The 72,089-nt window shown below is 38.2% G+C and overlaps 4 protein-coding genes, 1 long non-coding RNA gene and 2 pseudogenes across 7 annotated transcripts; 5 read left to right on the top strand and 2 right to left on the bottom strand.

Annotated features, from left to right (window-relative positions):
• Positions 1 to 18,355: 18,355 nt before the first annotated feature.
• On the top strand, positions 18,356 to 23,146 carry PEL1 (Eukaryotic release factor 1 (eRF1) family protein). The gene is made up of 16 exons (XM_012987014.2): positions 18,356 to 18,674; positions 18,827 to 18,909; positions 19,431 to 19,506; positions 20,035 to 20,109; positions 20,186 to 20,242; positions 20,331 to 20,376; positions 20,731 to 20,806; positions 20,977 to 21,052; positions 21,175 to 21,207; positions 21,316 to 21,384; positions 21,557 to 21,663; positions 21,809 to 21,881; positions 21,992 to 22,030; positions 22,268 to 22,362; positions 22,542 to 22,648; positions 22,922 to 23,146. The coding sequence occupies exons 1-16, from the start codon at positions 18,624 to 18,626 to the stop codon at positions 22,993 to 22,995; spliced, it is 1,137 nt and encodes a 378-aa protein (XP_012842468.2). The 5' UTR covers positions 18,356 to 18,623; the 3' UTR covers positions 22,996 to 23,146.
• A 1,368-nt stretch (positions 23,147 to 24,514) lies between these two features.
• LOC105962678 (uncharacterized) lies at positions 24,515 to 26,346 on the top strand. The gene is made up of 2 exons (XM_012986991.2): positions 24,515 to 24,934; positions 25,769 to 26,346. The coding sequence occupies exons 1-2, from the start codon at positions 24,587 to 24,589 to the stop codon at positions 26,237 to 26,239; spliced, it is 819 nt and encodes a 272-aa protein (XP_012842445.2). The 5' UTR covers positions 24,515 to 24,586; the 3' UTR covers positions 26,240 to 26,346.
• A 7,452-nt stretch (positions 26,347 to 33,798) lies between these two features.
• Positions 33,799 to 37,906, bottom strand: LOC148770243 (uncharacterized; annotated as a pseudogene).
• Positions 37,907 to 37,964: 58 nt separating this feature from the next.
• LOC105962700 (Pentatricopeptide repeat (PPR) superfamily protein) lies at positions 37,965 to 41,162 on the top strand. Its single transcript, XM_012987016.2, has 2 exons — positions 37,965 to 40,422; positions 40,801 to 41,162. Exon 1 carries the CDS (start codon positions 38,227 to 38,229, stop codon positions 40,261 to 40,263), a length of 2,037 nt encoding a protein of 678 aa, XP_012842470.2. The 5' UTR covers positions 37,965 to 38,226; the 3' UTR covers positions 40,264 to 40,422; positions 40,801 to 41,162.
• A 3,700-nt stretch (positions 41,163 to 44,862) lies between these two features.
• On the bottom strand, positions 44,863 to 51,387 carry LOC148770242 (uncharacterized). Its single transcript, XM_088819070.1, has 2 exons — positions 50,304 to 51,387; positions 44,863 to 44,945 (listed from the first exon to the last, which is right to left on the bottom strand). Exons 1-2 carry the CDS (start codon positions 51,385 to 51,387, stop codon positions 44,863 to 44,865), a joined length of 1,167 nt encoding a protein of 388 aa, XP_088675196.1.
• Positions 51,388 to 62,970: 11,583 nt separating this feature from the next.
• Positions 62,971 to 63,597, top strand: LOC148770241 (secreted RxLR effector protein 161 pseudogene; annotated as a pseudogene).
• A 3,893-nt stretch (positions 63,598 to 67,490) lies between these two features.
• On the top strand, positions 67,491 to 69,681 carry LOC148770240 (uncharacterized). 3 transcript variants are annotated; one of them, XR_016031862.1, is made up of 3 exons: positions 67,536 to 67,997; positions 69,012 to 69,115; positions 69,543 to 69,681. It is a non-coding gene; the product is annotated as an uncharacterized LOC148770240 (long non-coding RNA). The 3 variants fall into 3 exon arrangements; XR_016031861.1 differs by having other exon boundaries at positions 67,537 to 67,997; positions 69,045 to 69,115; XR_016031863.1 differs by lacking the exon at positions 69,012 to 69,115 and having other exon boundaries at positions 67,491 to 67,997.
• Positions 69,682 to 72,089: the final 2,408 nt, after the last annotated feature.

Raw genomic sequence — 72,089 nt, 5'->3', positions numbered from 1 at the left:
TCAGATTTGCTGCATGCAACTTATGGCTTCACTTACTGATTTGTCTAATGTGAACTAAAATTTGACCATAAATCTTGAATGAGAATTCATTTGTATATGTTTTTGCAAAGCTTCATATTTGTACTGCATTTTTGTTTAATTTTGTCCCTCATCAGGTCTGGTCATCTAGAAAATCATTGCATGCCTTGTATCATAAGCATTTATGTTTTGTTGTGCAACAATGGCTACTAACGGGGCTGCAGTTAGAACAGAGGTTAAGTCGTTGATTGTGTTCGACCGCCTTATCCAAGACTGCAGACTTTTGCAGGTTTATGTGTAGTTGTGTAGGGGTCATGAACTGATGTTGGAACCAGAGATTGAGGATCTCGAGCTGATATGTCACAAAACACTTGTCACTTTAGACGACTATATCGATCAGCTTAACCACGGTCAAGCACACTCCGAATCATTACTTATGCACTACGAAGACATGGTGTGATTGCCCAGTACCAACTCGAAAGGAACAACCAGAAGCTGGTGGCAATGAGAGTACATATACAAACGTAGGAAGCTGAGATCGCCGAGCTGAACCTTGGTAATCTCAAAAGAGAAAGCGAACTAGTGAATAATGAAATCTACGATATGATTAATGAGTTCAGCTTTATACAAGCAATTGAATTTTGGTCAAGGACACAGTTAACATTCTTGCTATACACCATATGTTTAGTATTCTTCAAAGGGGCCTATTGTCTGTTCGAGAGATGGATGTGAGGGATCTTCATGACATCGTTAACAGGTTGTGGAGACTAGGCATCCTCAACTCATACACATTGTGCGTTGCTGCCCAATGGATAGTGAGAATGTGCTATCAGGAGGAGGCAGTTGCACAAGGATTTTGATCCGAGAGAGAGTAGAATTGTGTATTTCTAGAATTTTAAGTTTTTGAAATATGAATGTGTATTGTATTACTTTGCTCTAGAATTGTTGTTCTTGTCTGCATGTAGGAGGACAGAAAATGAACCTTTTGGATAACTCTTAATAAGAACTATAACAATTTTACTGTAAGAATATCTTCACATCAATTACTTTCAACAGCGGTGGAATGAGCTCTTGGTCTTACTGGAGGCAACATTTTATACTACGTTTACTTTTAAGGCAATTTAAATATGCTTACCATTGTTGTATATTATTTAATGAAGACTATTTTAATGTTTTTAATGTTATCTTAATGAATGTATTAGAAATGTATTTCTATCAAGGGAGTAAAAAGTTGAATCTTCCAAAAGTGGTGTGTTCGTATTTGAAGTTTTTTACATTGGCAAGTATTCTGGATTTAAGAGGTAGTATAATTTTGGTATAAATTTGAATATTACGATTTATGCATGTCATCCTTGTGCAGTGTTTGATGTGGGAGGAAAATGAACGTGCACAATAGTGTGTGCAAGTGTTTATAAAAGAATACAAATATTGGAAAATGCCAAAGAATACTTTATTGCTCTCAATTTTTAAATTATTAGATTGTTGGATGATTGAATGATTACAAATGAATGAGCCTACCCATGTGTATTATACAACTTCATCTCCACAATAGATGGTGATGATCATCTTGATATAAATACTAAGATTAACTCGTATAATCTTCAACAAAATATATACAAATATCTCTAGAGGCCTACAATTTGGCCCCCCCTTGTCTTGGATTCGCTTGATGGATCAACGTGCGTTGTCTCACCCTCTGAATCTCACATGCCCCAACCTTTCAAACCTTTTCAATGTGAAATAATGAAAAACCATCCCATCTCTCTCTCTCTCTCTCTCTCTCTCTCTCTCTCTCTCTCTCTCTCTCTCTCTCTCTCTCGCCAAATTAAAAACTCAGCAGTTGTGTTGAATGATCATCTCAACCAAAAATTTAAGCTATTAGTGAAATGTATCGTTTAATATTAATATTTTCAATAAGTTGATTCTGTAATTTGATTATTTGAAACACCAAAATGTGGCAAGTTGTATTGTTATTGTCTTAGGGCGCGTGCTCAAGAGAGAGAAGGATAGTGGGTTGGGCACAAGAGAGAGAAGAGAGTAGATGGTGGGCTTTTGGACCTCGGCAAATCAACCCAGATCAATATAGATTATAGTTAACCCTTAATTAATATAAAAAAAAATCACATATTTACACCCATCATTGTTATAGGGGTATAAATTAAAAAAATAAATAAAAGAATATTCTTGGAATATATAGAGTTTTGTTATTATTACTACCATAAAAGAGAGAGTATTAGATTGTGCATATCTCAAATTTCTAAAGTGTTCTTTTAATAAAATGGATTTTTCAAGTTAGTTATAATATTAGGGGAAATGTGGGATAACCCCCTAATTTTGAAAATATATATGATGAGGCCCAATATTTTTTTTTTGTCATAGTCAAAAACTCAAATTCTGAACTATTAATTAGGTAGAACACCCCCCCCCCCCCCCCCCCCCCCCCGAGGTCAAGTGATATGACTATTTTACCCATATTATTCTGTTTTATTGAACAAAGCCTAGGAAAGTCACGATCATTCCTTAACGGTTTACAAGGAAGCATCATTATTTCTCTCGCCTCTCTCTCTCTCTCTCTCTCTCTCTCTCTCTCTCTCTCTCTCTCTCTCTCTCTCTCTCTCTCTCTCTCTCTCTCTCTCTCTCTCTCTCTCTCTCTCTCTCTCTCTCTCTCTCTCTCTCTCTCCCCCCCCCATCTCAATTATCGGTTTGTATGAGTTATATACGATTGTATAGGGTTTCGGATTTGAGTGATTTAGCTTGATATGCGACGGTCGAGGTTCATTTTTACAGAGCGTTTTAAGGTTCGTTTTTTATTTTTTATGGAGATTTCATGGCTCATTTTTTGTTTATGATCAGGATGCGCGACTGGGTGTGTGTTGAAATTACAATTGTGATTTGCGTTTTCGTGTGTTTTTGTACAATTTTGGGTATTATTGGTCATTTGTATTTGTGTTGATGCATTTCGATCTTATATCGTTTTTTTATTTTTTTCAGAGTTTTTATGTGTTTGAAATTGTCGTTTTGATTTTTCTGTGTATGTTTTTTTGTCGTTTTGATTTGTATTGATATATACCAGAGTAGTCATGTTTAGCATCATAGACCTGTTGGATATCAGAGTAGTTAAATATATGTTACAATAGTTATATACAGTAACATATTTGTAACTGTATTTATTCTGTTCACCTTTTTGTTACAGTTGCAGAATATCTACAAATATTGTACTAATAATGAGGTTTGGAGAATTATTTGGTGTGATAAATTGTGTTACTTCTTTTGGATTTGAAGAGTTGGTTGTATTCGTAAGGGCCAAATGGGGCATGTTGCACCGGAACACCATGTCTCTCACGTACACAATTGTTGGTCATCGGGAGGGTGTGTTGTGCGATGGTGATGATGTGTTTTACATGCTGTCGTTAGCGCGTCAAATTTCTCTTGATCGTGTTGAAGTGAATGTTAAACAAAGATAGGGAGGTGTTTCTGATGTGGTATCAAGTGTAGCATGTTTGTCTAATCGGGCACAACTTTATAATCAGGTCCCGTTGGAAATTAGTCAATGTAGTGGAAGAAATTACTTGCAATATGCTGGAATGTGTGCTCAAACTCTGATGAGTGCTAACTGGGCTGAACTGGTCAAGGATGTTGGTCAAGTTTTTTCGTGGAGGTGTTGTGGAGTTTAGGAAAGATTTATGCATCTATTCGGTAGAAACTGGATTTGAGTTTACATATGTTAAGAATGAGCGTGTACGTGTCACAGTTTAATACAAACACATGACAATAAAAAACTGTATGTGGAGGATACATGCATCAATTGAGAAGGCCAATGTGTATTTTTATATAAAGAAATTTGAGAAGCATCACACTTGTGGATGTTCTTTTGGGTCGTTAAGACAGAATAGAATGACGTCTGACATTATTGTTGGTATGGTAGTTAATGTGGTATGAGCAAAGCCATACATGGCCGGTAATAATGTCGTCGTGGAAATGAAGCTGAATTATGGTGTCGACAATACCTATTATGTGGCTTGGAGGTCTGTCACGACAGGGAAGCAACATGTACTTGGTGATGAAACTGGTTGATACTCACATTTACTGTCGTACTTCGAAGAACTTGGTTGTAGCAATCCGGATAGTGTTTATAACCTTGACATCGATGCAGATACGATGAAGTTTCGACATTGTTTTTTTTCATTTGGTGCATGCTTGTCGGGCTTGAAGTCATGTTGACCAACACTATCTCGGGATGGAACATTTCAGCACAACAAACACAAGGGCATTTTGTTAACTGCAATTGGCCAAGATGGCCATAATATTAAGTTTCTGTACTTTTATTTTGCTTTATGACTATGTATGACTATATGTTTTTAAGACCGTTGTTATTACTTTTTACACAGAATTGTTCCCGGTTGCTTTTGCCGTAGTTAGTGAAAAATCTGACAGCAACTGGGCTTACTTTCTTACTCATTTGAGGATTGCAATTGGCACAGATCGTGTGGTTACGTTTTCTTCGAATCGCAACCATGGTATTTTGGATGGGGTGAAAAATATATTCTTTGATTGTCTTCCTATATATTACTTGTATCACTTGAAATTAAATTTGTCAAGTAAATGTAGAGGTTTTCCATTTGGTTTTTGAAAGAAGATGGCTCATTTGTTAAATGCTTGTGCGTATGCTCCTACGAAAACTGAGTTTGATGTGCATATAAAGGAGTTTATAGCAACTGGGGGGAAAAGGATTACAAATTTTCTAGCAGACCTTCCATATAACAACTGGACTTGTGCACACTTTGAGGGGAAAAGATACGGGCAGATGGCATCTAGTGTTGCAGAATCGTGGAATATGACGATTGGCGACATTCCTGGCCTGCCTGTCACAAATGTGGTTGATGGTCTTAAGAGTATTATGATGGTGCAAATGTGTATAAGGTCAGAGGAGGCTGCGAATATGTCAAGTGTACCTTGCACTCCCATTCATGGCGGTGTTGATAAATTAGTACATGACAGTAGAGTATTGATAGCGAAGATGGCATCACAATACATTTACGGGGTGCTTAATACTCCAGCAGCTGCTGTTGACATTCGCAACAGGTCGTGCACGTATAGAGTGTAGCAAGTCAGTGGTCTGCCGTGTATACATGCTGCGTGTGTTATGTTCCAAAATAATAATGATGGTTACACATATTTTGATTATCATTAATCTATTGAGTGTTATAAAAACACGTATTCGCACAATATTATTCCATTTGTCAAGCCAGATATTGATGGTGATTTGCCTTTGGTTGGACCTCCAGATTATCATATTCGGCGTGGTAGGCCGAAGGTGAAAAATTCCTTCGAGAGGTGAGAAGATTAAGAGGAAGATAAAATGCAGCTCATGCAACCGTATATGCAATCACAACAAGAAAACGTCCACAAGGCCTGTATGAGACTTATGTGGAACAAAATTGTATTTAATTTTTTTTTTATTCCTTTGAATTTGTGTGGAACATAATTTGTGAATTTTTTTCTTGAGTTACAAGTACATGATCTATTTTTTAGGTATTGATTTTTGTTATTACTGATACATGCAAGTACAGATTATTTGGATTCTAATAAATGCAGTCACATAGTCATATAACTATTTATGAGTACAAGTCCGAAATAGTTGTATGACTACGCCACTATATGTGACTATGTAGTCATATTGCCATATGACCAAAAAATGCAAGTCATAAATAAGTAGTCATCGGTAGTCATATGATCACGTGACCATATATGACTGTATATAGTATATCATAATAATATTCATGGCTGTATATATGACTGTATGTAGTAGTATCATAGTCACATTTAGTTATTTGTGACTATATGTGACTATAGACAATGAAGTAGTTATATGACCAAAATAGGAAGTCATAAATAAATAGTCATTCTTAGACATATATTCACATGACTATATAATTGTATAATAGCAAAAATAATTGTCTAATATCAATTAATCTTGTAGTGCAACATTGATTCAACAACGGACATTCTCATGCCATCGACACCGGTCTCTGCGTCGTGGGGAACCAGTGAATTTTTGGGGAATGTGTTCCTTATAACAAACAGGACAAAAATACCACAAGCTCTTGAATCATCTGTTTGTTGGGGTGAGTCATTTACCTCGTACAGCGGTGCGTTTATGGGAATGGTGGAGATGTTAAACTTCTTTGTTGTGTTTACGACGTACATTTTCTGTGTACATGAATGAATTAGATATTTTTTAAATAGGTAGTTGCTGGAAAGAAATAGTCAGTAGTTTTGTACCATGTCGGTGGCGTCAATCAGGTATAGGTCCTTAAGACCTTTGCGAGGATGTAATGAGTTGTAGAAATGCCACTCACTTGAATTTATGTCCAATATTAACATTGTCCACCGGGTAGCCTCGGTTTCAGGATTACCGTCGGAGTATAATGGGAAGATGAGGTATCTATGTTTGCTAACTTCTGCCGATATGTGGAATGTTTTATTTTTGGTTGACCTCAACGTTGTCTGTTACAACCAGTGATTAGTTATCACGGGAAAACATATACTCATTTGCAAAAATTTACCATCAATTGCAAACATATTATCGACTTTGTACCAGTAGCATGCTGCTGAACGTCATGCTGGTTCCTTTAAGAGACTCATCAGGGTTACTTTGAAACAACCCTGCAGCTTGATGATGTCCCAATATCTGGCAGTAAGCATCTATAACCTGCGATTGTACGGTGTTATTAAATTTATATACAAAATGCGGGCATGATAGTTTTTATCATAATCTTACCTCGCTCGAAATATCTTCATTTCTGAGGATGACAAATGTGTCAGACATACGAACATGAATATTGCCATCTTGATTCTTCCACATTGTTCTACTGCATTTATAAACATTTTTACAGTATGAATATGACATGTGATTATGCAGTCATGGGTAGTTATATGGCTACCCATGATTGCATATATGACTATGATACTACTTTACACAATCATATATAGTCATAAATAAATAGTCATTGGTATTCATATAGTCATATGACTATATATGACTGTATAGAGTAGTATAATATTCATATACATGACTGTATATATGACTATAGCTAGAGTTTACTTACTTCCCATACATTACTTCATCTGCCATTGTGTTTATTATTGCCTTGTCTCTCGTACTCATGCCGAGGAATGGGTTGAATTTCTTGTATCTGAAATCTCTACGTCCTTTCTTGGTGCTACGTGGTGTTACTTCATGTTTTTGTGACCTAGTATGTTTCCCCACTGCAGATTTCGGGTCATTTATCTTGGTTTCAATAACTCCCTCACATATTTCAAAGTCGTTGTCCGAATGATGAAGTGGTGGGCGCTCATCAAGTGCCTTTTCATATTTTGCACAATTAGCTTCTAGCTCGGCTATCTTTTTGTCCCTTTCTCTAATTTTCTCAAGATGAGTTTTCTCAGCTGATTTTAGGAGGGTTATTTCAGCTTTCAAGAAGATCTGATTTGTTGTGTGCTCAGGCATGTTTGTCAGCGAGATATTGTCTGCTTCAAAATGTTGTCAACAAAAGAGGTTTTGGGTGTCCAAATTTGTTGTAGCATTTGTTAGCTCTTCAAGACGTTTGATGAGGGATTCATTCATTGCTTTCAGTTCTGCACTCTCTTTGAATTTTTTCTGCAGCTCACTCTGGTTGCTCTGTGTTTGGCTCAAGATATCAAAAGACGGCCCATCAGCTTTGCTAAGCGTGACCTCATCTATAGTTTTGAAAGCTGAAAAGCGCCATACGCTTTCTCGTCAACAAGTACCTGCTTGTCGTTTTTTAGTATTACTATCTTCATCTCAAGGTTTTCTACGACAGATTGCAGTTGCGACACTTGGGCCTCTTGTTTTGTCATTTGTTTTGTTCTTACCTCCAATAGCCTCTTTGTTTCATTCAGCTCGGTGGTGATCTTGAGTTCAAGTGACGACTGCCACTTTTCGTACCAGGTTTTGATTGGGACATATTCGTTAGAATCTGAAGCAGTGTCAGAATGAACACTAGCATTGTTGTTGTTGTTATGTTCATCAATTTCAGGATGAATCTCACCATCATCATCGCTGATATCTTCCAGGACCAAATTTCCATCTAAGATTTGTTGTTCTTCGTCTGTTGGAATCAACGGATTTTTGCTGACGAGTTGTGGAGCGATATCGTCCATGTCCTTGCCGCTCAACATATATGCAAGCTCGGTTATATCCCACCGCCGAAATCTTGGGAAAGCAAAACAACCACTGGAGGCACGATTGCTACACGCTCACATATCCAATACTGTGTAAATATACATGAACAATCAGTCATACTTATGAATGCATATGACACCAAGTGACTATACATGAATATTCATACTTACTAGCATAAGTGGTATGCAACCACGGATTTTGTTGCGTTGTTTTGCCGTGTGGATTTGTTTAATGAAGATATCAGTTATCCCCATGGCCCAGTTGAAGTCATTTGTTTGATCTATATCTTTGTAGTACTTGAACATCCACCAAGCTACGAGTTTGGATGAAGTATTGAAAATGACAGTTGACATGAGGTGTAGAATTATCAATCTTACCACATCTTCAATGTCTTCATTGTTATCGCTATCTACGCACTCAAGTAGCTGACGTTTCAAAGTTTTTCGGTGAGCGATGGGTATGCGCCAAATCTTCGTGCTGTGAGTCCTTGTTGCAGTTTTTTGACCTCTCAAAAGTCATTCGTGTGTTGCCAGATTGGATGCCAAAGATTAACTTGCAATCTTAGGGTGTGATTGTAATTTTTTGCCTCCTATATGGAATGCCTCGTCTGTTTTGTGGTATGTAATAATTATTTTGCAAGCTCATTTTTTTGTGCCAGCGACGTCATCTCTGCCGAGTTTGTGTTTTGCGAATGGCACAACCAGATGTAGAAATGAGTACGGCGAAGACATGCATAGTGGGGGTGGTCGTAGGTGAATATCTTCAAAGAAGGACACGATTGACGACATGTTGGCTCGGTATTGTGAAGTCCTATTCCCCCTCTTACGTGTGTCTGTTGGTTCATTTGTTTCAGTATCTGGATAATGATATATATATATATATATATATATATATATATATATATATATATATATATATATATATATATATATATATATGTATGTTAGGGTGTGAACATGACTACTAATAAGTACTCTTGAAAATAACACTCACACACAAAACACACATGATGTAGTAAGTAGGATGTAGTAAGAATGAATGTGACTACATATGCAAATATGACTATGAAATACTACCCATGACAATAACACCCACAAAAAAAAAAATACAAAAGTTGGAGCAAGTATGAATGTAACTACATATATCAATATGATTATACAGTACTACCCATGACATCAACACCCACAAAAAAAACAAACAGCACATATGTTGCAGCAAGTACGAATGTGACTATACATGACAATATGACTATGCAACACTACACATGACAACAACACCTATTAGAGTAGGTGACCAACAAGCCAACTTGTGGCTGTGATCTTTCCATTTATTATTGTAATAAATAAACATTTTTCATATTAATGATAAAACACCTTGGCATTCTATGTCTTTGTCCGTTTGTCACAAGCATAGATATAGTCCTTACAGTTATTACAAGTGATAGTAATTGATCGTTAGGATCGTGAGATATTTACTTTAGTATTATAACTGTTAAACATGTTCCTAGTCGAAGGGTTACGCCACCAATGATGATATCGGCCTTTTGTTGGGAATCGGACACGTGTACGCAGCGGAAAACAAAAATTTTATGCGATTTAAACTAATTTAAAATACATAAACACATGCCAGATAATTGAAAACAATTAATTGCGTACCTTTGCGCTTCCAGCGAAATTAAAAAACAACATACATGCTTAATTACTTAACCGAAATTAAATCAATTAGAATGCTCGCGTTTAAATCAAATAATCATGCTCGCAGTAAATAAACAATTTCATGTTGTCACATAAAATAATACAATCATATTACTAAAATGAACATGCTTATATTAATTTAAACGTAACCGAATCGAATGACAATAGATTCGAAACATTACCTCTTGAAGCGTGAGGTAGGCGCACTAAGCAAAGCTAGATTGCCACAGAAACCAATCCGTGCAATCCGGGGCAGCAGCGGCAAAACGGCAGCAGCGGCTAGGCGAGCTACGGCGGCGTGTATGGCTCACGCACTGTCTTCGGGCGGCGCGTGGGATTGCGTGGGGCGTCGGCTCATGTACTGCTCCTCGATTCTTCGATCTTCGATCTTTCTCCTCTCGGATTTCACCTCGTATACTTCGATCTACTAAATACGTGGCACTAGATACGTAATAGTTAGAAAAACAGAAGAATAGAAAGAATGAAAGAATTACCAAAGGGATCGGCCAAGGGGTGGCTGATTCCGGCGAGTTTGCGGCGGCGACGGCGGTGGTGGCCGCGAGAGAAGATGGCCGAGAGAGAGAGATGAAGCGGCTAGGGTTTTTTCGTGTGTTATCTGTGTACAAGACCTTTCAATCAAGTATTTATAGTGTCTTGCATAAAACCCTAACGGGCTTAAGTTGGACCGGGCCCAACAACTTAAGTCGTTACTTCTTTTACTCGCTCGTCTCTCTCAATTCATTTTAGTAATACAATCATATTACTAAAATGAACATTCTTATATTAATTTAAACGTAACCGAATCGAATGACAATAGATTTGAAACATTACCTTTTGAAGCGTGAGGTAGGCGCACTAAGCAAAGCTAGATTGCCACGGAAACCAATCCGTGCAATCCGGGGCAGCAGCGGCAAAACGGCAGCAGCGGCTAGGCGAGCTACGGCGGCGCGTATGGCTCACGCGCTGTCTTCGGGCGGCGCGTGGGATTGCGTGGGGCGTCGGCTCATGTGCTGCTCCTCGATTCTTCGATCTACGATCTTTCTCCTCTCGGATTTCACCTCGTATACTTCGATCTACTAAATACGTGGCACTAGATACGTAATAGTTAGAAAAACGGAAGAATAGAAAGAAGGAAAGAATTACCAAAGGGATCGGCCAAGGGGTGGCTGATTCCGGCGAGTTTGCGGCGGCGACGGCGGTGGTGGCCGCGGGAGAAGATGGCCGAGAGAGAGAGAGGAAGCGGCTAGGGTTTTTTCGTGTGTTATCTGTGTACAAGACCTATAAATCAAGTATTTATAGTTTCTTGCATAAAACCCTAACGGGCTTAAGTTGGACCGGGCCCAACAACTTAAGTCGTTACTTCTTTTACTCGCTCGTCTCTCTCAATTCAATGATCGGAAAATTGTAACAATTACATTTTCAGAATCATTATAATGTCCTCGTCATTAAGAGTGCCAATTCTCAATTTCCAACATTCCAAAAGTGGAAACCCTAATTCGGTGCACTTTCTAAATTTGGAAACTTCTTAATTTAGAAAGTCCACTAAGATGTTCGCCTATTATTTTCCTTTTCTTATTCTCATTCATAATTCCAAATTACGAATGTTGGACCCAATCATATTGACTTCCAATCATGCAAAGATAAACCATTTTTACCTTTGACCGTTTATTCAAAGATCTCATGTGCACGAGCGGTGTGACCCTCGATGGTTCAGGTGTAAGCTAGCCGTGAGCCCACAACCCTTTGTGGTCAAAACTCGTCCCTTAGAGTTACGATTATGATGAAACTCGTTTCACCTTAATCACCCAATTAATCAAGATTGGCGTCTAGCAATTACGCTTCATGATTCCCTAGATACAAATGAAGTTCCTGCAAGAACCTTCAAATATAGTTAGCGTACAGTACGATCCATTCGATTCATATGTCCCGATTGAACCAGAGGCATTGGTTCATCGAGACCTCTTTATCTATTCAATGATGGTGCGATCGTTCCAAGTGTTGTAATCGTTACGTGCATGACTTAGAGAATTGAATTCTCTAATCATCACTTAGTCAGCTCTGGCCAGAGACTTAGAGAGATTACAAACTATAAGAACACACTGTTAACATCCAAGACTATTCTAGCGATCGAATCCCCGACTACAATGCACATACCTCCCACTAGATTTCAGACTGCACGAACACTGGCCCTTGGGGTGGTCCTCGGTGGAACTCAGGGACAGGTCACGATACAGCTGGTCCTCTAGTGATGTCTAGGTCATAAGGACTAATGGTGTACAACTATACCATAGATATCTCTACTCGGTTATTGGGAACCACTTAGAGATTTCTAGGGTGAGGGAGTTCAGTGAACTCGTCAACTTACGAGCACCCACTTATGCATGCCGATATCACAATACCGTTTACCGATGAGATGCAGTACACATACACTAAGGGCTATTCTCTTAATGGGAAAGGCCGATATCCTCATTGGTGGCGTAACCCTTCGAATAGGAACACGTTTAACATTATAATACTTAAGTAAATATCTCACGATTCAAACGATCAATTACTAGTACTTGTAATAACTGTAAGGACATCTATGCTTGTGACAAAGGGACAAAGATATAGAATGCCAAGGTGTTTTATCATTAATACGAAAAAAAGGTTCGTTTATTACCATATTAAATACGAAAGACCACAACCACATGTTGGCTTGTTGGTCACCTACTCTAACACCTTTCCCATTAAGAGACTAGCACTTAGTGTATGTGAACTGCATCTCATCAGTAAACGGTATTGTGATATCGGCATGCATAAGTGGGTGCTCGTAAGTTGACGAGCTCACTGAACTCCCTCACCCTAGAAATCTCTAAGTGGTTCTCAATAATCGAGTAGAGATATCTATGGTATAGTTGTACACCATTAGTTCTTATGACCTAGACATCACCATGACTTCACTAGAGGACCAGCTATATCGTGACTGTCCCTGAGTTCCACCGAGGACCACCCCAAGGGCCAGTGTCCGTGCAGTCCGAAATCTAGTGGGAGGTCTGTGCATTGTAGTCGGGGATTCGATCGCTAGAATAGTCTTGGATGTCCTGTGTGTTCTCATAGTTTGTAATCTCTAAGTCTCTGGCCAGAGTTGACTAAGTGATGATTAGAGAATTCGATCCTCTAAGTCATGCACGTACCGATTACAACACTTAGAACGATCGCACAGTTGTTGAACTACTAAGGAGGTTTCGATGAACCAATGCCTCTAGTTCAATCGGGACATATGAATCGAAGGGATCGTACTGTACGCTAACTATATCAAAAGGTTCTTGCAGGCACTTCATTTGTATCTAGGGAATCATGACGCGTAGTTGCTAGACGCCAATCTTGATTCGTTGGGTGATTAAGGTGAAACGAGCTTCATCTTAATCGTAACTCTAAGGGACGAGTTTTGACCATAAAAAGGTTGTGGGCCCACGGCTAGCTTACACTGCTCGTGCATATGAGATCTTTGAATGAACGGTCAGAGATGAAAATGTTTTATCTTTGCATGATTAGAAGTCAATATGATTGGGTCCAACATTCGTAATTTGAAATTATGAATGCGAATAAGAAAAGGAAAAGAATAGGCGAACATCTTAGTTGACTTTCTAAATCGGGAAGTTTCTAAATTTAGAAAGCACACTAAATTAGAGTTTCCACTTTTAGAAAGTTGGAAATTGAGAATTGGCACTCGTCATGACGAGGACATTATAATGTTTCAGAAAATGTAATTGTTACAATTTTTCGATCATTAAATTGAGAGAGACGAGCGAGTAAAAGAACTAACGAACTTAAGTTGTTAGGCCCGATCCAACTTAAGCCTGTTAGGGCTTTTATGCAAGACACTATAAATACTTGATTTATAGTTCTTGCACAAAAAATACAAGACTTGAACACAACCCTAATCACGAAACCCTAGCCGTTCCCTCTCTCTCTCGGCCGAACTCTCCCCGCGGCCCCCGTCCACTCACCGGAAATCGGCCTCCTTTGGCCGATTAATCGTGGTAGTTCTTTTCTTTGTTTATTCTTTCCGTTTATTCTAACTACTGCGTGTTTAGTGCCACGTTTTAGTAGATCGAAGTATACGAGGTGAAATCCGAGAGGAGAAAGATCGAAGAATCGAGGAGCTGCCCTACGCCGTCGCCACCGCCGTTCGCGCCGTCGCCGTCACTGCTCACGCCACCGTCGCTGCTCCCGGATTGCACAGATTGGTTTCCGTTGCAATCTTGCTTCGAATCGTGCGCCTACCTCACGCTTCAAGAGGTAAAGATTCGAATCCGTATTTATGCGATTCGTTTTTATTTAAATTAAATATGCATGTTCGTCTAGTAAGTATGTTGTATGATTTTATGTATATTATGTGATTACATGAAATTCATTATTTACTGCCAGCATGATTATTTGATTTAATGCGAGCATGTTAGTTGATTTAATTTCGATTAAATGATTCGCAAGTATGTTTGGTTTTAAACTTCGCTGGAAGCGCAAAGGTATGCAATTAATTGTTTAATATATGTCGGGCATGTGATTATGTGACTTAAACTCGTTTAATTCGCATAAAATTTTTATTTTCCGCTGCGTACGCGTGCCCGATTCCCATCAACACCCACACACAAAAAATCACAAATGCTGCAGCAAAGGATGGATGTGACTACATATGACAATATGACTATGCAGCACTACCAATGACAACAACACCCACACACAAAAACAACACAAATGTTGTAACATGCATGATGTGACTACATATGACAATATGACTATGCAGTACTAACAATGACAACAATACCCATACACAAAAACATCACAAATGTTGCATCATGCATGAATGTGACCACATATGACAATATGACTACGAAGTGCTACTCATGGCAACAAGACCGATACACAAAAAAACACAAAATCTGTGGCATGCATGAATGTAACCACATATGAAAATATGACTACGAAGTACTACTAATGGCAACAACAGCCAGACACCAAAATTGGATATATGACTACGGATTTTTTACAAATTGGTGGTGTACTTGAAGTAGTGAAATGGTTGGCTTAGGGTAGTAAATGTTGCTAGGTTTTCGTTCTGTACGATTTGTTCCTTTTGATTATGATGGCCTGTAAAAAAATATTTGAAGGGCGTATTAGGTCCCAACGGAGGTGGGGAACAAAGTATATTGTAATGTAGCCATAAACTTACGTTTTGTCGGTGTCTTCTTCACCATTGATGGAAGATAACTACTGTTGATGGTATATGAAATTTATGAGCAGAAGTTGACTACACTTATGGTTGTTTGGGTTCTCGTCGACGAAGATGACTAGTCCTTCCTCATTTTAGTTGAGCAGTTGAGGTTTTTCTGGTGAATCTCCGTAGCGAGAAGATGGGTTTGCGTTTTTTACAGAGAGAAGTTGATTTTCAATTGGTATTTGGTAGGCTCTGATAGTGAGGGCGCGTTTATTTGATTTTCAATTGATTTAGAAATCCGTATATGGTTGTAGCAATAATTTCGAATTTTTTGGTGTTAGGGGATTATCTCAAAGTAAGAATTTTAGGAGTGGACCTATTCCTATATATTTTTCATTCTAGGGGTGTATATCAAATGAACCCATAATATTAAATATCTACAACCACCAATTCAATAAAATTATACCAATTCAATAAAATTATGACAAGAATACTAAATTAGTACTAAAATATTTGTATTTACATGTAATCCCCAATAAATAAATAAAAAGCTTATAATCATTACTCCAATAGAGAAGGTGATACAATTTGGAAAATTTGGAGGAATGTTGTCAAAATCTAAAAGAGTATATTATTATTAAAAAAATATAGTAGATGATGCATACCTCAAATGAATAAATAATACAATAAGGTCTCATTATTGGAGAACTTAATAATTATTAACTAAATAATTGGACTTTGTTTGATGTTTAGTATCACTAATAATTTGTTGTATCGACCCGCAAGTATTATGTTATCATAGCTTATCTTGCCTTCTAGGCATGAGTTTTGTTAGACAATTTCGGGGTCCAATAAAATAATTGGATTTTCAGTAGATTATTTAATCTTATCTACAATCAAACAAGGTCTAAGGGCTCGTTTGGTTACTTCTATAAATTTTTAAATGGCTCGTTTAGTTGCTCAATATAAGATTAGTCAAGATGATTTTAAATAATCTAATAAAACTCAACTGTATTATTGAATATGGAAGGTCTAATAAAAAAATAGCTTAAAATGCAAGATATAATGGTTTATAATGGAGTTATAGTGGATATTTAGTTAATAATGGTTTATCTCCCCAACCAAATGAAGCCTAACTAAACAGTAGGGATTAGTAACACATTATGTTGACAAGATTCATACAATTTTAAATCCGCTACTAAAATCAAAGTTCACTATTAAATTCTATCATTTCATGAAATTATTAGTACATCTCCCCCAGAATAATTTTATAGTGGTTCACAAAACAAGTAAAATACAATTTTATCCATTAAACTAATAATTTTATTAAATAATAAAGGGTTTTATAGGCGAATCACATATAATCCCAAAATTTAATAGATTTAATACAAGATCGAATCCAATGAACCGAATGTTTTACTAACTAACTAATAATTAGTCTGTAGATAATTAATCCAGTCTCATCTAATTCAATCTAATCCGATAGAGATAATCGAACGAGCCCTAAGAGTTTTTATTTCCCACAAAAGCTGTTTAAAATAATATGCATTCAAGACAACGAGAAAACATAGTCCACAACGCCAGCCACAATTTATTTTTTATTTTCTTAATTTTTTAGGGGTGCCTTTTTTGTAATTTTCAGACTTAGATCTAACGGTGTTAAGATCAAAAGTCTGTAAACTAACGACGAGGGCCACATTAAGACAATTTTTCAAGTACAAGGAGCAAATCGATAGAGGTAGGGGGTAAAGTGATATTGCAGCAAAGTAAAGGGGAAAAAGTAGAATTTACCCAATAATAATATGGGGTAATGGCAAATAGGCCCATGACAAGGGCACTTAATTAAAAGAGGGACATCCAACTTTTTTATCTTTCAAATAAATCCACCCCATTCAAACTTATTTGCAAATAAGGAAAATCATTTTATATATACCAAATTACCCATAATTCATTGAAACCCAATTCAACTCCAATTTCATGATTTACACCCCAATTTAGCCCAATTTCATCAATTAACCAATTTTAACCCTAATTTCAATTTTGACCCCAATTTTAACCCTAATTCTTATCAATTCCACCAATTATGCTCTAACTTCCTTAATATTACACATTGACCCCGGATTTAAACAAATATATCACATTAACCCCCAATTTTTTTTTTCTGAATTTTTTTTTTTCTGAAATGTTTTTTTTTTCCGGCCAGATTCCGGCGTTGACTTTTTTTTTATAATTTTGTTTTTTCTTAATTTTTTTTAATTAATATTACTGTCTTGGCTGCTAAATTACTGTCTCCGGCAGTTAAATAACTGCCGGAGACAGTAATTTAGCTGTTAATTGATTTTTTTTTTCTTCAAAAATATTTTAATTAATATTTTTGTATTCGTTGCTAAATTACTGTCTCCAGCAGTTATTTAACTGTTGGAGACAGTGATTTAACTGTTAATTGACTTTTTTATTCTTAAAAAAAATATTTTTAATTAATATTACTGTATTCGTTTGCTAAATTACTGTCTCCAGCAGTTATTTAACTGTCGGAGACAATAATTTAACTGTTAATTGGCTTTTTTCCTTTGTTTTCTTAAAAAAAAAAATTAATTAATAGTACTGCCTTAGATGCTAAATTACTGTCTTCAACATTAATTTAACTGTCTTAGACAATAATATTAATAATATTACTGTTCGGAAAAATAATATTCATAATATTATTGTTCGGAAAAAATAATATTCATAATATTATTGTCCCAAACAGTAATATTACTGTCTGAGACAGTAATTTAGTAGCTAAAACAGTAATATTAATTAAAATATTTTTTTCTTCTAAGAAAAAAAAAAGAAAAAAAAAAAGTCAACGCCGGAGACCGGCGGTCAACGGTGGTTGACCGACCGGAAAAAATTTCAGGAAAAAAAAAAGTTTTCAAAAAAAAAAAAAAAAAAAAAAAAATCAACGCCGGAATCTGGACATTTCAGAAAAAAAATTATTTTCTGAAAAAAAAAAAGTTTTGGGGGTTAATGTGAGATATTTGTTTAAATCCGGGGTCAATGTGTAATATTAAGGAAGTTAGATCATAATGGGTGGAATTGATAAGAATTATATTATTGAGGGTATTTTAGACTAAAGACATGGGGATGTGCTTAATTGAGAGACTGTTTTTTTTGTGGACCAAAATGCATTTAAGTCTCATGTGATGGGCCTTTTTGCCATTTGCCCAAATAATATATGAAACACAAAAAACTTTCCATGTATTTCACGTTTTAAGTCTTCGGTTAATAACAGAAAATGAGTAAAGAAATTGTCGAATTAATTTACCCAGGTCCCAATCCAATCCCAATTGCTAATCGGAGTGAAACCCTTGTTTAATTTCCCATTTTATGGAGGTTGCTTCACAGCTACAAAAACCAGGGAATCTTATTCAGAATCTTAAACTCACGGCTCCGCGTTTCTTCCAGAAGCACAACTCAGAATAAGGAAACAAAAATCGAACCAGAAACAAAGGGAAAAAAATAAAACATGAAGATTGTTCGTAGAGCCATCGATCACGACGGCCGTGGAAGCGTGAAGGTTTAATTCGAAACCTTTTTTTTATTTTCAGTTGTTTCTAAAATTCAATACAATTTTACTTCTTTTTTTTTCGTTTTGATTTAATTTTAATTGTTTCTTTTTGTGGGTGTTAAGTTGTTTTAATTTATGGGTTTTTTATTTTTTTTCTGCAGATGATTCCAGAAGAAGCAGATGATTTGTGGGTTACTTATAATTTGATTGTTCAGGGTGACACTGTCATGGCTGTTACAGTCAGGTAATATTTTTATTTTTTTAATTTCTTGTTTATTGTGTTTTATTGGCTTGTATCAGAGTTCGAGATTGAATTTTGATGTCGATTTTGTTGTCGACTTCAAATATTTTGGTAATTATACTGTTATTTGGCCTTTTTTTTTTAATGCAAATTGTATACACAAGTAAATAGGTTGTTCGGTTCCGGGTTCGGGTTTGGGTTCGGTTTCGGTTTGGTTCGGTTACCATATCTATAGCATGTTTATTGTGTTGTATTGGCTTGTATCAGAGTTCAGAATTGAATTTTGATGTTGATTTTGTTGTCGACTTCAAATATTTTGGTAACTATACAGTTATTTGGCGTTTTTTTAATGAAAATTGTATACACAAGTGAATAGGTTGTTCGGTTTGGGTTCGGTTTCAGTTTCGGTTTGGATCGGTTACCATAGCTATAGCATTGCTTATTATGTGCTTTTGTGTTGATAATGGTTTTTTTTTTTTTTTTTTTTTTTTTTTTTTTTTTTTTTTTTTTTGTTCTATCTGTAGGAAGGTTTTGAGAGAAGCTGCTTCGGGAGGAAGAGATGCAGAAAGAGTGAAACTGAAACTAGAAATCAAAGTTGAGGTAATATGGTAATTAATCTCAGTGTTCTTTAGGCAAGGAATTTATATAAGTAGCCACTAATTTAAATTACAGCTTGCAGTTTATCTAATAATGCTGGACCGGTCGATATGTATGTATTTATTTTGTCGTTGTGAGATTCACAATCTCACTTGCTTAGGGTAGTGTTTGCAAATGCTAAACCGAATTTGAATAATTCAAGCATGGTTATGTGTTTCTTGCTAAATTTGTAGCTTGAACAGTTTTTTTTGTGGAAATTAAGACACGAGTATACGGATTAACCAATCCGATAACTCATTTTTTAATTCAACCAGTCAATCAAAAAGTTAAGTTACGTGCATGTCATATTCAAGATTTACATTTGAAACGTTACCTGAATATTTAGCCGACGGCAAAAGAAAGTTATTTAGAATAGAAGCATTCAATAATTTTATAATTCCAAACCCTATTCGAATTTATCGCATACTTTCAGAGAGAACCTCAAAGTTTTGTATTCTGCTAAATTAAATATTGTTTTGTTTGAAATCATAGGCTGTTGAGTATGACCAAGAAGGATCTGTGTTACGCATACGTGGGAAGAACATTTTGGAGAACGAACATGTTAAGGTGGGGCCCACCGGATCTTCTCTTCTTAATTATCATGCTTTGGTGATTCAATTAATTTTATATTTTCATGGTGCAGATAGGGGCTTTTCACACTCTAGAAATCGAGCTCCACCGGCCTTTTGTGTTAAGGAAGGTAAATATTTTTTCTTCTTTATTTTTGTCACATTTTAGCAAATAAGGTATACATGGGCTTATTTAAATTTTCTTGTCATGTTTGCTAGGATTTATGGGACTCGTTGGCATTGGATGGGCTCCATCAATCCTCTGGTATACATTTTTCAATAAATTTATATATATGTAGTTTACTTTCGTCTTTTATTTCTCGTAATGCAATGAAGTAAAACTCGAAATATTTAACAGAAATTTTATTTTACTCAAAATAATCAGTTAACTAACTCGGTGCAATATACTATGGTGAACGTAAGAAACTAAAGGTTTATCACCTTCGAGAACATGCTTATCGTACTATGTGATTTTTTGGTTATTTGAAACAATGTATACGTAAGACGTATAACAAATCGATTTAAATTTTATGTACGATGTTTACTGGATTTTATAGGGTAATTGAATTTTGTTATTCAAATAACTGAATTTTGTTTATTCGAATTATTTTTGTAATAGATCCGAAAGCAAGTGCTGACCTGGCTGTCGTTCTGATGCAAGAGGGCCTGGCCACCATTTTGCTCGTTGGTAAAAGGTACTTCTATCCATTTTAATGTACTAGTTTTGAAATGGAATGCTAATTTAATAAGGACCCCTTATAAAGAATTAAAAAAAAAAGCATTGTAAATTGTTGTCGTCTAATTTGTCACATTTTTTTTTCTTTTAAATTTTTTTTAACGTGAAATGGTGCGAATGTGTCGACAGTGTGACGACTACTCGTGCACGTATAGAGACTTCGATACCTCGCAAGCATGGAGCTTCTATTGCTGGCTATGATAAAGTATGCTTATTACTCTCTTAATTCCTATATTTGTTATTTCTAAAGAATGTTCATTCAAATTACCGACTTTTTTTTCGTTTTTTTGTTGGTAATGTAATTGCTTTTCTTGTTAAATATGACAGGCCTTGAATAAGTTTTTCGACAATGTCGTACAGGTGACAATCTCAAAAACTTTTTTGCTTCACTTTGTCGTTGTCTTGTTTACATCTAAAATTGCGGAACTCATCATTGTGACGAATTTTTTTTGTCCTTTTTTGTTTTAGGCGTTTCTGAAACATATTGATTTCAACATTGTACGTTGTGCCGTGATTGCAAGTCCGGGATTTACTAAGGTCTGTTATTTTCATATTCATCTAGAATATCTTAAAGAGTTTTAGTTTCTGTTTCAAAGTGTTCTCTACTGATTCATTTTTTAAGTCAACTAAATTATTAATAATATTAATAATAATAATAATATAATATAATATGAGTACGTTGTTTAAGATTATTCTCATACATGTTCAGGAACAATTTCACAAGCACTTATTGTTGGAGGCAGAAAGGAAACAGTTGAGACCTATTATTGAGAATAAATCACGTATAGTTCTTGTCCACTGTACCTCGGGTTACAAGTACTCTCTCTCTCTCTCTCTCTCTCTCTCTCTCTCTCTCTCTCTCTCTCTCTCTCTGTGTGTGTGTGTGTGTGTGTGTGTGTGTGTGTGTGTGTGTGTGTGTGTGTGTGTGTGCGCGCGCTAAGATCTTCGAAAAATGACACAGGCACAGTTTGAGAGAGGTTTTGGATGCTCCAAATGTAATGAATATGGTTAAAGATACAAAGGCTGCTCAAGAGGTACATAATACTTTACCAACATCACTTTATTTTTTTCCGAGTTTGGTCGTTTTCTCGATTCGAATATTTTTTGTTTGGTTTACCTTATAATTCCTTATTCTTTAACGCAGGTTCGAGCACTCAAGGATTTCTTTGCCATGCTTTCTGATGTCAGTTTCCGCCCTTCGTATATGTGTTAAATTGAAATTACGTGGTTTATTTATGTTATGTCTCGTTTGACTGGATATATATATGACATGATTAGTTAAATAAATAATTGGGTTTTATTTAGTTTTGAGGCCGGCCTGGAAATCTTGATCCAACTTTACCTGCAAAATATCTTATCTTGACTAATCCTATCGTGGCAACCAAACAAGGCCTTAATGTATCTTGGTGGTTTCGTTTAGGATCCAACTCGAGCATGCTACGGATCAAAACACGTTGAATTTGCCCATGATCGAATGGCTATCCAAACACTTCTCATTACCGATGAGCTATTCAGGTTAGTTATCTTACAATCGGAGGGTCCCACAAGCACAACAAAATTTGAGATATTTGTCTTTAATTAATTTACATTATGTACTTGATGGGAGAAAAAGCACCTTGTTCTAATCACATCCTTTCCGGTGAAACGAGCCCAAAAGGAGAACGTGATTTTAATTGGAGATTTTATTTTGTCAGGAGCGCTGACGTGGCAGCTAGGAAAAAGTACGTAAACTTGGTCGATTCAGTAAAGTCTTCAGGTGGCACATCCCACATCTTCTCGTCTATGCATGTCTCAGGCGAACGTGAGTCTATTCCTTCCTCTTATTTTTCACCCTTTTATTTAAGGACAAAAGCTTCATTTAGAATAAAATTAAATAAGAAGAATACGGGGACTCGGCATTTTTGAGTCTTGAAACTGGCGTTAAGAGTATTTTTCTTCCTGAGAATAGGGTCTTAAGAAATCCCTGTTGCCATCAATCTTTTTTCCAATTTATTTTTGTTTTCAATTTTTTTTATTTCGAAAAGTAAAATATTATTTGTGCTGACTTGTGTAATTTTGATGTTACGAGGAGCAGAATTAGCACAGTTGACTGGTATAGCAGCGATTCTTCGTTTTCCGCTGCCAGATCTCGATGACATTGAAATGTAACTGCTTGCGGTGTTGAAGCTGCTCATTGAAAAATCAAGTTTTCTGCTTTTATATATTAATTCATTGTTGTACGATGAGAAAAGGCATAGAATAAACTTGTAGAAATAATAGTGTTTGTTTCATATAATAAACCACAGGGCTTTTTCTTCTTCTTCCTTTTTTTTTTTTTTTTAAATGTTTATTACAATGAACTGCCTATATTTATCAAGCTCAAGACTTCTTCACTTGTCTGTCTGGTTTCCGCATACCTAATTAGAATTAAATGACAACCACAAACTATATTTGTAAGGGCATATTACGGCCACCTTTGAGGTATGGTTAAATTACGAAAATACATCTCTTGTTTGGGTATTTACAGCCACCCTCTTCTTTTAAATATTTTTAAATAAAATTTATGTAATTCGGTTATTTACCGAACTTAATCGTGTATTCAGTTTGGTAAACGGTATGATATGTTGACGTACCGAACATTTCAATTTAGTTTTACGGATTTAACATCCCTAAATTTATCCCTTGAGGGGTATTTTAATACATAATTCAGGGATGGTTGTAATTACTTAACATGAGGGCGGTTTTCATAATTTGACAATACCTCAGGGATGGTCGTAATTTACCATTTTTTAAATGTACTTCTATTTCAAAATATAATATAACCACATTTCTAATTGTCCTTTTACCCTAAACTTAATATATATATGCATGTTTCTCTCCACATTTGTTTCTCTTCTTTGTTCTGCATTTATGTATCTCTCTCTCTCTTCCGCTCCATTCACTCCATTGTTTTACATCGTATTAACGTATTCGTCTATCATTGTAGACAACCATAAAAACAACTAAAACAAATAACAGAAAGCGCGATAGATACATAGGCATGTGAGGATAAATTAAGTATATTGCGTAGTAGCTTAATAAATTTTTATTTAATGAAACAACTAATGGAGGTTTGATTAATAAAGGGAAAGGATGTTGGATCCACCCTAGTATACTCTAATGTGTTAGGCTCATCACACATAATTAAATTTAGTTAGTTTATACTCCCTCCCTCCGTTCTTAAATATATGTCATTTTTCACCTTGGCACAAATCTTAAGAATCTCAATAAATATGTCTTGATTTTAGGAAAATAGATATTGATGGACCAAAATACCTTTGTTTATTAATTAATGTATGAAGAGTGTTATAGAGTTAATAAGGGTAAAATTGAAAAATAAGCAATTAATGCAGCATTGGAATTGTAAAGTGACAGATAATATGGAACAAAAACAATTCTTAAAAGAAACTGATATTATGGAACATAGTAAGTGTCTTTCATATGATTTACAAGTTATTGCACGAGACGAGGTAGAGGGACTTCGAGTAGATGCGGATTCCTTTATTAATAAATAGAAATTAAATACGTTGAAAACAAAGTCGAGTGATTTTATTGTTAATTGTTAATTATTAATTATTTTTAAAATGGTACATGCAATAGATGTGCACAATATAAAATTCTTTTAAAGTTTTTTAATTGAAGCATTTAAAGACACGCTAAACTCCATTGCCCCAAACCACGACTAGAGAGAGAAAGGGAGTAGAGAGAGAAAGAGAGAGAGATGGTGATGATGATCGGAGAAATTGTGGGAGGTTGTGTATACGAAGAGCGACCATCGTTCTCCGAACAAGCTTTCTACGCGGTAACCCTTCTATGGCTACTCTATCTGTGCACCACCGAAATAATCGGAAATCATCTTCAGTACTCCAAATTCTGGAACTCCGCTTCTTCGAACAAATCCAAGCAACAAATTATGCTTTCGAGTAAGATCGGAATGCTGATTTTATACACCCCAGCTTTGCTCGCCGCCGCCTCTTCATTTGCGCTCCTCCCTAATGGCGGCGGCGGGATCAGGTTTCCGATGCTCAAATCAGCTCTCACAATTCATTTTCTCAAAAGGGACTTGGAGGTAATTTTTTTTTTTTTTTTTTTTTTTTTTTTTTTAACCTTTTGTTTATTCAGTTATTTTGTATTATATTAGTGAAATTAACTATGTTTTTTGGGATGATGCGTCAGTTTTTGTTCTGTTTTCATGTGGGATTTTCGATAAAGTATGTTTGAAGGTTTATTTGATTCAACAAGAAATGTATAATTTTCATTGGATAAATTACGGTCAACCCCATATGATAAGTACACTCTTAGTGTCAAATTCAACATAATCTTCTATATTCCGTGGAATGTTCTCTGGTTTGTATTCGTTTTGTGCAAAAATGCAGTTTCTGATGCACCACAATCTGATATTTACAAGCCAAAGAACACATCTTTTGGGTTATTCACATAATCCAAAAGATTCCACTAAATTTGACACCGCAAGCGTTTGAGTATATTTGAAGGTTTCTTGGGTTCAACAAGACTGAATATGTTTTACTATTGAGTATTTCTCACATTGGCAAGGGTTTCTTGGTATGATCGATGCAATTGCCGTAGTCGAGAAAATTGTGACACCAAATTCGGCTTCAATTCGGTTCATTTATGCTTGTTTTGAGTGGATCTTGTGACTATCTTGAGTGCAATGCTTGTGGAGATCCCCGTTAAACATTTCACTGGGTTACAAAGATTGTTGCCTTGATCTGTACGTTGCTTCGATAGAACTGTGTGGGGGCCATGGCCCCCCAGCCCCCATAGCCATGTGCCCCCCTCCATTGATTGGTACATGCTATATGTGCTGTCAAAAAGAGAGTTTAATGTGGTTTGTCAAAATTATAGTTGTATTGTTTTAATAATCTATTATATGCTTTTGCAGACTTTGTTCATCCACAAATACAGCGGCTTCGTCGCTCTGGAAAGTGCCGTTTTTATTTCAGCCACCTACTTCACAATGGCTGCAGGCACGCTCTATTTTCAACACCAAACTCGGAACTTTCCGGAACCTTCAACCGATCTCAAGTACATCGGTGTTTTACTATTTGCGGTTGGAATATGCGGAAACTTCTATCACCACTACCTTCTATCGAAGCTTAGAAACAAGAGTGACAAGGGGTACAAGATTCCGACGGGAGGTCTTTTTGGTTTGGTTATATGCCCTCACTATCTATTTGAAATACTTACTTTTATCGGGATCTCATTTATCTCGCAGACGATATTTATGTACTTGTGTGCCGTTGGATCGACTTTTTATTTGATTCCGAGGAGCTTTGCCACTAGAAAATGGTATGCTTCCAAGTTTGAGAATTTCCCCAAGAATGTCAAGGCTTTGATTCCATATGTTCTCTAGATCTTTTAAATTTTAATAGGTCAAGATTGTATTTGACTTTTACTCCATGTAAATCTTATTTCTTTTCTCTATGTATTATGGGTTTATTAATGAACTTCATCATATAATATTCCAATTGTACCATCATATAATTATTAATAATCAATAATATAATTATACTGTTCCAATAAGTTTTTAAATGTCTTAAAATATGTATTAAACTGGTCTAATATAATTAAGCTCAATTAGTTGTGAAATATTATGAGTATTATCATTCTCTAATTACTTAACCAGATTTTGAATATTATTAATTGGAATAATAGTGTGATTCGTTAAAATAAAAATGGCTTAATTTTACTTTGCACCCTTGGAATATAGTTTTTTTTGGCACTTTGCACCCTCGAAAAAATAATAGCACCTTGCACCCTTGAAATACTAACGCATCCCGAATGAAATTTTAAACTACTGAATGTAATTTAATATTTTAGTTGTATTTTTTAGAATACCAAATGTCAATTGAAAATTATTATATTTATCAATTATCTCAAAACTACTTAAAATAAAATATAACATGATATTTACAAGCCAAGAGACATATTTGATCATTTTGTTTAAAAAATGTGGAGTTCGAATGAGGTAAAATGACTACAAACTAGAGAACATTTTACATAATTTAGAAGATTCCGCTAAACCTGACACCAAAATACTGAACGTGTAAGATGATTACCCAGACAAGAGGGTGTCCGTAATTTACCTATAATTTTTATCAAGGGGCATTTCGGCATATTGTTGAGGGGATTTGTTTTTTTCTTTAAAAGAAAACTATATAGTTGAGAGATAGTTTTACAATAAAAAACATGGTAAATTTGACATTATTAACTGAGGCTGCTGCCCTACAAGAAAAACTAATTTTTATTATAATAATTTATTATTAAATTAAGGGGTAAATTCCACTTTACCCCTCGTACTCTGCCTGAGAGTCACTTTACCCCCTCGTACTCTCAATTTTATCGATTTGCCCCCTTGTACTTGTACAATTTCCCAATACAGCCCTTTTCTTCAATTTTTGTCAATTTTGACTCTAACGCCATTTGGTCAACTCTGTAAATTACAAAATTGCCACTGCCTATAACGCGTCGTTTCTCCTCCGTCAATATTGTCATTTCTTCTTCTCCCACCAGTTCCCCTTCCAAGATATCCCCAAGTTGAACCCCTAACTTAGTAAAAATCTAGACCCAAAAATTGATCGATTCCACCCAGTGCAAAGAAAAAAATATATGAATGTGTGAAACTTTCTCTTTACTAATCTCGAGAGTCAAAATCGAAAAAATTCAATATTTACGTCAATATTTTGACTCTTGACCAAATGGCGTCAGAGTCAAAATCGAAAAAAGTTGATGAAGAGGGTTGTATTGGGAAATTGTACAAGTACAAAGGGGTAAATCGACGAAATTAAGAGTACGAGGGGGTAAAGTGGTTCTTGGGCAGAGTACAAGGGGGTAAAGTGGAATTTACCCTAAATTAAGAGTTAAATACAGTTTACACCCATAATGTATAACATATGTAACACCTATCCTGCTAAATTATCATATGTAACATTTATCCCTCAAATATGCAATTCAATTTGTATTACAAATCCTAATACACTAAAATTTTCTTTTTTTATTTAAAATAATAACTAAAAGAATAATTAAAGCATACAACTAAAAATATTTGTTGAAAATTGCATTATTTCAAAATTTAAAAATATTATCTTGTACTGTTGGGTACATATTTAATAAATAACATCTAATTGGTACTGAACCAATTAATGAAATATATTCATATCGATAATTTTAAGAAATCAATACATAAGTAACAATAATCTTAAGTATTTAAATTTATTTTAGTTCATTGATCCGACTGGATTCGTGGTGGGTTGATTTACAGAATTGGATAGGCCTGAACTTGGACCGGAGCCCACGATAAACCTACAAGAAAGAAAAGAACCGGACTTAGACCGGAGTTAGCACTCCGACAGCCAAGTCAGTAACTTACTGAAGAAGATTTTAGGCTGTTGTATGTAATTGGTAAGTAAGATTTCGTGTGTTGTGTCCCTTTACCTGTACTTACTGCCCCTATTTATACTAAAGAAAGGGACGAACGTCAAATATTCTTTAATTTAATTTACCTGTCCAATCGCGGTAATTAGGCATCCGGATCCCAAATTACCTTCAATGCAGTTTAATCCGTCATTCAATTGGCGGCTGCATGTGCAAAAAGTAAGGGGCCGAAACGACATTCCTCTGCGCCTTGTCAGTGGATTGGACGTGCATTAAATACCCCCATGTGCAGCTAGAATCATCTCCGGCTGGCCTGGCGAGAAGCTTGGCGGGAGGGTGAGTCAGCGAGAGGCCTCTCGCTCTCGCGGGTTACTCGCGACCCGCTGCTTGGTCCCTCTCGCCTAACGAGCACCAGTTTAATGGGCCTTCTTCTCTTAGTGAGCTTAATGGTGCCCTTTTGATCCTATCTGGGCCTTTGGTCTTTACTGGATCTGTCAAACGGTAACGGGCTAGAGCCACCTTGATGAGCCTTCGCTCCTTATTGGGCCGTCTGGATGGCCTTGGCCGGATCAACTAGTCCCCCAGTCGGGGTTAGGCTCGCAATTGAAGGCGAGCAACCACGAGTCCATCTCTCGCGAGAGATAGTCTATGTTCCATCTATCCGCTCGCCTCATTTCCCTTGCTTCGAATAATGTGCTCCGCTTTATATTCCTCTGATAAATGTACATAATAAATTTGGGTTAATTGACCGGCTAAACTCTTCGTTTTCTATTATTAAAAACCTGTTTTTTGTTTTTTACTCATCGTTGGGAGTTGTAGCGCCGCCTGCGCTGTCAACTCGCTATTAATGCGGTGCAGGCGGGTCTCTTCAACTTCTCCGCTTTTCTCCTATAAAAGGGGCCAGCCCCTTCTCTTCTTCTCTTTTTAGTTTTTCTGCCCAGCCTTTCGTTCTCCCTTCTTCTTCCGGCGAATTTTCTTTTTCCTCCTCCAGTTCTTCTTCCCTCAGGTAACCGTTTTCTCTCTTTTGTTAGTTTGCTCTCTACTTCTTTCCTCTTTGCGTGATTCATATCTATCACCCCATGTCCTCCGAATCATCTTCTTCCTTCGGGGAGATTCGTGCCCCGGTAATCCGTCTTGGTCCCCCGTCGGAGCTAAGAAATAGGCCCAAAAAGAGGGCTGTGGTTTCCAAAACCCGAGGTCCGGCGGGTGCTTCTGCTCGCCACTTGAAGGGGAAAGATAAAATCCCCCCTCTCTCGCAACTAAAGGGGAGCGATGATGCGACCTCCCCCTCTGGGGGGAAGGGGGTTATCAGGGTCCCGCGAGTGAGGGAACCGTCTGTCTGCATTTTGACCCACCCCCAGCATTCGATCTTGACCCCTGATGACATTGGCGACCTACTCGTCCGGCAGGGGATTGATGTTTCGTACGACCTGACCCTTCCTTCAACTTTTCCGGATTCTCTTCACCCTCCTCCAGGCTATATGACCTGGCACATAGATCAATTCTTATTGGGTTTGTCGCTGCCCATTCACCCGTATTTTTTGGACGTGGCTCGCAAATATCGCGTGCCCATCAACCAGTTTCTTCATAACTCCATCAAATTTATGTCGACTTTTTTTATTATCTGCGCCGAAGCTTCTATAACGCCCACTGGCGAGCTATTCCACTCTGCCTTCAAAGTGAACCGCTCCCCAACTGGGTTTTTCCACCTTACCGCTCGCCCTAATGTAGGCCTGTTTAATGGTCTGACCAAGAAAGTACACAACTGGCCCAAGCGGTTCCTATGTGTTCGCTCGCCCACTTCGTGGGGCTTCGATTCGTCGTACGTCGAGATAGCCCCTCGCCCTGTAGGGCCGTCTCCCGATTGTCTTGAGATACTTTCCCGCTTATCTGCTCGCGCCCCCCCCCCCCCCCTAATTGTGGGATGTTGAAAAGATAATAGCCTCCCCTCCCTTTTTGCCCGCGCTGGGTTGTGGGATATGTCCTCGCCTGACCCTCGCCCGCTGGGTATTTATTAGGGACAATTTTCATATTTCGTTCTTATCACATTGATTTATTCCCTCGACGCTAAATATTGCTAACCATTGTTGCCTGTTTGCCATGTATTTTTTATCAGACGAGATGATACGAGAAGCTATGAAGGCGGCTCTCGCCAAGCAGCGCGCCCAGTCTTCCCGCACACCTTCTGAGTCCACGAGCCATGCCCCTCCTAATCGCACACCCTCTCCTTCTAAGGCGGCCACCAGTGCAGCGGCAGGGTCAGGCTCTTGCTTGGAGACCCGGCGAGAGACCCCCACTGCTCCTCCCCCATCTGTTGTGTGGCAACCGGTTATCGATCTCGGCAGTGAAAATGCCGACAACCAGGAGGCCCATGATTCGTTTTGCTCGCTGGAGCAGGCGCACTCGGACGCTGGTCGCCATAAGCGAGACGCCAGCGGATAACATACTTCTATGATGTCCAAGCGACATCGTGCAGATGACAAGGGCTTCCTATCGTCCCTCTCGCCTCACCGAAACTTCAACCATTTGAAGCTTGTGGAGGATGCGCAGGCTGCGTATGTCTCACGAGCTGCAATATTCCCGACTGCTCTTCCATTGTTCCCAGGTATGTGCAATTTTTTTTTTTCTTTCTTATGCTCGCAGCTAGTTTGTTCCTATTTACGACCTGTTTCGTATATTATTTTCAGATCAATGTTCTTCTCGCTCATGGCCTTGGCTCGACAGACACAACTCGCCAGGCCGAAGAGCTTGCCTTCATGAAAATGCTAGCTAGCGAGAAAGCCAACGAGGTCACCCGCCTGCAAGACATGGTCCGCGAGTTGACCAATGAGAAAGATGAGATTGCTCACCTAACCAATGAGAAGTATAATGCGATGAAGTCCTCTCTTGAGATCAAGGCTGCTCGCCTTCACGCCGAAAAAGAACAGTTGATCGCTATTTCACGACAGAAACAAGAGGTAGTGGAGGCGGAGTGTATGAGGACTGTCGCACTGGAGCGTGCGAGGAGCTTGTACGATCATTTGTGCTCGATAGATGGGCAAGACTTCCTGCGAGGGTATCGTGAGGGCCTAAGCCGCAAGTATCCTTCGTCCGCGCATTTTGCTAATGCTGCGGCACCAATAGGTATGGGCTACATGGATCGGGGCATCCGCATGTATACGGCCCGCCATAATCTCGATGATCCCTCTGAGGAGATCAGCGCCATTCTTGACTTGTTGGGCGATGAGATCCCCGGCTGGGAGGGAAATCCTACCGAACCCGTGGATCACGCCTGGTGGGCTGGCGTGCTCGAGGGGATGCTCGCAGAGCTGAACAAGTATGCCGCACAAGCCCCCTCCAATGTGGCTCGCCTGGACCCTACCTCTTCTGCCTCTACCCTTCCCGATATTCCTCCTGCATGAGGCCATTATATTTTTCTCTTTACTTTTCGTTTTGCAACAATTTCGAACAATTCGCTTTGTCTGAACAATGTTAATTTCATTTGGCTACTTTTATTATCATTCGAGATATGAGTTTATTTTGTTACATTCCTATTTTTATATTTCAAGTTTTATTATGCCATCATATTTCATCGTTCTCCATCTTCTCTTATCTTGTGTGCTGCGGTCTGTAATAGCGAGCAAGAATATTTCTTCGCGGTCCTTTTACTCGCGTGGAATTCCTGTTAGCACTTTGCACCTTCGAACATATTTCAACTGTCATGTGCTCTTTAGCAAATCTCGCATGATTTCAACTTCTGCTCACAACTTTCACACTGTAAATATTTCTAACTTTTTTCGCGTTCTAGCGGAATTTGCTCGATGCAAATTCTGCCCGCAACTTCGCATTGTAAATAATTCTGTTTTCATTTCGCGTTCTAGCGGAATGTGCTCGATGCAAATTCTGCCCGCAACTTCGTATTGTAAATAATTCTCTTTCATTTCGCGTTCTAGCGGAATGTGCTCGATGCAAATTATGCCCGCAACTTTGTATTGTAAATAATTCTAACTTTCTTTTTGTTCTTTCTAGCTGAATTTGCTCGATGCAAATTCTGCCCGCAACTTTCGTGTTGTAAATAATTCTAACTTTCGTTTCTTGCTCTCTAGCGGAATTTGCTCGACGCAAATTCTGTCCGCAACTTTCGTGTTGTAAATAATTCTAACTTTCGTTTCGTGCTCTCTAGCGGAATTTGCTCGATGCAAATTCTACCCGCAACTTTCGTGTTGTAAATAATTCTAACTTTCGTTTCGTGCTCTCTAGCGGAATTTGCTCGATGCAAATTCTGCCCGCAACTTTCGTGTTGTAAATAATTCTAACTTTCGTTTCGTGCTCTCTAGCGGAATTCGCTCGATGCAAATTTTGCCCGCAACTTTCGTGTTGTAAATAATTCTAACTTTCGTTTCGTGATTTCTAGCGGAATTTGCTCGATGCAAATTCTGCCTGCAACTTTCGTGTTGTAAATATTTCAATCTGTCGTTTAAAGCCTATCGCTCAATTACAATCTTTTGCTCGTATTCTTCGTTTATGTGCACCTAATAGGTATAGAATTCTTGAAGTCAGGCTTTTTCAAAAGAGGCCGCTTCATATTACTGCTTTTACTTAGAAAACATGGTTCATCCCGCATCTATACGGGATAAACAATAAAAAATATGGCCTATTCCTATAATACAAATATTATAATACATCATATCACACAAAGTAATTTTTCAGATGACACACGTTCCATGCGCGAGCTACCCTTACTCCCTCCATATCTTCCAACATGTAAGCTCCCCCTGCGAGAACCGCTACTACCTTGTATGGGCCCTCCCATTTCTCCATTAGCTTTCCCACCGCTTTGAGTGCATCCGCCTGCTTTAAGACCAAGTCCCCCACTTGAAAAACTCTCTGCCTTACTTTCATGTCATAGGCTGCCTTAATTTTAGCTTTGCTGAGCTCCATTCTTCCTCTCGCGCTCTGCTGCTTATCCATTACCAAGTCCAGCTCCTCGCGCAAGCGCATGCTGTTAGCTGTTTCTTGAAAATTCATAATTCTACTCGACGGCATTCCTACTTCTACTGGTATGACAGCTTCCGATCCGTACACCAACGAGAACGGACTTTCTCCGGTCGCCTCTTTTGGCGATGTTCGATATCCCCAGAGTACCGCGTGCAACTCCTCAACCCAATTTCCTTTTGCCCCCTCCAGACGCTTCTTAATTCCCTCTATTAATCACCTCAACTTGCCCGTTCGCCTGCGGATGAGCCACTGCTGCAAATCTCTGCTTGATAGCCAGACCTGCGCACCATCCTTGTATCTTGGCTGAATTAAACTGTGTTCCATTATCTGAAATGAGATCTCTAGGCAACCCATATCGGCAGCAGATATTTTGCCATATGAATTTCATGACCTCTGTATCTGTTATTCTGGCCACTGCTACCGCCTCCACCCACTTGGAGAAGTAGTCTACATCGACTATTAAGAATTTTCTCTGCCCCTTGGCCAGCGGCATGGGGCCCACGATATCTATTCCCCATTGTGCAAAATGGCAAGGGGAAGTTATTATCTTTATATCCTCTCCCGGCGTGTGAATCAGCGAGCCATGCCTCTGGCACTTATCACATCTCTTGACAAATTGTCCCGCGTCTTTTCTCAAGGTGGGCCAAAAATATCCTGCCCTTAATACCCGTGAGACCAACGCTCTACCTCCTGCATGGTCCCCGCAGCATCCTTGGTGAATCTCGCGCAGCACGTAACGGCCTTCCTCCAGAGATAGGCATCTTAGGTGCGGCCTAGTGTATCCTCTTTTGTGACGTACATCCCCGATTAAGCAGAAATTGCTTGCTTGCTGTTCCTAGACCTTCTGCGCGCGGCCACTTGCTAGCACTTTTCCTTGCAGACACGCCCTTATTTCCGTGCGCCAATCTTCCCCGCTTGTCACTGTTGAAACCCGCTCCTCGCCCACGCGACATGGCTCCCCCACTAGCAGCTGTATTTTTCTTGTCTCATATCCTACCGCCATGCTTCCTATTTTTGCCAGAAAATCGGCATGCTGGTTCTCCTCTCGGGGTATTTGAGCTAGCTCGCAGAATTCGAACTCGCTCATCATCGATCGCACTATCTCGCAATAAGCCATCATTCGTTCGTTTTTTTATCTCGAATTCGCCTTTTACTTGTTGTACTACTAGCTGTGAATCCGAAAATATGCTTAACTTTCTGCCCCGGCTGAAGATACCAGCTTCATCCCATGTATAACGGCTTCATACTCCGCTTCATTATTTGAGGCTCTGAAAGGCACCTTGATCGCGTACTCCAATTCCTCGCCCGCCTCTGCTAGCACCACTCATACTCTGCTTCCTGATGTATTCCCCGAACCATCAACGAACACCCTCCATATCCCTTGCTCTTCTGGTCTCGTTGTTTCCTGCAGGAAATCCGCTAGAGCTTGCCCTTTTATGGCGATTCGTGGTTCGTAGCTGATATCGAACTGCCCCATCTCTACTGCCCATTTAACCATTCTTCCCGAAGCTTCCATCCTTCCCATCACTGTCTTCATAGGGTGGTTAGTCCGGACCACTATTGCGTGCGAAAGAAAATACGGTCTTAGCTATCGCGCTGTCGTCACTAGCGCCAGGCCCATCTTTTCTATCTCGGAGTACCTCAGCTCAGCCCCTCGCAAGAGTTTACTCGCATAATATACTGGGCTTTGCACTCCCTCCTCCTCTCGGGCTAAGACCGAGCTGACCGCGAACTCGCCCAGAGCTAGATATACATAAAGCTTTTCCCCTGGCACAGGCTTTGCTAACAGCGAGAGACGGGCTAGAAGGTTTTTGAGCTGCTCGAAAGCCTTCCCTGATTCCTCCGTCCACTAAAATTGAGTCCCCTTTCTTAGTATTTTTGAAGAAAGGGTGGCTAGCCTCTCCCGCTTTAGATATGAATCTACTCAGAGCTGTTATTCTTCCCGCCAGCATTTGAACCTCCTTAATATTACGTGGTGCCTCCATATCCAAAACCGCCTGCACCTTCTCCGGATTCACTTCCACTCCTCTTTCAGTCACCATATAACCCATGAATTTTCCCGTTTTCACCCCGAAAGCACACTTATTGGGGTTAAGTTTCATGCCGTAGCGTCGGAGCGTGCAGAATGTTTCTTTTAAATCCTCCAAATGAGTGCTCGCCTTTTGACTTTTTACCAACATATCTTCCACGTATATCTCCATGTTCCTCCCGAGTTGGTCCCTGAACATCTTGTCTACTAGCCTCTAGTACGTGGCTCCCGCGTTTTTCAGCCCAAAAGGCATTACCATGTAGCAATAGGTCCCGGTGGAGGTGATGAAGCTCACCTTGGGCTGGTCGCCAAGGCACAATGGAATCTGATGATATCCTTGTGAGGCGTCCATCATACTCAGCATCTCACAACCGGCGGTTGAATCTACGAGCTGGTCGATTCGTGGCAGAGGGTAGTAGTCCTTGGGACATGCTTTGTTGAGATCCCTGAAGTCAATGCACATTCGCCACTTACCCTCGCCCTTCTTGACTAAGACTGCATTGGACCCCAAGTAGGAAAACGAATCTCCCGGATCTGTCCCGCTGCTAACAACTTCTGTACTTCTTCCTGTATAATTTTGTCTTTCTCTGCTCCAAAATGTCGACGCTTTTGCTTGACTGGTTTCACATTCTGCTTAATGTTCAGTCTGTGCACCACGAGCTGTTCGTCGATACTCCCGAGATCTGCTGGAGTGAACGCGAACACATCCTGATTCTGCCTCAGAAACTCTGTCAGTTGTCGAGACATGTCAGCGTCTAACCTGCCACCTATGCGGGTGGTGCGAGAGGCATCCTTCTCGCAGAGTTGAATTACCATCAACTCCTCCATCGGCTTTACGTGGGCTTCTTCTTTTGCGGGGTCTATTTCCGGCATTCGGTCCTCCTTTCCCTGGCTGCCCGGGCTGACAGTGCGAATAGTATCTATGTTTCCTATTCTTCTCAATGCATCATTATAACACCTCCTCGAGGTCTCTTGATCCCCTCGGACTTCCCCGATCTGATCCAGGACGGGGAATTTTATCTTCATATGGTAGGTTGAGACTACCGCCTGGAATGAATTCATGGAGGGACGTCCCAATATGATGTTGTAGGTAGAGGGCGCATCCAACACTAAAAACTTTACGGAACGCGTGACTCGTGCCGGCTCCATTCCTAGCGAAATGGGCAGGCATACCTCTCCGACTGACCGAACTGACTCTCCTGAGAACCCGACCAAGTTGGTCTCTACATATTTCAATTCAAAATTCATATTCATCTTCTTGAAGCAGTCGTAGTAGATAACATCGGCGGAACTGCCGGTGTCCACCACAATCCTCGCGATATCAAAATTTGCCACCATGGCAGTAATCACCAGGGCATCAGAGTGCGGCTGTCTGATTCCTTCTTCGTCCTGCAGACAAAAAATAATGGGTGGGACATAGGAAATTCTTTGCACCTCCTCGAGCTGAGCTTCCATCTCGTAGAAGCGTCGGAGGTGTGCACGACTCGCCCGATCTGTTTCCTCTATTTCTCCAAATAACTCCCCAGTCTCTCGCAACTGCCTCAGGTGCGCTCGCCGGGCCCTATTGGAATCTCCCCCTGAGGGTCCTCCAAAAATCATGCTGATGAAGTTGGCAGGAGCCACTTGGTCCTTCCTCTCATTCTTCTCCCTTCCCGGTTCAGGCTTGCGAGGCTCGCTCGCGCGTCGAGCGGGGGCCTGCTGCGGGCGCTGGTTCCCCTCTTTCACAAATTCTGGTAGATTCTTTGCACGTATGAGCCTCTCGATCTCGTCACGAAGGTGTTGGCATTCATTGGTGGTGTGGCCATAATCATTATGAAAATGGCAGAAACTTCCCAGCGTGGGGCTTCTCTTCGGTGCTTCTGCATACGTGCGAGGCCACTTTAACTTTGGGTTATTTTCTATGGCCAACAATATCTCTCCTGGTTGTGCGACTAGCGTTGCGTAGCTGTCAAAACGAGGTCCTATCTTTCTCTCGTTCTGCACCTCCCTTCTCGCGAGTTGAGTTGGTCTCTGCATTCTATCCTCCTTCCTTTCCCTTTTTGCCTCGTGGCCGCCTTTGCCTTCGCCAAATTTATTATGCACTGCCTTCTCGGCGTTCATGTAGCGCTCGGCTTTTTCGAGATGCGAGGTGAAGAAATCGCCAGCCCGTAGCCCTTGAGCGAGAGCGCTGATCAAGACTTCCTCCGAGGTGATTGGTACCTCCAAGGTGGCAGAGATGAAACGCTTGATGAAACTTCGTAAGTATTCTCCCTCCCCTTGTCTGACCGCGAACAGAGTTAGGGTGCTCCTCTTCTGTTTCTTCGAGCTCGCGAAATGATCCATAAAACAGGCGCTTAGCTGGTCGAAACCGTCAATCGTGCTGGCAGGTAGCTGGCTGAACCAAGTTTGTGCGGCTCCCGCCAGCGTAGTCGCGAAGACTCGACACTTCACTCCCTCAGTGAATCGGTGCATATCCGAAGTCTTATTGAAGCGACATAGATGCTCGAAAGGGTCGGTGGTTCCCAAATATTCGTAAGTGACAGGTCGAAATGAGTGCGGCAGGTCGTCATCGAGAACGTCGGCTGAGAAAGGGCTTAATGCACCGAGCGAGTAACTTGTGCGGCCGGGCCCTTCGCCCCCTCGCCCCACCATCTCCCCCATCCTTCTTTTGGGCGACGCTGCCTCGGGCTCTTTTAGCTATTTTTCAGGGGTGCAAAGTGTATTTAACACTTAAATTAATTTATCAGAAAATGTAGCAGCATACGTAGTCGGACAAACTTCCGATTCTTCTTGTTCTGATTTTCTCTCGACTCGGCTCACTCTCACATCCGTCCCTATTCGACGGCGGCGCGTTCACCACCACACTGCCCACCCACTCATGCACCAGTACCACTCCAGCCACAGCGTCGCAACTTCCACCGCCGTCACCGGGCCGCCCCTCTTTCCTTCCAGCAACAACAGCATATTACATTCCTCCCCACATGGCGGCACTGCAGGAGATTAAATCAGCTCTCTTTTCTCAGTGCTCAACTTCTTTCATCCACCTCAAACACATCCACGCGCGCATATTCCGATTCCATCTCAATCAGAACTCCTACCTTCTGAACATGCTCTTGAAATCCGTCTTCCATTTCAACCACCCAGACTACGCCGCATCTGTATTCAACGAAACCCACGAACCCAATATTTTTCTGTACAATACTATGATTTGTGGGTTGGTCTCGAACGATTGTTTCGACAAAGCGATTGATTTCTTCCACTCGATGCGCGGCGAGGGGCTTTTGCCGAACAATTTCACGTTCCCTTTCGTGCTCAAGTCTTGCTCGAGGAATCGGGACTTTGGGCTGGGTGCGAAGGTTCATTCTTTGGTTGTGAAAGTGGGTTCCGACAGTGATGTATTTGTGAAGACAGGGCTGCTGGGGTTCTACGCAAAAGTTGAGAATTTGGTTGATGCACGGAAGATGTTCGACGATATTCCTGAGAAGAATGTGGTTTCTTGGACTGCGATGATGAGTGGCTATATTGGGGTTGGGAAATTCAGGGAGGCGGTTGATTTATTTAAACAGTCTTTGGAAACGGGTTTGGTGCCCGACAGCTATACTTTAGTTCGTGCTTTATCTGCGTGTAGTCATCTAGGCGATTCGAGTGCTGGCGGTTGGATTCATAAGTATGTTGTTGACATAGGAATGGGACGAAACGTGTTTGTGAATACCGCTTTAGTGGATATGTACGTCAAGTGTGGCAATATGGAGGAGGCTCTTTCTATCTTCGACGAGATGCCCGAAAAGGATATTGTTACTTGGGGAGCTATCATACAGGGTTATGCAGCAAACGGTCTTCCGAAAGAGGCTTTAGAAATTTTCAGTCAAATGCAAAAACAGAATCTAAAACCCGATTGCTACGTTACTGTCGGCGTGCTTTCTGCATGCGCGAGGCTAGGAGCTTTGGAACTTGGAGAACAAGCAAGCCGAATGATGGACATGAACGATTTTCTTTCAAACCCCGTTATGGGGACTGCGTTACTCGACATGTACGCTAAATGTGGGAAGATGGCTTTCGCATGGGAAGTTTTCAAAGCGATGAAAAAAAAGGATCTTGTAATATTTAATGCAGTCATGTCGGGATTAGCTATGACCGGTCACGTAAAAGCTGCGTTTAGTTGTTTCGGTTTGGTACAAAAATGTGGGTTGAAGCCTGACGGGAATACGTTTCTTGCTCTTCTTTGTGCGTGTACTCATGCAGGTCTAGTTAACGATGGTCGTAGTTATTTTTATGGTATGAGTAGCTTTTATAATATACCTCATACTATTGAGCATTACGGAAGCATGGTTGACCTTCTTGCTAGAGCTGGTTTGTTAGACGAAGCCCATCGCATAATCTCGACTATGCCGCTGAAGGCTAACGCAGTAGTTTGGGGGGCTTTATTGGGTGGGTGTCGTTTGCATAGAAATACCCATTTGGCGGAACATGTTTTAAAGAAGCTGATCGAGTTAGAACCGTGGAATTCCGGAAATTACGTTCTTTTGTCGAATATTTACTCGGCCAATCAGAAGTGGGATGACTCGGAGAATATTAGGTCAGTTATGAACCTTAAAGGAATTACGAAGGTGCGCGGTTATAGCTGGATTGAGGTTAACGGGATTGTTCACGAGTTTCTTGTGGGAGATACTTCGCATCCAATGAAGGATAAAATATATTTAAAGCTCGCTGAGCTGGCGAAGGAGTTGAGGGAAGTTGGTTACATGCCGACGACGGAGTTTGTGCTGTTTGATATCGAAGAGGAGGAGAAGGAGCATTTCTTGGGGTGTCACAGTGAGAAGATTGCACTTGCGTTTGGGCTTATTACTTTGAAATCGGATGTCGTTATTCGTATAGTTAAGAACCTTAGGGTTTGTGGCGATTGTCATACGGCGATTAAGCTTATATCGAAGATTACGGGTAGGGAAATTATCGTGAGGGATACTAACCGTTTCCATCATTTCATTGATGGAGCTTGCTCGTGTAGAGATTATTGGTGAGGTGGCGTATATTTATATATATAGTTAGGTTAATATTGAAAATTGACCTGTCACGCTACGAGATCAAGAAAACGCAGTCAAAACTGCCGTTTCAGAATCTTCGATATTTTGCGAATTTTTGTGTGGAGGTGATGTATGTTGGGTACGTGCGTTCAGAAGGTATATTCTCTGGGCTCTCGGTTTTAGAAATTTGGAATTTATAGATTCACGTTTTCTTGATTTTGTTACGTACGTGTCTTCGTATTTGGAGTTTCTTACATGATGTTTATATTACATATAATCTTGAATTACTAAAAGTAAAAATGTGCATCTAAAAGCATTATTATCCCGAGTGATCTTTATTACAAACCGAAGAGAATGTCCCGGTGTGATATCACTACCCGCTCTCAGGTTTCATATGTGCTAGGAATTAAGCTCTCGTATCGGGATTCAATAAATTTGATACTCAATTATTTTAATTTGTTAGTTATTTTTTTCCTCGTACCTTGTCAATTTCAGCTGTCGTTGAATTTTTTCTTCGAATATATGTGTTTTCAGGGTAAATTGGATCCGCACCTTTATGAGATTAGGTACAATTACAGAAGAGGCAATGGAGGAATCTTTCGCAACTCCGTGATTTTTGAATCCATTTCATTTGGCTTCGTCAAATTTTGATAGAAACTCGGGAGTGAAGCTTTATATGCTACACTCTACAAGGATAGATATTTACTGTTCATATACATACCAGCAAAAATGTGTGTATTTCTATGTATGAACTAGACAGGTGCACGTGCCATATCAATTTTTCTATGTATATCTTAATTATGTATCATCCATGCTCTATTTATATATTGTATAAAAAGATGATCTATAGCCTCAATGATTGACATGTGTCAAATTGTTTATGTCATTTGCTCCAATTACTTAGTTGGCACTCAATTGATTATGATAATACTCAGTTAATTAGTTTGCACTTGTATTTTGGAATGTTTTAAGTTCTTTCATATATGTGTGTATTATAGTAAAAAATGTGTGTTTTCAAGTAAAATTTCTCAAACAAACATAATCTCAGTTTTATGAATAGTAAAGAAGTTGAAAATGAATTTGGAAATATAAACAAACATGGCCAATAGATCTACTTTCTTCATCAGAAATTTTGAAAACTAGAAAATCCCACTAGAAACATAACCAAACATCCTCTATATTTTTCTAAGTTCTCTCTATATACATATACATAACATATTGAGCTCTTAATGGGTGTTGGGCGTAGCTTCTACTTCACCAATAGTGCAATATTGGTTGAAGACACTACTTGTGGGTGGGCTGTTGTATCCGATAGACGACACGACCATTCATTGCTGCACAAATATAATCAAAGGGGTTCGTGCAATTCGTCTTAAAGAGAGCGAAATCTTTTCGTGCCTCAGCCACCAAACTTTGTGATCAAATCGTTAAGATTGCATCAGTGAATTTCCAACATTTCTACACTCCTTCTATACTCTTATAAATAAGACTTGGTTGAAGACATAAAACACAATTTGTATTCCACAACTTTGGACGTGTGTTTTGAGATTTGTTCTCACACTCTTTCCTCTATTTTTTTCTTCTTATTTATAGATTTAGAATTTGCCAAAAATAATTCTTCCTTTATTGAAGAATTATTAATCCGGTTTCGAGAGCAAACGCAAACTATAGTTCTTGGATTTTATGCAGCAGTCCTGACATTTTGAAAGCTACGACTTCATCGATCGTTGAATTGTCATGAATTTTTTACTGGAGGTTTCAAACACGTATGGCTATAATCCATAGCAAACGGACTGTCGATCCGATTTCCCAAGACGGAGTTATAAATTTCAAAATCTCGCTAAAAATTCCTTGGCAACAACATAATTTGAAGAAGCTCATTTCGTAATCCCGGAGGACGCTGTTCGTGTTTCAGGCGTCATTGCGGAATTTAAGATGGTGTTATGGAATCGTGTCCGATTTACAGTGTAAGTTCTAGATTTAGTTTTATAATTTGGCAATTAATCTAGAATTTATCATGAACGCATGCCAAAAACATTTTAAACTGTAAAAATGAATTTCATACGAATTTATCAATGACGCGCTCTTAGGGATTCAGTTTCCCAACACAGATACGACACCAACCAATCGAGTTCTATTATACCTTTTGCTACATGTTAGAGACAGTTCTACAGGCTGCCATTATTCATACACTTGTACACACCTACAAATAAGAATTAGACCATGGTAGAAGATATATATATATATATATATATATATATATATATATATATATATATATATATATATATATATATATATATATATATATATATATATTTAACAGAATTAGAGATGGAAATCGGACTGATCGGATCGGATTAGCATTTTTTGAAATATACCAATTTTTTCGGAAGTGAGAAAAAATCAATCCAATTATGTATTAAAAAATCAGAAAATTCGTAAATTGGAAAGAAAAAACTTGTTCCAAAATTGGAAAATTTTCAGACCGGAATCGGGGGAATTCGGAAAATTCCAATTTTTGAGTCATCTAAAATACAAAATGTTATATTGATCTTGTTAGTGTAATTTCCTGAAAAATATCGGAGTTTTCTGAATAATTTTTGGAAATTAAAATCGGATCGGATATCGTAATCTCATGTATATCACTTTGTGATATGTGCAGTTGCGTGTAAATTTTCAGCCAAGAACTACATTTTATGCAAAACCTTTAAGTTGCAAAAGTATTGCTCAAATATTATTTTCTTTATTGTAAGGGAATGTAATTGTGACTGTGTTTATGTATTAGTTATGATGACGTCTATACATAGAGGCGGATCCATGGTCATTTCTTGGGGGGCGAGAATTTGGAGAAAAAAAATAAACAAGGGTTTACAGGGGTTCCGGGGAGTTCCCCGAATTTTTTTGGGTTTTTTTTTTAAACAAGCAACAATAATTAAGTAATTTTTGTAAATAATATGATAATTATATAATTATTTAAACTTCCTTAACTTAAAAATCATGTATTATAATGTGATAAATGTCGTTCAAGCTTTAATAATACAGTTTCAACTTCAAACGTGATTTTGATCATTTTTAATTCCAAATTTTGGAAAACCCGAAAACTCGAATATGTAGTATTCTAAGTTAGTTTTCTAATCCAACTTGAATCACCAAAATTGGATGTCGGACGAGAAAGATATACATGAATCAATGGATACTGCCCACAACTTTGATGTCTTGAGGTCTCTAAAATTCAAAATGTGATCATTCATGCATAACTTTGTCACACGGTATCCAATCTAGCGGATTTAAGTTGGATTAGAATTAACCCAAAGGACTACATTTTTCGTTTTTCGAATTTTGCCAAAATCAAAATAGAAATATGTCAAAATCAGGTACGAATTCAAAACGACATTAGTAAAATTGAAACGACATTTAACATTTCAGTTTATTTTTTAAGGGAGGCAAATACACTGCATGCAATGTAGAAATATATAAGTAAAAACCATGGATGTAAAGTTAGTCGAAAGTCGAAACCCTCAACTTGGCTCTCACTTATTTTTTGCAGACGATGCTTATATGTTTTTCAAAGCTTCGTTGGAGGAATGTCATAATCCTAGTTTTGTTTGGAGAAGTATTTGGAACTCGTTGCCTTCATTGAAGCAAGGTTGTGCTTGGAGAGTAGGTGATGCGTCGAAGATTAAGGTTTGGTCTAATGAGTGGTTATCCTCTTCTGACGGATATCATTTAACCACTGAAATTGTTGAGGGTTTTGAGGTCATTGTGTTATAATTGCAGACAATCGCACTTACGACGAGGATACGTTGAGATGCTTCCATAAAGAAGTGTGAAACTAAGTACACCATGTCTCTCGGATACTATCTACCGGAAAGCCTCTAAATCCGGTTCTTATGAAGTGAAGTCTCTGCCTACCATTTTATTCTAGGATGGATGGCATTCAATCCTTTGCTTTACACATAGAAGTAATATGATCAAGAGACATGATATTCTTGATAGCATATGTCCCTTATGCAATAGCCATGAAGAATCAAAAGATCATTCTTTTCTGAAATGTCATTTTGATAAGAGATGTTGGCAAGAGAGCAACTTGGAGATTGATTTTCAATGGTTTGGAAGACTCTGCTGAGAGGCTACTACGGATTATGGAAAGAAAGGAACATGTTCGTTTGGAACGGCAAGTATATGACTTTCTTGTCGGGAGGAATGGTTGATGTAACTAAATTTCAATATTTCTTTATTGAATCGGATTGTGTTCTTGTTGTTTCGGCTGTAAATTCAAATTCTTCGAATAATAGGTCTCCGTTTGGAAGCCTAGCACAAGATGGTGCTGCTCTTCTTGCTCAATTGCATTCCAGTGTTAAGTGGGTTAGGCGTATAGCTAACTTTGCTGCTCATATTTTTAGCAAGAAACTCTTTGTTCTTTATGGGTTCTTGTTCTTCTAATTATGTTCCTACTGTTTTTAATGATGTTGTAAACTCTGAAATTTTTTAATATACATTTTCTTTTGCTTTAAAAAAATTATAATTAAAAACCAATAAATATTAGGCAAAAAAATAAATAAATAAAATCTGCAAGGGCGGTGGCCCCTGAAGCTACTGCATGGTTACGTCCTTGTCTATACATTTGTGATAATCTCGATCCATGATTCTCGTGAATATTTGAAAAATCTCGACGACTGACAATTGTTAATAACGAGATAACTACGTAATCTTTGTAACGCTTCATTTTTTTGTGGCAAAATTAATTACTATATTGTATCCATAGATTTTCTATAACATAAAATGACATTACAATTATAGAATCAATAAAAAAATATGTTGATTACATTTCCATGGTATTTATATATATATTTTCTAGGCGACAAACCATTATTGTTAATATAAAATATTGATATACGCAAATGATAGGGGTGAGATGCCAAAGACGGCCATTAAGCAAGGCCCACAACAAAGTCCAGATATAATAAGCCTAAAGCACGTGATGCGACAACCCACTCCCCGACCCATGAGCCTTCCCCACGTGGAATAGATGGCGATTGTCAGACCTGACGCCATTTATGGATGTGACGACGGAATGTTTCCAATGTATAAATAGCAACCTTGAGACTTGAGGAAAAAGTATTATAATTTACTACATTATTTGTCCTACTTGATATATTTTTTTCTCTCGGGAAATTTCCAAACAAACCATTCCAACGAAATCTTTCAATTTCTTATTTTACTATGTTCAACTCTATGTATTCCTCTATCCGTAGAGTACATTGAATATACAGAAATAGCTTAAAAACCTCAACTGACTTGATCATCAGGGCGCTCAGTTTATATTATTCTCCTTAAGCCCTGTCATGTTGGTTTACTAGTATCTATATTACTCCACCTTTAATGGATGATGGTTGATTGATTTGATTATACGGTTGTCCGTGGCTCTCTAGATCATTCCATAAAAATTCTAGGTAGTTACTTTAACTACAGGAGATGCTCCAAGGAGTTTCTTTAAATTTCTCTAACTTTGTAATAACTTCATACATATTTCTAGAAGATTCATATTTACAAGTAGTACCTTGGAGCCTAGAGGTTTTTTTTTCTTTTTAGCTGCAACGGACATTTTTTCCACTTAAATACTAAACATACAAAAAAATAATTTTAATACTGCTATTATTGGAATTATAATGCAATAATGGAAACAAAATGTTATTATAACTCAAAAACAAATAGTATATTAAATTTTCATTATTATATCAATATTCGATGAAGAGACTCGTTTATGTTCAAACTTTTGGTAAAATTGTAGGTGTATTAGAGAATTTCAATGGTTTAGGAGTAAATTATCGTGGGAGCTATGATGGAATTTAGATTTTTTTTCTATGCTAGATCCAATTATCTTCGACTCTCGAATTCAACATAGATCCTTTAAGACGAAATGTGGAATTAAGAGTATTAGGAAGATGATAAAGGCCTTCTTTGATCTGACTGAGCCTTTTGTTGAGTGTATAGTTTACACTCAATGTATACTTTCTTACGAGGATTTTTGTATAATTTTATTGATTTAATGATACTTAATGAGTGGTTTATTGTATTTTAGGTACAACTTGACGATTTGGAAGTTCCAAGGACGAAACGAGCCAAAAAAGGTCAAAAACGGGCAAAAACGGAAGAAAACAAAATATGCTGAAAATTGGCTGAAAAATGCCCGCGCGGCCGTGCCAACTGCAGAAGTTGGGCATAAGGTTTCGGCGATTCTCGCGTGCGGCCGTGTGAGATTTTGACTGATTTTCGCGCGGCCGCGCCAAAACACGCTGGAGACAATTTTGGACTTTTAATCACACAAGGAAACCTAGAATCATCTACCAAGTTAGGACATCTATTTAAGGGCAAACCAAGCACGAATTAAAGAACTTTTTACACAATCTTGGAGCGAGAGAACGAAGAATCGAAGACAGAGAATTGACAAATCTTCATCACAATTCTTCTTTTATCTATCTTTTCTTTTTATATTTTTATGATGTTTTTCATAGAGAACATGAGTAACTAAGTTTTTAATTTAGGATTTTGTTGGAACCCTATGTGGGGATGGTGAACCCGTTTTCTTGAGATTATGCAATTATGATTTTATGATTATTTCTTATACTTGTTATGATTGTTAGTGCATGAACTTGATCAATTTATGTGTTTTATCTGTGATTATTGGGATTGACTCGACAAAGCTATTTTGATAATTAGACAGTAAATATAAGAGCCTTCGAGTAGTTTTCAACGGATGAGTGTGTCAATTGCATGTGGTGTTCGTTTCTATAGCCATATATATTGGGTAGTTAAGATGGAGAATTTAATTATATAAATCTCTTGGAGTTGAGTGATAGATTAATAATCATATGCAAAGAACGAAGTAAGTGAAGATTCAAAAAGATGACATAAAAGCAAAAATCAGAAACCCTAGAAAATCAGTTTAACTTAAAAAATGATCATGAGAGCGAGTGATGGAGACATTTTAATTCTCATTTGTTGAGAAGGGTAGAAAAGTCCTCGCGGGTGAAGCAATTTACTCAAAGAGTCAAAGAATAAAAATCCATAAGCCACCTTTGAGCAATAATATGGCAATCCAAATGTGACCCCAAGTCAAGATAAAAAATGGAAGAATATTCAAGTTTATACAACCCTTTGATGAAATTCATGGAACATATTCATTGATGAAGAGTTAGGCAAATATTATTCTTATCTCCTACGTTTTACCAAAGAGCCTAACATCACAAGTTATAAAGACCCTTTGATTCCAAAAGCTTGTGATTTTACACTAGTCAAGGAGGGTTTGTATCGAGCTATAAAGTTGAGTGATGAGTAAGTATAAACATTTTCCGAGTTTAATCATGATACTAATTGATGAGGATGATGATAACTTTCTAGGTTCTTGCTTGACGATGAGCACATGAATAGTGGAGAATATGGAGAATCTCGAACGCTTGTATTGATTTGAAGGGAGTGGTAATGAGAATGGGTTTAGAGAACCCTAGATGGTCAACATATTTGCCTTTTGTGTATTTTGTTTGTTTTTTCTTGTTTCCATGTATTGTCCATTGCTCGAGGACGAGCAACGATTTTTTTTTGTCCAAAAGATTTTATTATTCCATTTAAGATAGGCATGAGGGGGTCTCGTTAAAACCTTGTGGGCCTAACACAAGGAAAAAGAGTACCCCTACAGTGGAAATAAAAAAATCAGCGTCTAAGTCTAGACTAGGGGTGTAAACGAGCCGAGCCGACTCGTGAGCTCGAAGAGCCGACTCGTAAAAAGCTCGAACTCGGACTCGAGATTTTCGAGCTCGAGCTCGAGCTCGCGAGCTCGAGCTTTCTGACGAGCCGAACTCGAGCCGGTTTTCAGTTGTTCATGAGCTCGCGAGCCGGCTCGCGAGCCGGATTTATTATTACTTTTTTTATTTTTTATATGTTATTTTTATTTAAATAATGTATAATAATGTAAAATATTATAGAAATAAATACAAATATTAAAAATATATATAATTACAATTTAGTTTTTATTTTTTATTTTTTTAAATAATTTTTAATAATAAAATAATAATTAAAAAAATATTTAAAAAAAAAAAAAAAAAAAAAGACAATGGGCTCGAGCTCGAGCTCGAGCTCGAGCTCGACAAAATTAACACGAGCTCGAGCTCGAGCCAATAAAAGAGGAGCTCGACGAGCTCGAGCTCGAGCTCGAGCTCGAGCTCGACAAAATAACTCGAGCTCGAGCTCGAGCCAGCCAAAAGAGGCGAGCTCGGCTCGTTTACAGCCCTAGTCTAGACTATTACAAATAGGGGTGATGACAAATAGGCCCATGACAAGGACACTTAATTAAAAGAGGGATATCCAACTTTTTTGTCTTTCAAAAAAATCCAGCACATTCAAACTTATTTGCAAATAAGGAAAATCCTTTTATATATACCAAAATTACCCCCAATTCATTGAAACTCAATTTAACTCCAATTTCATGATTTACACCCCAATTTAGCCCAATTTCATAAATTAACCAATTTTAACCCTAATTTCAATTTTGACCCCAATTTTGACCCGCCACCACCGGAGATCGCCGGTCGCCGCCGTTGACTGGCGTTGACTTTTTTTTTTTTGAATTTTTTTTTTCCTGAAATTTTTTTCCGGCCGGTCAACTGCCGTTGACCGCCGGGTCTCCGGCGTTGACTTTTTTTTTTTTTTTTATAATTTTTTTTTCTTAAAAAAAATATTTTAATTAATATTACTGTCTTGGCTGCTAAATTACTGTCTCCGGCAGTTATTTAACTGTCGGAGACAGTAATTTAACTGTTAATTGACTCTTTTGTTTTTTTTTTTCTTCAAAAATATTTTAATTAATATTACTGTATTCGTTGCTAAATTACTGTCTCCAGCAGTTATTTAACTGTCGGAGACAGTAATTTAACTGTTAATTGACTTTTTTATTCTTAAAAAAAATATTTTTAATTAATATTACTGTATTCGTTGCTAAATTACTTTCTCCGGCAGTTATTTAACTGTCGGAGACAGTAATTTAACTGTTAATTGACCTTTTTTTTTTATAATTATTTTCCTTCAAAAAAATTATTTTAATTAATATTACTGCCTTGGTTGTTAAATTACTGTCTCCAACAGTAATTTAACTGTCTTAGACAATTATATTAGTAATATTACTGTTCGGAAAAATAATATTCATAATATTACTGTCCCAAACAGTAATATTACTGTCTGAGACAGTAGTTTAGTAGCCAAGACAGTAATATTAATTAAAATATTTTTTTTCTAAGAAAAACAATTCAAAACAAAAAAAAAAAAAAGTCAACGCCGGAGACCGGCGGTCAACGGTGGTTTACCGGCCGGAAAAAATTTTCAGGAAAAAAAAAGTTTCAAAAAAAAAAAGTCAACGCCGGAGACCGGCGGTCTCCGGCGGTCAACGCCGGAATCTGGCCGGAAAAAAAACATTTCAGAAAAAAAATTATTTTCTGAAAAAAAAAAGTTTTGGGGGTTAATGTGATATATTTGTTTAAATTCGGGGTCAATGTGTAAAATTAAGGAAGTTAGAGTATAATGGGTGGAATTGATAAGAATTATATTATTGAGGGTATTTTAGACTAAAGACATGGGGATGGGCTTAATTGAGAGACTGTTTTTTTTGTGGACCAAAATGTATTTAAGTCCCATGTGATGGACCTTTTTGCCATTTGCCCTTACAAATATGACCCAAAATGGGTATAAATTGCTAATATTAAAGTATGTAATGCGGCTATTCTTTTCCACCCCCAAATTTCTTGTACTCCGCCGAAAAGCCCCACATGTGGGGGTCAATTTGTAATTTTTGAAATTCCGCCTCCCTAGCCAACATCTTTCTGCATAATTCAGAATCACCCCTATGCTTATTCCATCTTCCGATTCGCTACAACCAATGACACTCTCTTCCAATATCCGAAAATTCCACCCCCAACACAGCGTGCTCCTACCTCTCCTCCTTAGATGTAGTTCCGTGTGTCTATTTTTGCGAAAATTCGCAATACCGAGCTTATAATTACTAATGTATGCAGCCTTCACTTCTTGAGGCATACTGTTCCCGCAGAAAAACTCTTGATAAGATTTATGCGTATATGCCCAATTGGCTAAACGGTCTGCCACCGTATTCTCGTGGCGAAACACATGTGTGATCTTATGGTATGGTCGAAACTCTTGCATGCAAATCCGATATACGTACTCCAAATCCCACGCTACTCCCAATTTCTTGATCGCGTTGAGTGTTGAAACAGTGTCCGTCTCAACTACAACCACTCCAATCCCTAACGAATGACACAGGCAAAGACCCACGGCCACCGCAAAAATTTCAGCAAAATTATTCGTACCTCTCCCAAAGAAAGCCGAAAAGCTTGCAATAATACCACCTTCTGAATTGCGAATGATGCCCCCGCCCGTAAACATCTCATCTTTCGCGGACCCATCTGTATTAAGTTTGTATGTTCCAACAGAAAGAGGCTCCCATTTATGCCATACTCCACGCCTAACCATTAGTTGTGGCCCGGAAATACCAACTGCCGCCAGCTGCAGGAGTTGTGACTTCGTGGACATTTGGCGCGGTCTGTGTACGATACCCAAGTATTTTACATTATGGAGCAAACGTTGGCATATGTCCGTCGATGTCATCACCCCTCCGCCGTAAACCATCTTGCATCTTGCGATCCATATTTCTCGGAGGATATGGCAGACTATTAATGCTTGAACCATGACGTAAGTCGAATTAGTCTTCGGTTTCGGCGTCCATATGCGTAACGTGTTTTTCACTGACTCAAACGCCCACGGAATTCTGAATATTAAACCAAATTGCCACCATACTAAATGTGCAACTTCCGATTTAAAAAAGAGATGTCTGATGTCTTCTTGGTGGGGGTTTTGACAGCATACACATCTTGACACTATCGGAATTCCCCGATTTACTATATGGAGGTCAACTGGGATAGCGTGATGCAGAATTTTCCACATAAAGCCACTAGTTTTGGGTGTAATGTAGTTGAGCCATATCGGAACAGACCAGGCTTGCCTCCGACCACTTTTTCGCCGAAAATTATAATACTCTTTGGACGAGAAAATTCCCATTTGTGTTACTGTAAATATGAGTCTGTCCGGTTGTTACTCATCCAACTTACGACGGCCAATTTTCTCATGCCAATCTGTGTGAATGAGCAGTAAATAATCCGCTATTTGAGAGAGTGCTTCGGCCACTGTAAGCTGACGGTCGCACGAGAGAGGCCCGATTAGCGCCTCGCCAATCCAGTTTTCCGTCCAAAAACTTATACCTCCTCGCCCTACGAGCCATCCAGTGCACTCCTTCATACTATCTGGATGCTTGTGTATGGCAATCCAAAGAGGGGATGTCGTTTGCCGATTAATATTATTCCGTTTATCGCAATTGGCTTTCGCAAATCAGGCCCATGGAGTCTGCCCTTGGTTGACCAACCACCATAGCTTCCCATGCATGCAGTCCATTACATCTTTTAATAGCCGAATGCCCAATTCGCCTTCGTCAATCGGAGTACAAATGGTCTCCCATCGAACCCAGTGTGTTCGCGCATCATTACCCGAGCTCCAGAGAAACATAGCCATGATTTGTTCTATATGATTTAAAATCGAAACACGGACTTTCGTGCATGTCACCATATAAACCGGAATGCTTGCAAGAACCGATTTTATAAACGTGAGTTTTCCGGCAAAAGACAAAAAAATCCCCTTCCACCCCGTAAGCTTTCCCCGAACCTATTGCACCATGTTTTCATAATATTCAGCTTTCGATCGGCCAAAAAAGATAGGAACTCCAAGATATCTAAACGGGAACTCTTTCCGCCGAAAACCCGTAATTCGCTCAAAGGAATGAGCAACACCCTAGCACCATTTACCCACATAATAATGACTCTTACCCGCGTTGACTCGTAGCCCGGAAGATATTTCGTATGAGTGAATAGTGTCCATAAGGTTCTTTAAATATTTTCTCCCACCATTAGTGAACACTAGGATGTCATCCGCACACAGCAGATGAGATATAGAAATCTTGTCCCTCCCCACTTTGTAAGGTCGAATGTGCTTTGCTGCAATATTTTTGGTAATATTCTGCGTCAATATTTGTTGAGCCAAAATAAAGAGGAGCGGGGATAGCGGATCACCTTGCCGAACCCCACGAGAGGATTTGAAATTCCCCACTATTTCGCCGTTTATACTGAACGAGTACCATATATTCGAAATATTGCCATAGATGAGATCGCAAGCGGCATGAGAGAAGCCGAACACTCGCATTGCGTGAAGAAGGAAACGCCATTCTAACCGATCGTATGCTTTCGCCATGTCGAGCTTGAAAACCACGTTACCCCCTTTACTTTTCCTATTGATATTTCGAACCAATTCTTGCGCCATGACAATATGAGCCGCCATCTGTTTCCCTTGCACGAAACCCGCATGTTCGTCTTAGATAATGAGAGGGAGAATATTTCCAAGACGCCTAGCAAAGATTTTTGATATAATTTTGCCTGAAAAATTCCCCAAGCTGATGGGCCTATATTCTGCAATATTACGGGCATTCTCTGTTTTTGGTATGAGAACCAACATCGTCCAGTTCATGTCCTTAGATAAATTGCTCCCGCGAAAGAAGTCCCTAACCATGTGAACTAACTCACGTTTAATTATGTCCCAGCAAACCGTGTAAACATGTCCCGTAAATCCGTCGTTACCTGGCGAGCTTCGCCGGGTTCATTGTCTTAATTGTTTCAAGAATCTCCCCCTCTTCTGGTATTTTGCAAAAATCCCCATTTATTCCATTCGTAACTCTATGCGGTGTATTCTGAAATATCTCATCATGCAGGTAATACTCTGAAGCCTTGAAAAGATCCGAAAAGAAGCTTTCGAAGATAAGCCCAATTTCTTGCTGACTTGTGGTAGTCGTCCCATTCGAGCCACCTGGATCAACGATTTTTTCCGCAGATCTTTTATACTAGCATGGAAAAAAGCAGTATTACGATCCCCATCCTTCTCCCAAGCAATGCGCGCCTTATTGCAGAGCACCTCTGCCTCCCATTGTTCTAGCTTCAACAAGTGTTGTTTTAGCTCATCAAGTTGCTTCTGCGTATCGTCGCTCCAACCTTGCACTAAAATATTTTCAAGCACCTGAATTTTTTACTTGACTCTCCTTGATATTCCGTTGTATATCTCCAAATGCGTCCCAGTTCCAGTTCTTTAACGTCTTCCGAACATTCATAAGTTTTTGGTGAAAAACGTTAGAGGCAGACCCGGAAGTAGGCGTATCCCATGCCTGTCTCACCACTTCAAGGAAGGAAGGATGGTCTGCCCACATCCGCTAGAAAATAAAACGCCCACGTCCCGGTCGTTGGTCTTGCTCAAATGTGACGCTCAACGGAGCATGATCTGATGCAACTTAAGCTAAATGATGCACTTTCAATGCCGGAAAAATGTTATGAAACGTGGTGTTGACCAAAATTCTGTCCAAACGCTGCCAAACCATGTCCAAGCCTGTCCTGTTGTTGCTCCATGTGAATGGAGTACCAATATATTCCGTATCTACCAATCCATTCTGGGCGACACAAATTTGAAAATCATGGAGTTTAGAGGTATTAACCAATCCCCATTTTTTCTCTGAGATATCGAGAATTGCATTAAAATCCTTCCCCCCTCCTCTCCCCTCCCCCCCCCCCCCCCCCCCCCCCCCCACCCAAAACCAAGGTCCCGTAATCACCTCGTTTATATATGATATATGTGCCCAAAAGATCTTGACCTATGTTGATCGAGCAACTGGCATAGACGAAAGTTGCCGTGATGAGGGGTTGCCGTGGAATATCGATTGAGACCGTGATAGCCTAAGAAAAGATATTTAGTGGCTTAATAGTAACTCCGGTTTTCCAGAGGATTCATATAAATTTGATTGTCACATCCCCATGCAGTGAAGACAAAAAAACTAATCTGAGTGCCAGGGCATGAAGTCTTTTTTACGGGAGCTTGGGCTCAAGAATGACCAATATAGTAGCTCGCTGTTGTTGTACAATATTTTTGATGTGCGTCACAGTGGTGTGATGACTGACCCCTCGTGCGTTCTATATTAGACACGACATAATTAACTTTCGTGATCGTTTGGTAACCTTGCCAGAGATTTGGTAATTCTATCGGTAAGGTGTCAAAAATTCAAGCTCTTCGGATTTGTAACTACTCTGCGAGTGGAAGGGACGTCGCTATCAGATCTTGGTGACAATGAAAAACCTGTGTTTTCCTCATTTTCTCCATCAGAATGATAAACCGCTATCTGAAGATTCTCATTGTCTAACAAATTCAAAGCTTCGAAATGGTTTTCCACTTCTATCGGGTTCTTCTTTGCATGATCGTTTTCGTCCAGTGGCTTGTTACTTTGTTCTGAATTTTCACCATTTTCTTGTGGCACGGCAGTATAATTGTGTTGGGCCAGTGGATCTTCATTCTCACGTCCCTGTCCCTCCCCCAGCTTCGTCCGGTTCCCAGATCTTGTATCATCCAAATCTTGACTTTTAGGATTTGCATGCGTAGGTTCGTCGACAACTTCTTCGTCCCTATGCTCCTTACTCACTTGTTCTGTATTTTCCTCAAACGTTTGGTCATGCAGCGTCCCTTGAGTCAGCGGTACTGTTTCTCCTCGCCGAAGTATTCAGGCCGGAGTTTGAGCCAAATTTTGTTTGATTTTTATCGAGGGTTTGGTCGGAATTTGTTTCTTCCTACACGCGCCCACTAAATGTCCTAGAAGCCCGCAATGAGAACAATATGTGTGATTACCTTCATACTCCACTTTTTGCCACCACCCATCTTCCTTCGACGATCCAATGAAAATAGCCTCCGGCAATTGCTGTGCGACGTTAACCTCAATGCAAATCCGAGTAATTGCCAATCACTTATGTTGATTTTTGCTAGTCCGACGTCATAATTGCATTTAGGAAGCTTATGAAATTTGCAGATCGTACGTGTTTTTGTGGTAATATTGTAATTAGAAGGCATAAATGGCTAAATGGGTACAGAGCGAAGAAAGAGGCAATAAGTGCGAGTCTTGGCGATGAAGTTACGAGAAAAACAAAGAACAATAATAGACTCATCGATCGATCAGTGAGTATGTATTGATCGATCGTTATGACTTCAGATGAAACCCAAAATTTCATACCACCGATCGATGGACAGTTATGAACGATCGACGATGAAGATGTTGACTTGTACAAATACTGGTTTTATATCAAATTTTTGGAAGAGAGCCATAAGAAATAGATAGACTTGTACAAATACTGGTTTTATAGATAGAGGTGACCAAGAACCCTAGTTTAGAGAAGAAAACTCGTGGATTCTTCCACGATGACTTGGAGATACGAGACGAAGCAAAAATACGAAGGATTGAAGCGTAGTCGGAATGACAATGATTTCACACCGAGATGCTTCAGTTTTTTTTTTTCTTCTTTTTTTTTTTTTTTTGTACTTTACTTTTGTTCTTAATGTTTCCATCATGAATAATCTATCTTTAATTTTTTTTCTTAGTACACATGAGTAGCTAGATTGGTCTAGAATTTTATCATGGATGTTTTGAACCTTATGCTAATAATTTGAATTCAGTTTATTTTATATGCTTGTATTCAGTGTACAAATCGAATTGATCATTCTATGTTATGTGAATTCTTTTATAATTATCAGTTTATTTCATATGTAATGATTGAATGTATGCTAGTACATAGAGTGTGATGTGTATCGTGAATAATCAATCTTTAGATTGGAACCAATACTTCATTTTTTATGCAATATTTACCTACTGCCAATACACCAATTGTTGTAGACCTGAAGGTTTTGGGAAAATTGGTTAAAAATTGAGTCATGAACAATTTTTTTATTAATGTTATTGTATGGTCTAATTGATTATATAAATCAATTTTTGGATTAGATTAATATAAAACCAATTTTGTGGTGAATGAAAAATTACTAGTCCAAAATATAAGGAAAGTGGGATTGTGAGTTATCCCACATTGGAAAAGTAGAGAAGTACTGAGCTGTATATATATCTAAATGTTGGGACAAAGGGTCACGCCCTTTGTGCATTCAACTTTGTTTGTGAGAAATGCCTGTATGTTATGTGTTTCAAATTGCGCGCGCCGCTGCCGTCTGACCAGCCGGCTGGTCTCGTACGTACGGATCGGATTTGGGCTTGGGCCCAAATCACTACATTATTTTTTTGGGCAAAAACATTAGGTCATGGGCCGTCAACCCATTGGACTCTTACTCGAAGCCCATCTCGAATGGTCTGACTGGTTTGAATTGGTGCGGCCGAACCAATGCAAACCATTCGGTTCAACTCAAAATGGTGCAACCATTCCCAATCGGCTCAACTCAAAATGGTGCAACCATTCTGCCCAAAATGTACCTTTTTGCTCAAAAGGACACTACTTTTCGAACCTTATAAATAGACCCTGTCTTTCCAGAATTCCTCACTTCAATCCAAAAAATCAGCCTACTGCATATTAGCCTATCCTTCACAGATTCTCTCGAAAAGTTCTACACAAAGTACAGTTCGTCGTACTTGGCATTTGGAGTGCTCCTATTCCAAGCCTTGCCGCTGTATCTTGGGAGACGATTTTCGTTCAAGCCGTTAGCACCGTTGCGGGAAAATTTCGTCTCAAGGACATAGTCAACTCGCCTCGGCATAATATTCGTTCATAGCAGATAGATTCCAACAATCTTAAGACGAAATCTTACAATCTGCAAAATGGCCGAAGGAGACAACAACAACAACAACCTGCCGAAAAACCAAAATGTTGATCTACCAACCCAAGGAGTGCAGCCACCAAATGTTCCTGTTCCTCCCCCAAACAGTGCTGTTCCACCTCCTATTCTTCCACCAACGTTTCGTCCAGCCCCATACCCTCATGTCGTCGCTCATGGAGAAAAACCAGAGAAGTTCAAAGGTATCGATTTCAAATGTTGGCAACATAAATTGCTCTTTTACCTCACCACTATCAACTTGGCTGTTTTCGTTACGGAAGCACCTCCCGCTGTGCCTAATGCCGATGCTACCTTGGAAACGAGAGTTGCATGGGATGCCTGTAACACCCCGCCTTTCCGGTAAAATGATGTTATTTTATTTTACCAACTCTATGTGCATATTTGTGAAATTAGAATTTTAATAATTCTTGCATGATTAGTATTTACGTGAATTAGATAATTATGTGAATTATGTGCTTAGGTAATATTTCGAGATATATGTCGAAATAAATTATTTTCATGAATTAAGATTTTTGCATATGAATTTAAATGAGCATTTCATCATATTTATGCATGCACAAAATTTTAGAAAAAATGAATTTTCTCATGCATTTTAGGATTTTTAATTTATTTAGAAAATTTGAAAATCCTCCCCACATTTCTTGAATTTTCGGACACCACACACACACACACATGATTTTTAAATTGCATATTAATTAGTATTAAACATGCATTAGTGTGGTTGTACTTTGAGCATAGAAAGAAATACCCAAGCCTAGCCCCCTAGTTTATAGACTAGGCATGCTTTTCACTCCACTTTAAGTAAGACCAAAGATCTTTCTTCTTCTCCCTTCCTTCTTCATTTCGGCAGCCACAACCCCCACCACCATAGCCACGACCTTCTCAAGCTTGAACCACCCAAGAACCACCACCACTCCTATTTTCAAAAATTGCAAAATCACCCCCAACCCACCTAAAGATTAAATTGCCAAGAAGCCCCTCCTCAATACTTAACCATTAAGGTTGCAAGCCTCCCCATTCTATAAATAGAACCCATTACCAAGTGTTTTCTCATCTCCCCACTACAATCCTAAGAAATCTCTCTTCTCTTCTTTCTTCTTCCATTTTCGAAATTAGTAGTAGAAGAAGCTCAAAATATTTTCTTCAAGAGATTCTTGAGTTTGAATGTAAGAGCTTCATCTCCTCTCTTCTTCGAAAATTTCCTCTCTTCCTTCTTCATATTGTTTTGTAATCTAACTCTTAATCTCTTCTTGTATTAGAGAGAAAAGAGCTAACAAATCCTTCCCCTAAAGAGTATAGGTGAGAATTCTTGAATTCTTGCTCAAACCTACAACACCACTAGTATTTTCGGTTTTTATGTGTTTTTATGGATTTCTATGTGTTTTTATTGTTTATTATGTGATTATATGTTTTAGATGATGATTGCATGTTAGTATTTTGAAAAGATGACTTTGTTCTTGAAGTTCTATGATTTTTCGAAAATTGGGGAAAAATGTTTAAATTGCTTTATTTGGCTTAATTAGTGCCTTGCATGTGTTAATCTAGTGTTTGATTGTTGATTTTGAAAAGAAAATGAATTTTTGGCCTAGCCATGAAACTTTCGAAATTTTTGGGGAAAAATGTTTTAAATGGCTTATTTGGTTTAATTAGTGCCTTGCATGTGTTGATCTAGTGTTTGATTGTTGATTTTGAAAAGAAAATGAATTTTTGACTTAACTAAAGAACTTTCGAATTTTTGAGATAAAATGCTTGAAATTGCTTATGTGATTTATTTGGTGTTTTGCATGTGTTGATCTTGTGTTGATTTTTGTTTTAAGGCCTTGCATGTTAAGATTGGTGATTGATTGTTGATCTAAGGTCTTGCATGTTAAGATCTAGTGATTAATGGTTGATCTAAAGTCTTGCATGTTAAGATCTAGTGTTTTCTATGAAAAATGGTTTAAGAACTAAGAGTTTGTGCTAATTTGATTTAAAATACTCTTGCATGTGAAGATCTAGTGTATTTGCTTGAATAAATGTAAAGATGGAAGTCTTGAATTTTATTCTTGTAAAATGCTAGATCTAGTGAACTTTGTTGTTAGATTGTTTTTGCATGTTAAGATTTCGGTTATTTCTATGTTTTTATGACTAAATGATTTTGTGAAACTTTATGTGTATTTTCTATGTGCTCCTATGTGCTCTTGCTTGCTTATGTGAATCATTGGGTGTGAGGATGAGAGAAGGGTAAGTAGAAGGGTGCATGGGTGGGTGCATTAAGTGTCATGAATTTTTAAAAGATTAAACTATGTTGGAAAGTCTTTCGAGGTTACGGTAAATTTCTCAGGTACGGCGAGCCGGTACCGTAGGGCCTAGGGGTGGTTTGATCCCACGTAGTTAGTCATGGTTCGAAATATATGGGGTTATTTACCCGTAACTTAGATTGACTCTTCCGAGGGATTCCCGACAATTTTTCATGTCTTGCATGTTGCATTATGGTGTTGATGATATAGGGGGAAAATCTCACTCTATGGTCTTGGGATCGTAGGGTTATAAATGTGGGAAATTCCTTCTATAATCTTCAATACGTGTCATGGCATAGGGTTATAAAGGTGGGAATTATCTCACTCTATGCGTGTGGCAATTATGTGAATGAAGAACGCCGACGAAAAAGGGAAGTATATGATTGTTTTACTTCATGCTGTATGTTCATGTATAAGATATATGTATGTATATATATGTATAGATATATGTATACTCTATGTGCTATGTGTATTCGATATTACTTCAAGATTCTCATTGAGTCCTCAAAGACTCCTATAGGTGTTGTATGTTTGTAGGTATACCCGATTTAGGGCCCGACGAGTGAAGTTGGGGATCGAGCTCGAGAATCGGAAGGAGATCGTATGGAGGGGTTGTGGATAGTGTTGGCTCTTAATCTAGTTATGTGGTTTTATTTGTATAATATGCTTATAAAAACTTTTGATACAGTTTTAGGTATTTTCTACCGTTCGCTTCCTCCGATCGGTGGAAATTATTAAAAGACGATATGTGTAATAGTAATTAGGATTACCCTATTTTGGATAATTAATCGGTAATCCGTAGTCTTTTGTAAGCGAAAGCAAATTTTCACTATTTAAATGCATGCATGCTTTCGGCTAGTGACTTCTTCATGTTTTGTCTCCATGTTCTAAAATTATTTTCATATAGGTTCTCTTCTTAGAAAATCATGAAATTTTAGGAGTCTCTGCATCTCTCTGTCCGCGTCAGTTTGATAGGTCTTGTGCATGATTTGGGTAAGTATTCATTTAGTTATGATTTAATTCTCACTACTGCATCGAAACAGGGCCATTCGGGTGTTTTCTGGTCTATCTGGAGTTGTACTCACCCAAATGCCTTGTTTCCACTTGGAAAATGTTTTAAACTTATTTTTATACCTTGGGGTAGCATTTTGTAGTTTTTGGCTCAGTGAGGAATCTATCTCAAGCACAAACGCAAGAAATGGGGCTTGAGGATCTTATCGTGAGGCTAAAGATTGAAGAAGATAATCGAAAGACCGAGTCCAAAACCGGCAAGCAGCAAATGGAGGCTAAAGCACACCCTATGGAACCAAACATGTAGGTTAGCATGAAAAGGAAGGCTCAAGGAAGTGCTAGTGGCGGTAGAAATGGAAGCAACAACGGCAAAGGAAAATGGAAGCCAAAGAAGTTCAAGTTCAATGGAACGTGTCACAATTGCGGCAAGCCAAATCACATGGCAAAGGATTGTCGTCAACCCAAGAGGCAAGCTAACATGGTCGAAGACAAAAGTGTTCCTATCGACATGTCCGATCTCAACTTGTGTGCCGTAGTCTTTGAAGCTAACTTGGTGGACAATCCCAAAGAATAGTGGCTCGATACGGGTGCAACTCGCCACATATGCTCCAACAAGGATTCGTTCTCCTCCTACACTCCAATCAACGGTCAAAATGTGTTCATGGGAAACTCTGCAACCTCGGACATTGTAGGCATAGGAAAGGTTGGTTTGAAGCTCACCTCCGGGAAAGAGCTCACTTTGGTTAATGTACTACACGTTCCGGACATCCGTAATAACTTAACTTCCGGAACGCTGCTCACTAAGGCTGGTTTTAAGTTAGTACTTGAGGCTGAGAAATTAATTTTCACCAAGAATGGTTGTTTTATAGGGAAAGGCTATGTTGATAACGGCCTTGTTAAGATGAATGTAATGACGCTTGTTCACAAGCTTGATGATAATAAAATTACTAATTCTATGTACTTGATAGAGTGTTCTAAATTATGGCATGTTAGATTAGGGCATGTGAATTTTAAAACACTTAAAAAGTTAGTAGACTTAGAGCTACTACCTCATCTTAAATTCGATTCTCAAAAGAAATGTGAAACTTGTGTAGAAGCAAAAATGACCAAATTGCCATTTAATTCTGTTGAAAGAATAACGGAACCTCTGGATTTAATTCACAGTGATATTTGTGATTTAAAATTTGTGCAAACTAGAGGAGAAAAGAAATATTTTATTACATTTATTGACGATTGCACTAAATATTGTTATGTGTTTTTGCTAAGGAGCAAAGACGAGGCCTTGGAAGCTTTTAAAAGCTATAAAGTTGAAGTGGAAAATCAACTTGGAAGAAAAATCAAAATATTTCGAAGTGATAGAGGTGGAGAATATGGTGCTCCATTTGATGAATTTTGTTCTCAAACCGGCATTATTCATCAAACTACGACACCTTATTCACCCCAATCAAATGGTGTTGCTGAACGCAAAAATCGGATTCTTAAAGAAATGATGAATGCAATGTTAATAAATTCGGGTTTACCTCAGAATTTGTGGGGGGAAGCACTCCTCTAATCCAATCATATTCTTAATAAGATTCCGCATCGATAAAAGAAAGAAACCCCTTATGAATTATGGAAAGGTCACAAGCCGTCCTATAAATATTTAAAAGTGTGGGGGTGTTTGGCTAAGGTAGAAGTACCTAAACCAAAACAAATAAAAATTGGGCCTAAAACTGTTGATTGCATCTTTATTGGCTACGCAAACAACAGTAGTGCATATCGATGTTTAATACACAAGTCTGATGTTCTTGATATGAATGATGCACAATCATTGAATCAAGAAATGTTGCATTTTTTTAGGATAGATTTCCCTATAAAGAAAAATCAACAACGAGTTCTAACAAAAGAACATATGGAACTGCTAATGGTGGTTTTCAAAGTGATGAAGAACCTAGACGAAGTACTAGGGCAAAAATCGCCAAGTCCTTTGGACCAGAATTTCTAACATATACTATGGAAAATGATCCAAGGACTATAAATGAAGCTTTATCCACTCCCGAAGCTCCGCTTTGGAAAGAAGCAATCAATAGTGAAATTGATTTGATTATGCAAAATCATACGTGGGTATTAGTTGATCTACCTCCGGGAAATAAACCGTTGGACTGTAAATGGATTCTCAAAAGAAAGTACAAAGCCAATGGCTCGATTGATAAATACAAGGCAAGATTAGTAGTCAAAGGATTTAGACAAAAGGAAGGTCTATATTTCTTTGATACTTATTCGCCCGTAACGAGAATCACATCAATTAGAGTACTTCTAGCAATTGCTGCTTTGCACAATCTAGAAATTCACCAAATGGACTTCAAGACAACCTTTTTAAATGGTGAATTAGAAGAAGAAATATACATGGAACAACCCGAAGGGTTTGTTGCTCATGGACAAGAGTCCAAAGTATGTAAACTTGTGAAGTCACTTTATGGACTAAAACAAAGCTCCCAAGCAATGGCATGGAAAATTTGATTGAACAATACTAGCAAATGGGTTTAAAATAAATGAGTGTGATAAATGTGTATACATTAAATACACACCAAATGAATTTGTGCTTATATGTCTATATGTGGATGACATGTTAACTATGGGCAGTAATCACGAGATAATCGTGAAAACTAAGAAAATGTTATCGACACATTTTGACATGAAAGATATGGGTCTAGCCGATGTAATTTTGGGAGTAAAAATTATCAAAAATGACAATGGACTAGTTCTTACTGAATCTCATTATATTGAGAAAGTACTACGAAAGTTTAAAATGTTTGATAGTCCACCTGCTACGATCCCAATCGATTTGAAAATTCACTCAGCCAAAAATCGTGGAGAACCAGTGGATCAACTGGAATATTCTCAAATCATAGGCAGTCTAATGTACGTCATGAACTGCACTCGTCCGGACATTGCTCATTCGGTTAGTAAATTAAGTAGATTTACAAGCAATCCTGGAAATGACCATTGGAATGCATTAACTAGAGTACTTAGATACTTGAAATATACTCTAGATTTTGGTTTGCATTATACAAGATATCCATCTGTACTAGATGCTAATTGGATATCCGACACTAAAGATTCTAAATCCACAAGTGGTTACGTTTTCACTATAGGTGGAGCTGTTGTGTCATGGAAATCTACAAAGCAAATATGTATAGCTCGATCCACAATGGAATCGGAGTTCATATCTTTACATAAAACTGGAGAAGAAGCGGAATGACTTCGTAATTTCCTAGAAGATATTCCGTGTTGGAATAAACCAGTGCCGGCAATATTGATTCATTGCGATAGTCAATCAGCAATTGGAAGGACACAAAGCAGCATGTATAATGGTAAGTCTAGACACATTCGTGCTGACATAATACCATAAGGAAATTGATCTCAAATGGAATAATTTCTATAGACTATGTAAAGTCTAAAGACAATTTAGCGGATCCGTTGACTAAAGGTTTACCAAGAGATCAACTACAATGCCTATCTAGGGGAATGGGATTAAAACCCATCAATTAAGGACAATCTTAGTGGTAACCCAACCATGCTGACTGGAGATCCCAAGAACTGGTTCAAAAGGGACAACTAAGCTAAGAAAGTTCAGTCGCGCACTAAGGAATTCATTCCTAACTCATTGCCGCGAAAGATAATAGTGCTACCTACAGAAAGGGTAAAGGATAAGCTAACACTTTTAATGGTTCCAAAACCTTATAATAAAAGGTCAGGTATTGGTAGGATACCTTTAATAGGAGATCACCTATGTAAGTGTATGAAGTAAGGGCCGCTTCAAAAACTTGACAAACACTTATGAATCCAAGATGTGTGTCCATGGCCAAAACGGACACAATCATGAGAATTAAGGAAATGTGAGAATAGTATTGTGTGGGTTGCATTGTCTTGGTTTACACGAACGACTGACAGTTCAAGACATCGAGTTCACTACCCAGCCTAGTAAATCCGATGTAACTCCACTATGGAAGGTTCAAATCCATATGCTACCTATCCCGATGCAATACTATTCGTGGGAACTCTAGAGAGATTTGACGCCCTCGTTTTCATTCATGTGGGGGATTGTTGGGAAAATTGGTTAAAAATTGAGTCATGAACAATTTTTTATCAATGTTATTGTATGGTCTAATTGATTATATAAATCAATTTTTGGATTAGATTAATATAAAACCAATTTTGTGGTGAATGAAAAATTACTAGTCCAAAATATAAGGAAAGTGGGATTGTGAGTTATCCCACATTGGAAAAGTAGAGAAGTACTGAGCTGTATATATATCTAAATGTTGGGACAAAGGGTCACGCCCTTTGGGCATTCAACTTTGTTTGGGAGAAAGGCCTATATGTTATGTGTTTCAAATTGCGCGCGCCGCCGCCGTTCGACCAGCCGGCTCGGCTCGGATCGCTCGTTCGTACGTTCGTACGGATTGGATTTGGGCTTGGGCCCAAATCACTACATTATTTTTTTGGGCCAAAAACATTAGGTCATGGGCCGTCAACCCATTGGACTCTTACTCGAAGCCCATCTCGAATGGTCTGACTGGTTTGAATTGGTGCGGCCGAACCAATGCAAACCATTCGGTTCAACTCAAAATGGTGCAACCATTCCCAATCGGCTCAACTCGAAATGGTGCAACCATTCTGCCCAAAATGTACCTTTATGCTCAAAAGGACACTACTTTTCGAACCTTATAAAATAGACCCTGTCTTTCCCAGAATTCCTCACTTCAATCCACAAAATCAGCCTACTGCATATTAGCCTACCCTTCACAGATTCTCTCGAAAAGTTCTACACAAAGTACAGTTCGTCGTACTTGGGATTTGGAGTGCTCCTATTCCAAGCCTTGCCGTTGTATCTTGGGAGGCGATTTCCGTTCAAGCTGTTAGCACCGTTGCGGGGAAATTTTGTCTTAAGAACAGAGTCAACTCGCCTCAGCATAATATTCGTTCATAGCAGATAGATTCCAACAGATAGCTCATATCGCACGTGAGCACACTACTATTGACGAGGAGTGGTGTTCCCGATTAGTAAATTGAATCAATGAATGCATATGGAGAACCATAGGGATAATTAGAAGCATAAGGTGAAGATAAAATCTTAAAACTTATTTTATATAAGAATTAGTCTTACTAATTTACGCTTTATAATAATAAACCAACCAAGTTAGGTTGACTTGGATAAAACTAAGTTGTTAGTGACCAGTACTTGGAGAATAAATAATTTGCTCCCTGTGAGTTCGATAATCCCAACTCCCTAAAAGTCCACTATTACTATTTGCATGGGATATATGCAATCGAGTCGGGCCTAATCGAAGCCCGATGGCTCAACCCGATTATAATTGATCCGAACCTAACTTTTAGTGAGACAGATTGAGTTTGTGCCATTTTATTAAACCCGGTTCATTTTTTAGCCGAGTTTGAGCCTACTTTGGCTCAACCCGAATAAGACATGCCCGATTAACTTAATAATGAAGTATATAATATATTTATTATTTTAATAATATAGCTCAAAATAGTTACACGTTACAACCATATTGGATCATTAGATCATTTTATTTTGGAAAATGAAAAAAAAAAATTTAAAAAATTAAAAGGAATAAAGTGAAATCTGATGCATTTTTGATCATATAATTACTTAAAAATCAAACATTTGCAACATTAAACTTCATTTGTTTTAAGGAACAGAGTATGGTTTTTATATTACTTTGCAGTTTATGAATATTCTAGATTTTTCTCTTCGGTTCCGAAGGTTTTATTTTTCTTTTTCGAACACGTTCGGATGCAAAGTATGTAATTTATATATTACTTGAAATAACCCTGATATAAACCCGAAGCCCGAAAAAATATGTAAGAGGAGCTTGAACCTATAATAATGAGGTCCCGATGATATGTGAGCTTCAACCTATAGTAATGATGCACGATAGTTATATGAATTTGAGCCAACCCAAGCTCGGTTCAATGGCTCGATTGCCAGTCTTACCTTTAAGTTGCAAAAGTATCTCACAAATATCCTTTTCTTTATAATAAGGGAATGTAATTGTGTTAATGTATAGTTATGATCAATGTTTTCATAACCGGACCGGCTATAGAACCGGACGACCATTTGGGTCATGGGTTTATAGGGTCGGACCGGTTCAACCGGGTTTTCGATTTTTTTAATATGCCATTATTTTATTAATTTTAATATTTTAAAAATAATATTTTCTTTATATTTTTAAACTCCGAGTTATTATTTTCACTTTTATCTACTTCACCTCACTTTTTACTATATTTTATTACTTATATTCTATCTTTTTCCATTTTTTATTCTTCAAATCCGGCAATCGGTCACCCCTATTCGATCACCCATGATCACATCCGACAATCCTTCGACCACTCATGATTTGATCCGGCCACCCACAACTAAGTATATGAAGGTTCGCTCAAATCTAGCCACAAATAACCAATTCAACGGTGATTCGAGAGGTTTAGGCCGAAAACCGGGTTCCTTGACTGACTCGGTGGTTCTTGGGTTTTACCTCGTCGAACCGGATTTTGGTCATTTGACCCCGGTTTTTGATTTTTCCGGTTTTAGATGCACTAGGCCAAATTTCATTTCAGGCGACTTTTTTTTTGCGACGAAAAATGTATCGTCGCTCAAATTGCGACGTTTTTATGTATTATCGTCGCAACAATGTATAAATTAATTTTACATTTAAAAAATAGAGTAAATATTGCGACGATTTTCCATTACGTCGCAATAATCATCGCAAAATTGTCCGCTAAAATTTCCCTAAAAAACTTGCGACGTTTATTATACATATGTCGCAAATGTGCGACATTAATTTGGTCATTCGTCGCAATGGGAAAAATATTATCCAAACAAATTTTAATTAATAACATTTGCGACAAATATAGGAAAACGTCGCAATGTTATTGGAAATATTGCGACGTTTCTATGTATTTTAGTCGCAACCATTTTCCAATTAATTTATTCCTAATTTACTTGCGACAAAAAAGATAAAATCGAAATAAATGTCGCAATAAAAGCGGCAATTTTTTTTCATTAAACTTTTTATTGCGACGATTATTGCACTAGCGTCGCAATTCTGATTCGATTCGTGCGACTAATTTGATTAACGTCGCATTTATCTGACTATTTTATTTATATAAAATTTTCTTGCGACGATGATTTATAGAAACGTCGCAATGTAAAATTATAATCCCTTTCGTACGCCCTAATTGAACACTTCATTCCTCTCCCCTGCACCCAGCTCATCCTCCCTATTCCACACCGCTGCCACCGCCGCTACAACACTTCGCCGCGGACTCTGAAGCAATCCGCCGTCGCCGTCGCGGCCGACGACATCAGCCAAAGCCGATGGCACAACCATCGCCCAATCCCCCCTATCCCACTCATCCTCCCTCTTCCAGACCACCGCCGCCGCTTCTTACGCCGCAGCAATCTGCCGCCGCCGTCGCAGCCGACAACATGAACAACTATTGAGACAAAGCCGAGCCACCACCCAAGTCCCTCTTCTCTCGCTCTTCCTCCCTCTTCCAAATCGCCGCCACCGCCGCTGCACTTAGCCGTCCACTGGTGCAATCCGCCATCCATTCTGCCGTTCACCAAATTTGTAGAGGGTAAGTACTGGAACTCAATTTTACTTTACTTTTAATTTTTTGTGTTTGTATATGACGTAACTTACTTTGAAGAAATCTAGGCTATATTTTTACTGTCAAATATGTGAAATAAAAGTTTTGAGAATCGAAATTGGAATAAATAGGTATTTGATTGAGGTGGGAATTGGAATTAAGTGGGATGTGTTTGTTTTGAGGTGTGTGCCTGTATGTTTAAGTATGCATTTTAGTAGGAATTTTGTTTTGTTGTGTGTGTGTGTCTGTATGTTTTAATATGTTTAAATATGCATTTGTCCATTTTAAATATGCATTTTAGTGGGAAGTTCATAGAATTCTTCCAAAAACAAAAAGACAAGAGTCAATCAGAAACAAAATCCAAATACACAAAATAAATAGTCTTTTTTTTTAGCAAAATTGCTACTAACAGTTTAGACAATAATGAAAGGTTATAATTGTGCTTATGCGACATTTTGAACATAATTATTCCAAGAGAGACGAATGAGTTTTTTTAACTCTCTCATTACCATCTATGTTCTTCAGTTGCATATATTTTCTAAATAAAAATGTCGAAAGATAGGAGTTGGGTTTTGCTAGATGATCATCGGTTGGAAGCATATCAAAATGGTTTAGAATTTCTAGAATTTGCTTTCGATAAGGCGGGCATTGATGATAAAATAAGGTGTCTATGTAGAGACTGCAAGTGTCGAAAATTCGGTGACCATGAATTCATTCATGGGCATCTATGAATGAGTCGGGGAGTGATCGGAAGGTAAAACTGTATTTTTAATTAAGTTATATCATTATATGATTTATGCATTGCATCAAAATATAGTAACTTATTTGGTAGTATTACTAGTCCAAATCTCAAAAAATGTCACGAAGCACGAATATCAATTGCAACCACCACTATTATTGGTAGATCTCATAAACATGTAAGTGATCTTGTATATGTGCGATTGTATATATTTTAAGAGTTATTATAATGGTCTAATTACTCTTATATAATGTTCCTACAAGTTCATAAATTTGGCAAAGTTCCTTCGGTTGCAGCTTAATCCAGAAAATGCTATATGAGCATCGATGCCTTGAAGGAATTGGAGCCTTTCACTGAACTACGTGCAGTAAGTTATTACTTTAGTTGAATCGATGCTTTATTTTCTACTTGAACATGTTTGGGTTGTATATTGTACGTAGTTGGTGGATCTTTCGTTGAATTATGGATTTATTGGGTACTTAGATATGTTTGAATTGTGCAATGTAGTTGGTGAATAGTTGAGTAGCTATATGTATTTTGGGTTCTCTAATGTAGTTTATGCATATTTTTGTTGAATTGTTGCTTTGTTTCATACTTCAGCATTTGTTAGTTGTGTTTGTAGTTGGTCGATCTTTTATATGAATTATTGTGTTTTTTTTCTACTTAAACATGTTTGGGTCGAGCAATGTAGTTGGTGGATTTTTATTTGGATTATTGTTTTATATTATATACTCCGTATCAAATAGGTCGTGTTAATGCAGTTTTTTATATATTACTCGGGCGGATTTTGACAGAGTCTATGAAGAATGTATGAATGAGAGTCTATCAAGAATGTATGAATGGTGGGAGTGATGAAAGCATCGCTAACACGATAGCTTGCGAACGAGTATTGGGAAAAACTAAAAGACTTGGAATTGGTTGCTCAAGTTCAAAGAAAGGAGGAAGGTCCAACTTGTCTTCTACTGGTAGAGATGAAGAAATAGAGGTTTTAAAAGAAGATAAAATGACGAATATTTTAGGGCCCAAGGTGTCGAGTTTCATCCCTAGAATCCATCCGGCGAAAGTAACTAGTTTCCTCGACAACATTAGGTTTGGGTACTTTTACTTCATGTGTGAATGATTTAAGTTTTTATTTGAATTATTTTGTGTTTGGATGATTTTGTGTATTGGAATGTTTGGATGGTTTTGTATTTTGAAATAATGTTTTGGATGATTTAATTTAAGAGATTTGTTTAATATTTTGCGTATTTAGTTTTATTGGTATTGTTTATAACTACAGGTAAATTAAGAATTAAAAATTAAAAATATATTATAAATATATTCATAAATTTGCCACGTTTACAAAGACATATTGCGACTTTTTTAATTTTTCCGTCGCATGGTCACAATAGTTAATTGCGATGATATGGCAATATTCGTCGCAATTTTATAACAAAAGTCTGTGACAATTAGTAAAAAATCGACGCAAAGAGAAAAAAATTGCGACGAATTATGTTCGGAAAGTATAGTCGCAATAGTGTGCGACGATAAATATGCGTCGCGGTTGGAGGACGAATATAGCGACTATCTGTAAATTTCGTCGCAAAATATCAGAAAACGAAAAAAATACAAATTAGCGACGTTTCTGAGCAATCGTCGCAGACGGTTGCGACGTTTTGTAAATTCGTCGCAATAGTTTGCGACGGGCACTTTTTTGACTTTTTTTCCGGCTCGTTTCGTCGCAATAAAAACGTCGCAAATTTTAATTTTTCGTCGCAAATGAGGTAATTTCGTCGCAAAAAAATGTCGCCTGAAATGCAATTTGGCGTAGTGATGTTAGACCGGACCGCTTTATTGCCGGGTCACGGTCGAACCGGTCCGACCGACCGGTTCGGTCCGGTTCTAACAACATTGGTTATGATACAACTTATACATGATTTGTGATAATTTCGATCCATGATTCTCATGCATATTAGAAAAATCTAGAATGACGATTTTTAATAATGAGAGACGGCTACCTAATCTTTATAACGCTTCATTTCTCCGTAGCAAAATTAATTATTATATTGTATCCATAGATTTTTTGTTACATAAAAGTGACATTGCAATTATAGAATGAACAAAATATATAGCGATTACATTTCCTTTGTATTTATTTATAAATTTTTTACGACAAACCATTATTGTTAATATATATAAAAATACTAATATATGCAAAGTTCATATGCATCCAAGACCTAATAAAATTAAATGTGGACTAATTGAAGAATCACAAATAGACTAAACTAGATTTTTGACTTATATCAACATTTAATGTAAAAGAAAGAAAATATTCATGTGGCATGTATCTCCTCCTATATAAGTACCTATTCGTTGCATGGCTAAAACCACAACTGTTGTTATTGGCCTTCTTGTGCAGTATAACATTTTTTTTTCTCTAGGTTTCTCGTTTTAATTTCTTTTGATTATTTCACTAAACATTTTTTTTTTTCTCTAAAGAAAATGAGTTCATCGAACTAGAATAACCCATCAGAGAATAACCCTAACCCTCAAAGAAAAGGAAAAGGCCGAAGAAAATAAACATGGTGAGAACGAAATTAATCTCCAAGTCACGTTCTCTAAACGATGAGCCGGACTTTTCAAAAAGGCGAGCGAACTCAGCACCCTATGTGGTGCCAAGAGTGCGGTGGTTGTTTTCTCCCCAGGAGAGAAGCCCCATTCATACGGAAATCCTAATGTCAACAAGGTTGTTGACAGGTTTTTCAACCCTAACATTAACCCTAATTCCATAAAAGAAGCCCACCAACTACAAAGGGCTGCTCATGGTGATGCTATCATGTTCCAGGAGGATCTTTGAATATTCCACCTACTCAATTTTATGGAGGAATTGGTACCTCAAATCCAAAGGTAAATGCCTCCTCTAGTGTATCTTTTCTTCCTGGTTACGCTCCATTTTATACGACAAATGATAATAACTTGAAATTCACATTTCCGTACAATTATAGGAGTCTTAGTGAGATTGCGGGGCCCGATGTAAGGGGGTGGAAGCTCTGGTGTGAAGGATGAGGGAAATGCAGTCCAATAATGTTCAGAACATGTCCCAAGGATTCAACAAAACTATGGTCATGGCCGATATATTTTCCTAAAAATGCAGTCCAATAATGCTCGAAATTTGTTTTCCGAAAACTATGTGTTTCTTTTTTAACTTTTGATTTCATGTATATAACCACGTTTAACATTGACGTTGTAAGTGTTAATATACAAACATCATAAATAAGGTAAATTATGAGGATGTTTATAATATTTTATTTGTGAAATAAAAAGTTTACCACAATGAACTTATATATAGCATTTCACATTTA

The sequence above is a fragment of the Erythranthe guttata genome, chromosome 6, assembly GCF_056151865.1.
Source record: "Erythranthe guttata isolate IM_541 chromosome 6, IM_541, whole genome shotgun sequence".
Lineage (NCBI taxonomy): Eukaryota > Viridiplantae > Streptophyta > Magnoliopsida > Lamiales > Phrymaceae > Erythranthe > Erythranthe guttata.
This window is presented reverse-complemented; position numbering and strand designations above follow the sequence as displayed.

What these genes read in the sequence shown, in the direction of transcription:
- PEL1 (XM_012987014.2), top strand. Translation starts at nt 18,624, where the DNA reads ATGAAGATTGTTCGTAGAGCCATCGATCACGACGGCCGTGGAAGCGTG. An exon ending in ACGGCCGTGGAAGCGTGAAG is followed by an intron (nt 18,675 to 18,826) that starts GTTTAATTCGAA and finishes TTTTTTCTGCAG; the next exon opens with ATGATTCCAGAAGAAGCAGA. An exon ending in CACTGTACCTCGGGTTACAA is followed by an intron (nt 21,664 to 21,808) that starts GTACTCTCTCTC and finishes AAAATGACACAG; the next exon opens with GCACAGTTTGAGAGAGGTTT.
- LOC105962678 (XM_012986991.2), top strand. Translation starts at nt 24,587, where the DNA reads ATGGTGATGATGATCGGAGAAATTGTGGGAGGTTGTGTATACGAAGAG. An exon ending in TTCTCAAAAGGGACTTGGAG is followed by an intron (nt 24,935 to 25,768) that starts GTAATTTTTTTT and finishes ATGCTTTTGCAG; the next exon opens with ACTTTGTTCATCCACAAATA.
- LOC105962700 (XM_012987016.2), top strand. Translation starts at nt 38,227, where the DNA reads ATGGCGGCACTGCAGGAGATTAAATCAGCTCTCTTTTCTCAGTGCTCA.
- LOC148770242 (XM_088819070.1), bottom strand. Translation starts at nt 51,387, where the DNA reads ATGGGAATTTTCTCGTCCAAAGAGTATTATAATTTTCGGCGAAAAAGT. An exon ending in CATTAGTAATTATAAGCTCG is followed by an intron (nt 44,946 to 50,303) that starts GTATTGCGAATT and finishes AACAATTGTCAG; the next exon opens with TCGTCGAGATTTTTCAAATA.